General features: G+C 31.9%; 1 protein-coding gene across 1 annotated transcript; it reads left to right on the forward strand.

Moving 5' to 3' along the window:
• The first annotated feature begins 31261 nt into the window (after positions 1 to 31261).
• Positions 31262 to 34114, forward strand: LOC111375368 (salicylic acid-binding protein 2-like). The gene is made up of 3 exons (XM_022998168.1): positions 31262 to 31880; positions 32995 to 33132; positions 33433 to 34114. The coding sequence occupies exons 1-3, from the start codon at positions 31509 to 31511 to the stop codon at positions 33835 to 33837; spliced, it is 915 nt and encodes a 304-aa protein (XP_022853936.1). The 5' UTR covers positions 31262 to 31508; the 3' UTR covers positions 33838 to 34114.
• Positions 34115 to 72089: the final 37975 nt, after the last annotated feature.

Here is a 72089-nt window from a genome sequence, read left to right on the forward strand (position 1 = left end):
AGAAAACCTATCTTATATCTTTATTTTAACTCTCTATCTTTTATCCTCCTTTCTATTGATTCACTAGAAAAACCTAACAACTCACGATTTGTGGTGTTGAGAAAGAACAAAAGGTACCCTATTTCATATGGAAGATATTATTCCGTGTGGTTTATTTATAGTTGAATGATTATCCTTTTCTATCCATGAAGTTTCACTTTTCACTTCTCTCGAAGGAATTCCATTTTAGGCTTGTAAATTGTTCTTTTGGAATTTATTTTTAGTAGTTTCTAGCTTTTGCTTTAACTTATGTGGATTGTAACTAATATGCATTTTCCTTTCTAATTGTGTTTCTGGACCAAATATATTATACATAACACGACTGAACTCGTTGGTTCACAAAAAAGCTCCAGTCCACCTTAGTCCATTCCCGTATTTCCATAAACTGTATTGATTACGCCTAAAGAATAATGTAGTAGTTGTAGCACTTTGGGGTGTCGATTCCACAGGGAAATTCCCGAATTTATTGTTATACTTTTCTCAAAGCCAATAGTCTTTCCTCTACCTTTCCCCCGCACATCACCTTCCTTTTGAAATTCTGTAAAGATTCTGTGGGTTTTCTTTTGTACATCTAGCATTATTGATAACCAAAATATCTATTTTAACTATGTGATATGTTTGACATAGTTTCAATCTCCAAATAGTAATAATTTGACTTATTTCATTTCTTTTGTAACATCTAAATACTGATATTTAATATAGGAAAACAAAGTCCAAGCAACTATATTTGCTCAGAATATCAAAGATCTTGAAAACACATTGGTGCCATCAAAGACATACTTGATCTCAAAAGCATATGTCAAGCAAATAGATGAACGATTTAATTAACTTGCGGAGATACGCAGTGAACAATCAGTGGTTAAACCCGAATCGAAAAATTAAACGACAACCATGTCCCTCTTGTGGATTCATGCTTGTAGTTTACACCATTTGACGAACTTCAAAACTACATAGATATGGATGTTGAAATAGGTAATACATACTATTAAACAAGTATACTTCTTTTTTAAATTTTTGCTATGGAGTTATATTTTCAAAATAATATGTATCACAAAAATCTTACCAAACTTTATATGCAGTCTTTGTAGGCATTGCTGTTGATGTTCGTCTAAAATGAAAAATTCCAAACAAGAATGTAGATTCAATCGTCCAAGACATTGTACTTGTGACCGAAAGTTATGTATCGATAATTATAAACCTTCACACACAAAGAAATAGTTTTTCAATTATAGCAACTAATATGACTGAGATTAGTGATTGCCATATGAATTTTCATGAACCATTACCGTTGACAGAATTTAACTTAAATACATTGATGCATTGTATTTAATAAGGATGTCATTATCGACAAAAGAAAACAGTTCGATTCTCATTAGTCTAAAGTTCGAAAAACTTGCTGAAGTGAAAGAATGGTTAGTTCAATCTTCCTAATTTTTAATAAGCTATTTCAAATTGAAAAACTAAATTTCGTGACTTTATTATTTTGCATTGTTTGTCTATTTTTTAACTTCATCGTGCCTAGTATATAAAAGGGCTTAACAAGGTTTGGTTTTGAGCAATTGGTGACAAATTTTCAAACCAAACTACTTAAAGCAGTTTGGAATTTTTTTCAAGTCGAACCAAACCACTTCAATTTTAAACCAAATTAATCCAAACCATTTTTTCCAATTTGATTCGATTTAAAACCACAGTTTAGCAAAAAAAAGATGTATAATGATAAGTCAAATTAAAAATATTAGTCTAAAATTTCATGTTAAAACATAAATAATATCATTAAAAATATTACAAACCAAAGTTTTATAATTCTAATCATTATATTACAACAATATGATAGATATATTTTAATCTTGTAGTCGATATTAATTGGCACAACATCTATAATTGTAACATATAATTCATTCCTCTATAGAGATAAATATTGTACATGAATTCATTGATTATAATTAATGGTATAAAACAAACTAATTAAAGAAAATAAATAGAAAGATCAAATACAATAATACCTTCTATAATTTTTTTTTGAATCTTTCAATTGCTTCTACCTCATTCAAATATTGACGAATTACTAAAGGTTCCTTGTTACTATACAACCAATTTTTATGGTAAATCACCACTTCGACCATATTTGTAATCAACAAACTCCAAAAGAAATTAAGGATTCAATAATTTTTAATACTAGAATAGTTAACACATAATTAATATGGCAATCTTATATTTATTTGCATTGAATTTTCACCAAAATAACATGTCAAAAGGCTCATTGATCAAATCTTTAAAAGGACTATTTGAATAATCCACTAAATCGATCTTAAATCCTAAAAACTAAGTTAAAAAGTAAATAATTAAATGAGTGACCTGATTAGGAAATTGAGACGTAAATAAATGAAAAAATGTTGTTCGCTAAAAATCTAAGGGAGCTTGGCACAAATTAGAACAAAACAACACAAATATCAATAAAATATAGCAAATAATTACCAAAAAATAACAAAAAATGAATAATCTAACCTAGAAATTTAGCTGAAATTCGAGAAAATTATTAGTAGAAAGAAAAGAAATGTGTGAGTTGAAAAAAATTCTTTAATTTGGTTATGTTTAATATTGATGTATCTTTTTAACTGTGATGTGTTCAGTTTTAATTGGGCTTGATAGAATTTAAACTAATTTATTTTATTTATTATTATTATTTTTTTATATAAATGGTTAGGAGGTTTGAAATGGTTTGCAAAGATTGACCTAAACCAAACCACTTCAAAGCGGTTTGATTCAATTCAAAATCAAAATATTGACGGATTCACGTAAATCCAAGCCAACAATTTTGGAAATGTGATTTCGGTTCAGTTTTGCAAGTTGATAGTTTTGTTGTTCATCCCTCGTATATAAGGATAGTAAGAAACAATGAGATGCTGATAGAGATAATCAATCAAAACACATATGATTGTCAAATATGTCTAGTATTTCACCTTCTCCAAAGAAAAAAAAATATCAAGATCAAGAACATTTCATAACACTCATTGATAGTATAGAAACTACTAAAATTAAAAGCAAAACCATTACCTTACTTAAAATTTCTCAATTCGGTGAAATGTATTTGTGCAATTATTGCAAAAATATCCACGCAAGAGCAATTCCAAGGTAATAACTCATACATATAATAACATCTAAGCAAAATAATAAGTCTGTATACAGTTTAATTAATAGTAAATTAAAAATGTTTGTGACACTACTTATGTTCATTCTTCTGAGAGCAAGATGCAATATTTAGATGGCAGATAATAATCGTGCTATTTCTAAATCATCATTCGATGATGTGGCTCAAAAAATTCCTAAAATTTCCAGTTGAAAATTTGATGAAGGATGATATAATGGTACATTTTTCTTACGATTTATTACCTTTGCCAATATTTCCTACTTATATGTATTGATAATACCTTCATTACTTTTCATATTGCTAGAGTACGTCGTCAATGCTCATGATTTGAAAAATGCAAATGAAGACCTTTTCATTTGCATAAATTTGGAAACCTGGATCCAAAAACGAACCAACCAAGGTTCGATGTGGTATACATGATAAAAACTGTGGGCCTACAAAAGGATCTCCAGCGATGTCTCCATATCAACTGAAGAAGAAAAATGTCTCACTTCACACAGATGTACCTAATGCACGAGAAACGTGGTGTTTGAGAAAGAAGATTTTGAACAATTGAAAAAACAGAAGATGGCAGCATCCAGCAAGCCTGATGTTGGAAAAATCATTGCAAATCTCCTTGGCAGCATTGTGGATCCAACCAGAAAGTAAATGTACCAGACTTTTTCCAGTTCAAATAAAAATTAAATTGGTCGTATTTTTTTGTTAAATGCAAATGTTGAAATCATCTGTGAATTAAACTAGCAGCAGTCCTTTTGGAGAACAAAGCAATTCTTTTTTTATTACCGTTGATTCCGCCATATTTTCTTTTTTACCTCGGGAGGTAGTTTGGATGATATGAACTGGGGACCAAATAGCATTGATACGAGATGATCTTCAGGTCTACCAAATGGTATGAATTGATTGTCCATAATACCGTTCTTCGTGATTCCTTCAAACGATTGCCAAGCAAGTTAATGCAAATAATTTAACTGAAATTTCTCGAAGTTGTTAACGTCATCTCTAATTACTTCTAAATCTTTTGGGATGGTAAAAGCATGAAAATTGTGTTAATATTTTTTTCGAAATTCATTACGCAGTTTTGCAACATGATTTCTAATCAAAATTGTCAAATATTTATTTAAAGGTTTTTCGTTGAATTTCGTAAATATCTTAAGTTTATTAAAATAAGTGAAAACAAATTTTAAATACCATTTTCTTCCTCAATTTTTAATTCTAGGAAAATAAGCTATTCCTAAGTGAAGACACAAATTTACCGTCTCAATAAAATAGATTGGCGTATGTACAGTATCAAGCATCATAGCCGCAATAAAAATAGCAACGGAAATCTTTTCAGTGTATTTCTCCATTGCAAAAGCCATGTTCATGCCACCAAGACTATGTCCAACTAGAACTACCTTTTTGTCTGGTGGAAGCGCTACATTACCTCGAACAACTACAGTGTATAGTCGGAAAATGTGCGGAGTTCGTCTAGGCTTTTTGGGTTGATGCCGGAGGCTCCGATATCAATCACCGTGACACGGTGGCCCTCAGCCTCCAGCAGCATTTGTAGCCTGCACCAGCACCAAGGTCCATGATAAGCACCATGTACTAGAACAAAATGCTTTTGTTGCTTTTCACGCCAACCAATTAACTATTATATTGTCCTAAAAAGATTTTATCACGATTCACGCAAAGCAATTACTTTATGTATTGTCCTAAAAAAATTATTATTATGATTCACGAAAGTCAATTAATTATTGTATTTTCCTTTGCTAACCTATATGAAACTAAAAGAAGTAAAAACATCAGTGATGAAACTGTAGCTGGTATATGACGATTTATTTATTTTTATTTTTTTTCTTTCACATTCTAAAACGAGACGTTTTGGTTCTTTATCCAAATTTGTTTTGGGGACAAAAATGATGTTGTCTGGCATTCCTTTTTAAAACGATGCCGTTTTGGTCTTTTTGTTTGTTTCGGGGACATAAATGGCATCATCCAGTATTTCTTTTGAATCGAAGACACCATATTAATCTATATTATCAAATGAGAACTTTTTAAAATGATGCCATTTTTTGTTTTATTTTATTTTTAATGTATAAAACGACATCGTTTGGTCCATGTTTTGAATCAATGTCATTTCCATTTAGGTTGTCCAAAAGGAAAATACTTCTTGTACATAACTATTTATGTAATGCTTTACATAATGATGAAGTATCAGAATCTAAGTGGAGAAGTTGTTTAATTGATGAAATCTTGATCCAGCTAAATCTCGTCGCATTTTTTGTTCATAACTTATGTAAATTGTTATGTATATGTAGCACAACCCTGTCGAAAATGTCAAAAATGTTATCGTCGCATTTCACCTGTCATTTTTTTTTATGCTTAATTAGTATATTTCCATCTAGGTTGTCATTTTGGAATGAACTGTAGAAAGTTAAAGCGACTGCAAGAGGGAGTTCATTTATGGAAATGAAAGTGAGAGTGGGGTTTCTTCGTTCATGTTCATGAGATGTGAAATCCTAGTCTATCACATCAATATCCCATTAAAAAAGCAGTCGATAGTGACTATTTTTCGCGAACTTTAGCAACTATTTTTACACTAAAATAAAACTTGATACATAAATATAGAAGGATGAATATTAATTTATTTTAACTAATCGATTATGAGAAGTTTCAATTATTCCTTCGTACAATGACAACCAAACACAATAAATTTACGATTGATGTTTCGTTGCACCATACAAAGTGGAAGTGTATTGATTTTGAATTCCATTATGTCGAGTAATTCACTTATAAAGTTCACTAGTTTCTGATAATTTTTTTTTCTTGAACCATAGATATTTACTGTCGTAATGTAATATAGATAATTAACTTGAGTACAATTTCTTAAAGAATAAATATGTTCACACCACAATTTTTTCTTATTTTAATATTTAAGTTTTCAACTTTTTTCAAAAAAAAAAAAATTATCATCAAACCTCTATTAATTTTCACATCTTGTCTATAAAGACAATTTTCGTTCAAAATGTTTGTTTTGGGGAGAAAATGACATTTATTTCTCATATTTTTAATAACTGAAATAAATAACTAATACAAAATTATTCGTCCCTCTTTTCAATGTAAGTTAGTAGAATGTTTGGATAAAAAGCGTGATTAAAGATAAAATTTCTTAATTGATTAATTATTAATAATAACAATACGATGAGAAAAAGTAGAAGACATAAACTGATAAAAGCAAAAGTGAGCGATTAATAAAAACCTTTCTTGTAATTAAAATGTGATGCAGATATACAAATTTATTGTGTCATTATAATTGCCCTACGTTAAAAAGGAGGGGAGAAACTTTTAAATATCAATTTTACATATTTTGCTATATGAATATACCCTCATCTAGTTTCCCCAAAAAAAAATATATAAATAAAATAATAATAATAATAATAATAATAATAATAATAATAATAATAATAATAATAATAATAATAATAATAATAATAATAATAAAATTGAAAGATTGCATTAATATGTTCACCTTGGCAACAAAATATTGAATACCTTTAGTTTTTTGTAATAATTATTTAATAGTATTATTTCAATTTATTCAACATGAAATTAAAATTCTTTTCTTTTCCATTTTTCAATAATTTCCTAAATTAATCTTTTAATATTACATTAATTTTTATTAACAGAATTAATTCAATTGATATATTTAACAATATACCCAATATACACTTATTTAATTTTAATTTTTGTCAATAATTAATTAAAAACATTACAATTTATTGAACATGAAATTTAAAAACTCATTTTCTTTTCCATTTGTCAATAATTCCCAAAAGCATTAAGTGTTTTTCTAACATAATTAAGTTATTAATCTTATACCATAATAGTTAGTAGTTAGTACTTATATTATAACTCCAAAAATTAATTATAACTCAACTTTATGTAGTATCCATTAAGTATAAAAGAAAAAGTTATAAATTATATTCTTTTATTTGAAGTAATAAAACTTATGCTTTGATCAAATTAAGTTTTAATCACTTAAAAATCAAAGTTCATCTATATATAGTCATATTCTATAATTATAATAGAATAGTTAAGAATCAAAATTCCATTTGAAATTGTAGAGGATAACAATTAAAGGTGGAGTAACAGTTATGCAGAAATAGAGAGGATTGTTGTCAATCTTAAAGACTCTAATAATTAGGACTTAGTTGCCTTGACATATCTGTTACCTCAATCCACACGTCTCCCTTAAAAATTAGAAAGAAATAGGCAGTGGTCTAAATGTGAGTGCCTTGACGATGCCTAGATGCAAGGTGTGGCACTTGCTATACCTAGGACCTACGTGCTAATTTAGTGGTCAACGCTTTTGTTGACCGCTTTAAGGTGCACCTAGGCTCACATAGGCGCACATTGGTGTGCATTATTAATATTTTTTTTTCATTTTTTTTTACATAAAGTTTTCAATTTTAAGATCAATTGGACTGAAACGTCCAAAAATTATATTACTAATTATAATTTTTTCAACTTTTAGGCCAATATATTGAAAGGTCCAAAAATTGCTTGCCCATTTATTGGTCCACTAATTTATTGAGGACATATCAAAAGATTTTGTTGTAAACTTCAATGTGAGATAAGAAGCACTGGTTTGGCAGTAGTACATGGTACCTTTGATTTTGCTATAATGTATTATGCATTTGGTTTGGTTGCAGTATAATGTACCTTTGGCTTGGCACTAGTGTATTATACTATATTATAAATAATTATTTCTATTTTATTAAATTAATTAATCATTTTCCTATCTTTTACTAAGTAATAAAAATAAAAAACTCTCCACATTTCAATTAGCACTATTATAATATATCTTGTTTATTGTTCAAAAATATATTTGTTTTATTAAGCTCTTAAAATGCATTTGGTACTATAATTTGTATGTATTATTAAAATATTTTTGAATTAAATAAAAATTTAAAATAATATTAAAATAAAATGGCTTTTTTTGCCTAAGCCTCGCATAGGCGCGCATCAATCGAAACTTGCCCTTCACGCATTATCATGCATTACGTCTTTCAGAACACTAAAAATATGTAACAGTTTCAGATTTATTTATAATTTGATTTTTTTTTTCTGCATTAAAATTGAAGAGGAGAATTTTTTTGGGAAGCAGTTGATAAATAATTAATGCACTACAGTGGACTTTTATTAATTTTTGAAGGTCTTTCTTCTTTAGAGAAAAATGTGTTATTAAGATGATGAAATTTTCTATTTTCGGTCATTGAATTGGTTTGGTTACTAATATATTTCAATTTTTAAAGAAACTTTGGCAAATTATATTTTTTACGGTTTGTAATTTATTTTTTTATTTTTTTGAAAAAATTAATAACAACTTTAATTGTTAAATTGAATATTTCTTTCAAAAAAAAGTTTAATTGTTCTAATGTTAAATAAATTGAATCTTTAAACTTTCATTTAATGTTAAATAAATTGAATCATTAAACTTTCAGTTTTGATTGGGTCTTTTTCTCAATAAATTTAAGATTGGCTAATGAATTAATGAAAATATATTTTTAAATTTTTTTGTCTCCAATTTTTTTTTTTTAAATAGTAAATTAAAAAGGTGTTGAAATGATTTAAACCCATATTAATCTTACTAACCACATAATGCATTATTGAGATATACCAGTATTTTAATCTCAATTATTATTAAAAAAAACTCCAATTTTCGGATGCAAATATTTGAAATCTAAAGGCTTGTTTGGTTTGTGTTTCAATTTCAATTTTGAATTTGTGTTCATTTTAAATTTTCTTGTTTTGAAGGTTTATTTTAAGATTCTTACAAACGCATTTGAAAATTTATTTCTTTAAATAGAAAACTAGAAAAGACTTTTAGCTTGGAATTTTGAAAAAAAATGTTTTATAGCATTTTATTCAACAAAATTTTATTATTCGTTAAAATTAGAACTATTTTACGTTTATTATTATTAAGTAATACATACAGTTTAAAGTTGACGAATCTTACAATATTTTTCTCGCTACAAAAAAAATAAAAATAAATAATAAATTGAGTTCAAAATATAGGAAATAAAAATAAAAATAAAAATAAAAAAAATAATTTTCAATATGTCTATAATTTGCAATAACCATTAATAAGAATTAAGGACAAACAATGTTTATTGTTGAAAAAAATTATTCATATATATTTTTTTTTAACAATTTTCACATTATATACATAATTTCATAAAAAGATTTATTAATATATATGCTTTTTAACAATTTTAATTTGTCTTTAACAGTATAAATTATCTTAACTACCTTAAAAGATATTAACAATGCTTCAAAAATATTACGCTTATCTATCATTCATCCTATACATAATATGCGCCTGCAAGATGTGTGCCCCCGAGGTATAGCACAGTGGTGCAAAGAATAGGAGTGAAGTTATCTCACGCCTTGCTGACAGCCGCAATGTGAGGGATTTGATTCCTGAGACATAGAATTGGACTTTTTGTAAGCGCAGTGTACAGGAAGCTCTTGTTCCCTGGACTGCAGAGGCACATCCCGCGATTTACCTCCCTCACAAAACTCTAAGGACGGAGCCGTAGGGGCTCTCAAAGTTGAGGTTCAACTTTTTTTTTTTTTTTTTTTTTTAACATAAGATGTGCAGCTCACCTGCCTGCTACTAGCTGAAAAAAAAGGTTTGTCATTTGGATTATAGTGGTGGTTGGAGTATTAAGGATTCTGAGTTGTGATTGGTTGTAAAATATAATTATTATTACTATTAGCCCATATACACGTCCCGTAACTAATTTTTTTTTATGTTTTTTTATATCCAGGTATCCACCTTACAGTGACTAAATCCTGGAGTTTACACCTTGATCCCTCAAGCTGCAGACAGGTTAAATCACAGGTTGTGCCCCAAACTGATCAGTGCTCAAGAGCCCCCAACTGATCTGCCAAAGTGCCAAGCAAGTCGTTTCTCATTTTTGCACCTTGCCTTCCAGTAGAGCTCCTGCCTTCCAAGATAAATCCTACCTTCCAGGAGAATATCTGCCTTCCAAGAGTCTTTCAAAAATCGAACTCACGACCTCTGATTTGCCAACCTTGAAACGCCCTCATCTTTGCCAGTTGGGATGTGCCCTGAGGACACTAATCTTTATTCTTATTCGCACATAACCATAATTATTATCAGTTGGATTATAGTGGTGGTTGGAGTATTAAGGATTCTGAGTTATGATTGGTTGTAAAATAATAATAATTATTATTATTAACGCATATACACGTCCCGTAACTAATCTTTATTCTTAATCGCACATAACCATAATTATTATCAGTTGGATTATAGTGGTGGTTGGAGTATTAAGGTTTGTGATTAGTTTTAAAATAATATTTATTTTTTATTAAGTATTAAGGATTCTGAGTTATGATTGGTTGTAAAATAATAATAATAATAATTATTAACGCATATACACGTCCCGTAACTAATCTTTATTCTTATTCGCACATAACCATAATTATTATCAGTTGGATTATAGTGGTGGTTGGAGTATTAAGGTTTGTGATTAGTTTTAAAATAATATTTATTTTTATTAATATTATTATTATTATTATTCGCACATAACCATGTTCCATCAACTAAGACTGGTTGGGAGTTTTTATATATTCAAGATGCTGAAGTGTTGCCTTCTTCTTTGAGTACTCTCGCGAGGTTTTGTAGTTTCCTTTTTCATTTTTTCCTACAACGTGATGTTTTGATTCTTGTATCTTTATTCTCCTAAAAAATAATTATCATGCTTCTCGCTGACCAATTAACTATTATGTTTTCCTAAAAAAATAATTATCAAGATTCACGGCAGCCAATTACCTAGTGTATTGTCCTAAAGAAAATTATTAGTTCCATTTACAAAAATCAATTAACTAACGTATTTTCCTTTTCTAATCTAACCTATATAAAAAGAGTTAAAACTCAAGTCATGCCAACCGTAGCGGGCCATATCATGTGGTTTTTTAATTTTTGTTTGACTCCACATTTTAAAATGTGACGTTTTGGTTATTTAATCTTTATTTTTTTTTTAGACAAAAACTTTATCGTCTTGCATTCCTTTTTAAAATAATGCCATTTTGGTCTTTTTATTTTATGGGGATAAAAGGGCATCGTCGAATCGAATGACACTATATTAATCCAAGGAGAACTTTTTAAAATAATGTCATTTTTATTTTGTTTTATTTCTGAGAACTTTTTAAAATAATGTCATTTTTATTTTATTTTATTTCTAATGTAAAAAACGACGTCGTTTGATCCTCATTTTGAACGTCATTTTTGAAAAGAATTGTAGAAAGTTAAAAACGAATATAAAAGAGAGTTCATTTTTGGAAGAATAATGTTATTTAGCCATGTTGAGATTATAATTTTAGTCTATGTGATGATAGGTGTTAGGTTTGTGACCCAAATTAGGGTTTGTGTTTCGCATTTTGTATATTGTGCTTCAAGATGTCCAAATAGAGTCCAATTGGAAGAAAAGTAGTGTTGACGGCGCTGACGGTCACTAGCTTGTCGCTCAAGCTAGAGGAGCAAAATTGGAGCATCGAGCATGTCGCCTGCCTATCTCCGAGCTGTCGCTCAAGCGACAAGTTCTTTGCTCGACTGTTGCTTGAGCGAAGATCGAGCGACAATGCCTCCTATTTTTTCGATTTTACACTCCATATCTTGTATTATTTCTAGGGTTTGGGACGTCCCCTATAAAAATGTGGTTCCTTTACTCAGTTTAGTAGAAGTATTATTGCTGAGGTTGTATTATTTTCTCTATATTATTTTCTCTTTATTTTAAATCTTGTTTTCTGTTCTTGTGATCTTATACTTCATATTGTGCCATACATGCCTCTCCATTTTTTCCAACAAGTGGTATCAGAGCTACGGTTGACGGTTTTCTTTGAGGTTTTTCTAGTTAGAAATGGCAGCTATGAAGAATGAAATCCTGCTTTTGGATCGCAATACAAGATTTTCTTTGTGGCAAATGAAGATGAGTGATGTGATCAAAGGAAGGCAACAAACTTACAAAGGCACAACTCAACTTGGAGAAGAAACAAAGATGAGATCAAGAGTTACGAATGAAAGATCAAGAGTTATGAGGGATCAAGGGAGCCATGGAATGAATTGTCTAAGGTGCAGAGGGCAAGGGCTCGAGTATAACAAGCCAAATAACAACTTACTATGTGGTTTAAATCTTAAACTCACCTCTTGATTTGTAAAAGATTCACAAAATCATTAAATTAGTGATAAAGTAATTCGATGCATTAAACTCATTGTAAAATCAACACATATATGATAAAATAACAAGAATCTTGAATGAAAAATAAAGGGTCTCAAAAAGATTATATTGTTTGCCCTATTGAAAAGCTTAGCTACTCATGATAGATGAAGAAAAATAATCAACAATAATGAAGTACATTAACGGGTTTTGAATGGATATGTCGAAGTGAATGAATCTTGTATCAAATTCCTCTTCTTGCCTCAAATCTTGATTCCAAACCCTAGCTCTTGATTTCTTGTTTTTCTCCTTTGATTTTGCTTTCTCAATCTCAAGTTATGTTTTTGTGTATCTCAATACGTAGAATTCCCTTCATTTACTGTATTAATAACTGCCATCAAGTTTTTTTTGTTGTTGTAAGGTTTTTATGGTCTTCGAAATAGACAAAAAAATGTGCCATAGGATTTATTGGGCAGCACCACATTGGTATACATAGTGGCATCGGCGCCACACTGCTATCTTTAAGGGTTCGTGGTGCCGCGGTGCCACTCTTCTATCTACGTATGTCTGTGGCGCCAAGGCCCCTCCTCTTCATTCTTTTGATTCAAAATTTTACTCCTTTGCCCATTTCATTCCTCTTTTCTCCTCGATCCAAGCCAATAGCTTTTGTTTTCTCCTTTCTTTCCATTATTTGTACCATCTCACCACTCCCACAAAACAACACTAATAAATACATTAAAAATTTTCAATACTCATAAGATCTAACTCATAATCAAGTTAAAAATGGACTAAAACTCGTGAGTAAAACACACTCATCAAATACCCCCAAACTTTACAGTTTGCTTAGTCCTCCAGTAAACACAAAGAAAAAGGAAAATAACTAAAAGTATAGACAAAAACTTAGTCAAATAGCTCGCCTTTTGGCTGAGTATTGAGAACATTATATCACATTCATGAACGACTTTAAAATCATGACGCAAAAGCCAACTTCCACTTATCTAATGCAAAATATGTGTGTATGTGTGTGTGTGTGTGAAGAATCAAATGTCACGCCATATATTCACCAATCAGTTCAATCCCCAACCTTCATTAGTCAATTGTTTCATTTCTTCACTTGTAAGATTTACACACCCAAACTCGTTTTTCCCGTTTTCTCTCCCAAGTGTAATTCTAGAGTTAAATATAGTTCCTTACACCTCTATATAATTTCATTGAGTCTAATATGCAACATCAACAATTTATCCATGTGATGATTCTTCCAAATTATGAGTGTTTGAACAATCAAATTTATACCCAATGATTCAAATCCACTTTGAGTCCCCAACAGCCAGCTCTTACTTGCACACTATATATATAGTTTTTTTTTTTTGTTATATTTTCATTTCAGCTCAATTTTGACCTTGCATTTTTTCCTCTTCTTGATCTCTATAACGAGCTTTGAGTCGGTAACTCCCCGATTTTTGAATATTAAAGGGCACCAGGTTTCAAAACACTCCTATGGATTTACAAACTCGAGTAAAAAACATACTGGCATGAGATGTAATTAAATAAGTGCAATGCTTATTTTTTATGAAAAAAATAAAAATTATAGGGGTTAGATCCCTAGCATTTGGTCATAACCAAACTTATACTAGAAAGTTAAAATCACTCCACACAATCTTCAATCTTAATTCATTTCTTTTACTAGTTAAAACACTCCAAATTATTATGTATATGGTCAAAGGATGTTGTATATCATGAGTTAAGGGATTAAGCATCTAAGTCATCTATTCAACTTATACATATGAATTTTTATGTTCCTGTATGATGCTAGCTTAATTATCGTGCAAAAATATTGTCCCACTTCACATGGATAAGCAGAAAATTCAACTAAAGTACATGATTCAACCGCAATACATAAACTAATACATGCTCTCAAGTATATTCATCCTAACTGACAAAGCTATCTTACTCGTACAAGCATGCATAAAAACAAATATTTTTTTTACACAACTCACACGAAATCAAATCATATCACACAAGCATATATGCACAAAATACTAAACAAATGACAATAGCAATTAACACCAATATGATTGCCTAAACTTAAAGCATAGATTGTCCCCAATATGAAAGTATATATAAATGAGGGTTATGACTTCCTAAATACATTAGTTGGTGTCATTGCCATCACCCTAGTGAGGTAGGTCCTAGGTGGCTAGATGATATGGGAAAATCAACTGTTGATAAAATGTCATGTGGGGATATGCAGAGGCCAACACTGAGAAAAACTCATTTTTATATTTATACTGTATATGCATCGAGTTCTGTAACTACTAATATTGATCATTCAAGATACTTGCAATTGATCAAGTTGATGTTGGATCCCATCATATCTTTGTTTACTCCTCAATTCCAACTCGTCTTATCTCTATATGAGCTCTAATTATATAGCCTCAATCCGACCAATAATGTCCTTAGTCAGTTCACTACTAGGTGGAGGTTGACGAGAGCGGGATGGTTGTACCTCTGTGTCCGATGGCTGGGCGCTTGCGAATAGTTATTTGCTAGTGAACTACCAAATGATCTTCTTAGTTAGTGCTGGTTTAGGATAAATTACCTCTTCCACTGGGGACGTCACAATTCTTCCTTCTCTACGTAGAACATAAATCAATGAAGGATAGCTCAGATCAACAGTTGTAGACCCTCTAAGTATATACAAAAGTTGGTCTGAATGACCGTACCCACATCAACACTGAGGCCCTTTTGAATCACTTTGTTCAACAATTTTCCTTTTCTTTTTCACTTCACTAATATTGCTGCTTGGCAGAAAGTTAGCACATATGAAATAATGTCATATGTGCCAACTCTCAAATTATGTCTTTCAGGTCCACTACATTTCCTTACGAAGTCTGGAAAAGTCATCTTAATGAATATCTGGCAGTATATAGAACTTGTTGATTGAGATTTTGGCAAAACAGATTCACTTTTCCATCACATAAAAACTTTTAAATTCTTGTGTTCTTTAGCATTCACGTTAAATTCTCACACTGTTAGTATTAACCTCGACTGTGGTTGTTTGGTAAACAACTCCCCATTCAACCCTCAATCTACTCTCTCATATAAGCTCAAGGTTGCCAAAATCTCGTTTTGGAATACAACTCTTGTGAACTACCAAGTCATTATATCTTTTCTCTACTATAGTACTCACAAATTTACTGCTATTAAAAGAGTCGGAAAAAGAGACTGAAGATTTCGATTTCTTTTTAGGTGGCGTGGTACACTTCAAAAAGCAACAATGTCAATCAAATACAAACACCACAAGCTCCACAAAATATGATAAATTTCCAAATAACACAATGCCCACAGCAATCAACTTACCACTATCTACTCAACCCCATAATAATTTTATGCAAATTCTACAATAATGTCAAGGAAACCAAATTATATTAGCAAATGCACAACGACAATCATACTTATTATCCTAGAAATTTTATCAAACACCTTGAGTACACCACACTTTGAGTACACCAGAACAAGCTTCCAATGTCAGCATCCCAAAGTCTCCCAAACTTGAACATCAACCTGTAAGAAGAGAGAGGTAGTTAAAAATCAAGAAAATTTTCAGAATCTAAAATTAAATAAATTAAAAATATGGGACAAAGCTTGGGTTGCCTCCCAATAAATGTTTCTTTAAAGTTATTGGCATGACTTTGTGCCACTATCATTCTGGAACAATAAGTTCGAGACTTTCTTTAGCAGTGGGAAAGTCCTCCATGTAATCTTTGGTGCTTTTCTTATTAACCTTCAACTGTACCATAAGGAAACAATTGAAATACCATGAAAAGTCTTGACCATGATGATTTCAATTGTTTAGGTCTAAAATTGTACAAGAGCACTTGATCTCTCACTCTAAAAATTCCTTGTCTAATGTTTTTGTCATGCCACTGCTTAGTCTTTTCTTTTGTAGATGGATGCATTTTCATCGGCTTCTCTTTTGAATTCTTCCAATAGACAAAGCTGTAATATTGTTAATTCTCTGAGTCTTCTCTAAGTCCATGTTTAACTGTTTCAACGCCTAGTATACTCTGTGCTCAAACTCAATTGGTAAGTGGCACGCTTTCCTAAACACTATTCGGTATGATAACATTTCAATTGGCATCTTGTAAACATTATGATAAGCCCACGAAGCATAATCTAATTTATTTGACCAATCTTTTCAAGATGCATTCACCTTAAGCTCCAAAATTCATTTTAGTAGTCTGATAGAAGTTCCAACCTATCCGTTCGTTTGAGGGTGATAAGGTATGGAAATTTGATGTTGTCTCCCATACTTATGAAACACCGACTCGAATAATTGATTGCAGAAGTGAGTTCTTCCATCACTTATTATAGCTCTAGGTGATCTATAATGATTGAAAATATGTTTCTTTATAAAATCTACCACTAACTTTGCATCTTTGGTGGACAATGCCTTGGCTTTCACCAATTTTTGGACATACTCCACTGCCATTAAGATATATCGATTGTTATTGGATGAAAATCAATATCCATTACATCAAATATTTCCACCTCCAGAATATTGTTTAGTGGCATCTCGTGATATGCTTATATGTTACCTATTCTTTGACACTTATCCAATGATCTACAAACAATGTGATAATCCTTAAATAATGTTAGCCAAACGAAGCCGCATTGAATAACCTTCATTACTATTTTAGTGGGGCCAAAATGTCCTCCATAAACTGAAGCATAAACCTATGATAGGATGGGCTTTATCTCATCCTTTGGTATGCATCTTCTGATGATTTAATAAGCCTTTATTTTGTGTAAATTTGAATCATCCCAATAACAGAATTTAGTTTTATGGAGAAGCTTTTTCTTTTGTTAATAAGTAAAGTCTAAATCTAAATACCCACTCACTAAGTAGTTGATAATGATACAACAATACCTTTTCCACTAGCAATAACTGTTCGTCTAGAAATATTTCCTTTTTATCATAGATTTTAATATCAAACTCTTCCAATAATAGAGTCCATCCTATTAACCTGGGTTTAGCATCTTTTTTCTCGAACAAGTATTTCAAAGCTGCATGATCTGTATAAACTATCACCTTGAAACTATTCAGATAATAGCAAAATTTGTCAAAGGCAAATACCAGTGTTAGCATTTCCTTTTCCCTTTTTGCATAGTTGATACAGTCATTTGTTAAAGTGTTGCTAGCCTAGTAGATGACATGCAATATCTTTCCATTGCGTTGACCTAGCTATGCTCCCACTGCATAATCGTTGGCATCACACATGAGCTCAAAAGGTAATTCTCCGTTTGTTCCCACTATAATAGGTGTAGAGGTTAACTTTTATTTCAAAGAGTTAAAGATAGTTAAACACTCATTAGATAAATTAAATCCAGTAAGCTGCATAAAGGTTTTGTGATTTTTCAGAAGTCTGAATGAATATTCTGTAGAGCCCTCCATGTCCCAAGTTGCTTTTGATCCTCTTAATTGAATTAGTGGCTGTAATTGTTCAATAACCTATGTTGACATAAAAAATGGTGAAGACTACGTTTGAGCCAACTTTAGAAAAAAATGACCCTTTGTAATGATATTGAAAGGTTAAATTGTACAAATTTGTCTCCCACTTCCCCTTAAAGGAGGTCATTTTTCCCTATTTATAGGAGGCCATAGCTGAAATTATGTCACGTCAATCAAATCAGCTACAATGTTGAGCTCAAACGATGCATCGTCAATCTTTTCTTTGATTGGTTGATGAGGTCAGTTGCCATCATGTCAATGTTTCCTTCAGGTAATGATGACCTGCCAAGAAGAGAGGAATCGAGGTGGTTGAGTGGTGGGCTTGGGCAGTCCTGACGTTATTTATCACAAGTGTATGTGATTGATAGGATGATGTGAGAGAAAGTAATTAATCTATAATCATTATGTCTTTTGGGATTACAGCAGCAATGAGACGAGCTGAACTTCTTTAGCTGAACTGGGATGTGTATGAGGTGGGGCCTGCAAACAATAGATATGAGACCGTAGGTCGGTGATCAACAACCTAATCTTGGCTTTGTCAACTTCAATGCCCTATGAAGAGATCCTATTCCCCAGTGCTATTCCTTCATTCACCATAAAATGACATTTCTCCCAATTAAGCAATATATTCCTTTCTTCACACCTTTGTAATGCTAGAGAGAGGTGTTCCAAGCAGTCATCAAAAGAATTTCCAAACACTGAGAAGTCATCTATAAAAACTTCGATGTACTTTTTCACCATATCAGAAAATGTGGCTATCGTGTATCGCTAAAAGGTTATTAGTGCATTGCATAAACCAAAAGACATTCTTTTAAAGGCAAAAGTGTCATATTGGCATGTGAAGGTTATTTTTCTTTTGATTTTCTGGAGCACTATTTGATTGTACCCTGAATATCCATCCAGAAAACAGTAATGAGAAGCAACATCTGATCAATGAAGGAAAACGAAAAATGATCCTTTCTCATGGCATTCTTTAACTTCCTGTATTAGTACATACTCTCTACCCAGTTACAAGCCTTGTGAAAATCAGCTCATTTTTTTCATTCTTCTCCACTTTAATTCCATCTTTCTTAGGCACTACATGTATTGGACTCACCCATTTGACTCGTCCTCCATTAAGATTTTGTGCATGGGAAGAGTGGGATTGATTTTTCTAATGTCAGCTATAGTCCATCCAATTGCGATTTTGTGCTTCTTTAGCACCTCTAATAACTTTTTCTCTTTCTTCTCTGTCATTTCATTTGCAATGATCACTGAAAGTATAAGGAAATCTCATAAATATGGATAACTGATAAGTGTATTTTTATACACTAATGATATTTAGTTGCTTCTAGAATGAATTATGGTCCAAATTGTTGCATTTGGTGTTAAATAGGTAAAATTCAATGATGGTACAAGAATTAAGAGGAAATAAGTGGAAAACCCGAAAAACTAGCAAGATCCAAAGTTTAGGGACCAAAATGTAAATACTCAAAAGTTGCATCGAAGCTTATGATGAAGATTCGAGTGTTAGGATTAATCGGATGAGGAAAGAATTCGTAAAATAGAGTCGAAATATTCTCACAAATCAACTTCCAGTCTAAAAAATTATGTGCCGAATTTTTAACCTCAAATTGATACCCATTTTTCAATTAGAAAAAGTTTAAATTGGAAAAGTTCTTTTTGAGAAGAATTGTAACCCTTTGAATTATCTTTCCAACGCACTTTAAATTACTTAAATCAAATATCGGGAGAGGATGATATGACCAAAATACTAAAAGATGTCCGAAGGAAAAAAAACTATAACCATGCGATCGCATGGTTATAATGCCTTGCAGTCGCACACCACATTCCAGGGAGAAATCTGGCTTCCAAACATTGAACCATGTAGTCGCATGGTTGTAAAATCCAACTGACTTCCAGGTTTCCTATTACAACTCAAACACGATTTGGGAAGGATTTTGGTGATATTTTTTACCTTAATTCGTATCCTATAAATACCAGATGACCCAAAACATAAGAATGCTCCTTTGATGCATTGAAACAACTCAAGCACTAGGGAATTCAAGGAAATATACATCACCAGATTTATTCTACTCATTAGAAGGAAAATACATACAAATCCAGATTTGAAGGCAACATTCGAGGGATAATAACATCAAGCAATCCAAGTTTTGAAGTATCAATTGGACGAAGGAGAAGATCTTGGTGCAACATTGATTTCTTATTCTACATTCATATTCAAAACTAGGAAATGTCTTCCATTATCATATCTCCCAAAACATAACAACGCTTCTTTGATGCATTGAAACAACTCAAACACCAGGGAATTTTGAGGGAAATTGAGAGAGAATTCAAGGGAATATATATCACCAAATTTATTCTACTCATTAGAAGGAAAATACATACAAATCCATATTTGAAGGCAACATTCAAGGGATAATAACATCAAGCAATCTAAGTTTTGAAGCATCAATTGGAAGAAGGAGAAGATCTTGGTGCAACATTGATTTCTTATTCTACATCCAAGTAATGTCTTCCATTATCATATCTTGTTTTTTTCCATTAATATGAGTAGTAAAATATAGATTAGGGCAAACAATGTAACCAATTTGGAAACCCTTGTTTCTTTTCTTCGAGATTCTTGTATTTTATATTTTATGTGTTGATTTTTACTATGATTTTAATCCATTTAATTACTTGATCAATAATTAAATGATTTTGTGAATCTTTTATGAATCGAGAGGATGAGTTTAAGATTTAGACCATATAGTAAAATCTACTAAATTGATATAATGTATAGAGATACCTATATTAATTGTTGTGGTCGTATAGGAATTCTTAGAACTATTATTTCGTTTAACTAACGTTGATCATGATTTGCATAAAGGTATGAAATTGAATTAGTTAAATAGGCTCAATGAGAACTCGAGAGGGGTAAATTGAATATAATAGAAGAATTCATCGATCACTTCTTTAGATTTTATGAATCTCGACACAAGAAGAAGAGATAATCAATAGGTGAAATTGTTCCGCCCTAACAGCTATTTATTACTTGAATTCTCAATAATTCATTGTTGTATCCACACATTTTTCAGTAGTTGATTAAAAATTACAAACAATCATTGTTTCGTTTATTTTCATCAAATAGAAGTTAGAAATAATAAATTGTTTACTAAAGTATAATCCTCGTAAGAATGATAATCCGGGCTCATAGGTCCACTATATTACTTGTTACAATATGTACACTGGTGAAAATAAAATTGACAACAATAACGTATATGTGATGGCAAAGGCTTTAACTTAAGAGTTAGGGCTTCTCCATTGAAGCTACCGGTGGTGATGGATTGGTACCAAGAGACTCCTATTGCCAATGTCTCATTCCCATGGGTTCTGCAACTATATAGCACATTCTTTCCTTTCTGCATCTCTAATTCTGATTGTACAATATCTTCTTCGCATTGGATTGCTGGACGCTTTAACTCAAATGTATCATCCACAAGCTCATCAAGAGTATCTATTTGGTAAAAAGTATATGAAATTCATCGGTGTTTCATTGCCTTGAAGATACTAAATATAACCTACCCATTATCTACTCGAAGGATCATCTTCCCATCATACACATCAATAAGCACTCTTCCCGTGGCCAAGAATGGTCTTTCCAAGATAAGAGAAAATTTTGAATCTACTTCCATATCCAAGATAATGAAATCTACCGTGAAAATAAATTTATCAACATTGATTAGCACATCTTCTATGATTTCATTTGATCTTTTGATGTAACTGTAATCTAGTTACAATGATATTGTTGTTGGTTTTGCTTCTCCCAATCTAAAAAACTGTAAATAGAGAATGTCATTAAGTCAACACTTGCACCTAAATCACATAACGATTGCTTAAAATAATTAGAACCAATGATCCAAGGTATAGTAAAAGTTTCCAGGTCCTTTAGCTTAGGAGGTAGCTTCTTCAGGAGGATTGCACTACATTTTTTTCATTCAGGTAGGCTATCTCCTAATATTCCAACTTTCTTTTTTTTGGGAAGGATTTCCTTAAAAAATTTAGCATAGGTAGGTTTTTATAATAATGTGACTATAAAGGAGATGTTTATGTGCAATTTCTTCAAAACCTCCACAAACTTTGCAAAATGCTTGTCTAACTTCTTTTTCTGCAATAGTTGAGGGAATAGAATTGGTGACACATACTCCTTAATTGGACTTGGTGCTCTTACCATTTGTATCTTTTCTCACTTCCTTATTTTTGTGATTGGTGCAGATTCTTCTTTATCAGCCTCTTCAACTTCAATCTATTTATCTTTTCTGTCTGGCCTCTTCACATGTATCTCTAGCAGTTTTACTTCACTTCTAGTTGTAATAGCTTGAACCTGTTACTTTAGATTTATGATTGTATTACCTAGCAATATCCCTTGTGGTGTTTTGCAAGTTGTTGAGCTATTTGATCTATTTCTATCTCCAACTTCTAGATAAATGACTGTTGATTCTGAAAGTTTGTGTCAATTTACGAGAACAAATTATTTGTCTTTTGCATATACTAATTGAACGAGAACAAATTATTTGTCTTTTGCATATACTAATTGAACATTTTCCTAAACTTGGTTTTTTCTCTGCTGAGCATTATTTGAACCATTCTATTGCTGATTATCTGACCATCTAATCTTTGGATGTTGTCTCCATCCTGGGTTATATGTTTCTCCGTATACATTAAAAACATGGGAGCCATTCTGAACAAAGTTTGCTTGTTCCTCAAGAAAGCCCATGGACACAATTTTATATGAGATGATTAGCTCCACATTTTCACATGATGGACTAGCCATCACTGCATGTGCCCCTTATGTTTGTGATTTCACTAATAACTCTTCCTATTTTGTCAAAAGTGATATCTATGCATTAGCATATGCTGTGCTGTCTAATTCACAAATTCTAGATTTTTTTTGTGATACCACTCTTTCTAATGAGAACATTGAATGTGTATTGGCAATTACCTCAAACAAATCCATGCATTGTTGTACTGGTTTCCCTATGATCGATCTACCAACAGAGGAATCTACTAGAGATTTTGACAGCGGTGAAAGTCTGTTGTAGAAGTATTTTACTTGATTACCTGTGGTGATCTCATGATTTGGACACTTTTTCACAAGATCCTTGAATCTGTTCCAAGCCATAAGATAACTCTTCATATCTCTTTGTTGGAATATTTGAATTTCCAATCAGGTTTTTGCTATTTTCATTGATGGCAAGAATTTGTTGTAGAATTTTCTAGTCATTTGATCCTATGTAGTAATTCTTCCATGAGGTTTAGCATCTAACTACTCTAATATCACATCTTGTAATGTATATGGAAATAATCGCAGCATGATAGCGTCATCATTAACTCCTGAAGTACGAAAATTCTTGCAATTTCTAAGGAATCTAGAGATATGTGTATTCGAATTTTCATGATCTAGACCATAAAATTGGAGAGTGTTGCTGATCAAGTTGGATCCAATCTGTCATTATCTGAAAATTGTTCATCCAAAATTAGGATATACTATATTGGAGCACGAGGACACTGCTATAGGAGTCAAGAACATTGAGACTGGCAAGTCTCGTTCATTTATCTCCATATGCTTTTGTTGTTGATCCGTGGTGCAACTACTCTTACGACTATTTGTCCAATTGGTTCTATAGGAATATAAATATTTTGATCATCAGCCATTTGATGTTTCCTTTTTGTTTGTGTTATTTGCATCTTCATCTGAAGGTACATTCTATTTCTAAATCAAACAAGTCAAGATTCTCTCCCTATAACCTAAATTAATAAGACTTTGACATTCCACTCATAAAGTCCCATCAATTATTCCAAAGGAATCATACATAAATTCAGGATCTTCAAATGTAGATCATCACCTGCTGTGGTTGAGTTTCGATTTTGACTTTTGTTGAGCTTCGTCACTTCGGCAGGCATATGCCTTAAGCCTCGAATGTAGCTTTGGGGCCTCATCGTTAGCATGCTTCAACACTTCCGATCTACAGATTCCAATAATCTACGTGGCTTCATTGCAAGAGCTTGAGGGGGTCGAACGAATGGAGCCTAGCGAGGAGTAACAACAGTCCTCTAAGTCCAAGTATGGTTATTTTATATCATGCATGGACTTCAATATTAAGAAGGCTAATTTCTTTTCCTTTTTTTTTGTTTCTTTTTGTTTTTTTTTTTTTTTTTGGTTTTTTTCAAACACAATACTCCCCAAGCCCAAGTATAGGTATTTATATCATAATTGGAGTTCAAAGTGGAACCTGAATCTTGTATGTTGTGCTATCCTTATGCAATGGCTAAATTTTGAGGCTTCCTATTGTAACAAAAGTTGAAATTTATTTGAGTCAAAGTAGGAAAGTTTTGAACTGCCGAGGCTCCTTTGGGTTTGATAAAAGCTGAAATTTATTTGAGCCAAAGCAGGATGCTGAACCATCGATGTTCCTTTAGTTTTGTAGAAGCTGAAATTTATTTGAGTCAAATCAGGAAAATGCTAAACTGTCGAGGTTCCTTTAGTTTTGATAGAAGCTAAAATTTATTTAAGCCAACGTAGGAAAATGTTGAGAAGCTGAAATTTATTTGAGCCAAAATAGGGAAAATATTGAATTGTCTAGGCTCCTTTAGCTTTGATTGAATGACCTTGATAATGGTGCTAATGATTTAATATTTCTGCATGTTACCAAGAAAAGACATCTGAGGTGTTACGACTTTCAATATACGTACGATCGTTATATTTAATGTGCAATGATAGCCAGGCTATAGTATTCTAAGGTCGACGCGCTGAGCCTCCTATGTAAAGAAAACGCATCAATCAGAGGCGTTGACAAAAGAAACCATTTGAATTCAACACCTCAAATGCACCAAAAAATGGACGCTTTGGATGGATTCGATTTTTATCCAATGGCTGTGATTCTTTTATCCTTTGTATATAAGCTAAAAACCTATCATCTAATAGCATTTGCCTTTGTGAAAATCTTCATACACTCTAGCACTCCTAAACTTTTTCGGCAATCTCCATTTTTCGGCTATATCATGTCCCTAGAGCTTCCTTTAATTTAGGTAAATTTTGTGAGACTCTATTTTTCCTACCATTTCCAACTTTTCTTTCAAGTTCAATGGCTCTTGGGTCGAGTGCTAGCAGAGTAGGGTAACAATGGCCATAGCAAACGTCGAGGTGATGCCTAATGGGTCGGAATGAGGGTTATTAGGCCATGAATGAGGGCACCATTGATTATGAGATGGGGTGGGAGGTTATAAAGATCTCTTCTGCCAACACCTCCAATAAAATAGCCAAACATAGAAAGAAATTTAGGATCTCAGACTCCATAGAACTATTAGTCCTCGATGCCCATGAAGTGCCAGTTCTCGGAGGCCCTATTGTGTGACAATTAGTGAATACCTATTGAATGCAGGTATGCGTCTACCTCTACACCGATTTTTTAGGGTCGTTCTTAGGTCTTATGTGCTGGCTTAGACCCAACTTTTGCCAAATAGGTTGAGTCAGCTAGTTGGGGCTTTTTTTTTTTGGAAAGAGACCTCACTTGGTGGGGACATGCCTCTATAGGTCTTCTAAACACTCTTCCAACCTCTCATCCTTCGGAAGAAGAAGTCAAAATGGTAGTACCAAGACTCCTTGGAGAGCCTATGCCTCCCTTTGTAGTAGGTCTGCAATCTTCTATCAAGCGATGAAAAGAATCTTGGTTTCGAGCGAGGGAGAAATGGCAAATAGTGTAGAGAGCAAAGCTTCTGCTTGCACTGTACCGACCCAGTACTCCAAAGTATGTAAGTGTCTTCCTCTACTACCTATCTTTTACTTATGCTTTTATTGAGCTCTACTAAGCTAAGTTGGATGTCATCGAGGACATTTACAAACGTCATTTGAAGTTATTCCACCCCAACCACCTTATCAACTGAAGCAAATACTTCTTAGACTTCAAATTAATGTCCTTGAAAGGTGAACATCAAAGCTTTTGTGAGCATAGAGTTCATTTCTTCAAGTTTTAACATTGTCTTTACTATTTACAGATGATTTTAGGAGGAAAAAGTACCCAAACCCTGACATGGCTTCGATTTTGTAGGCCACAACCACCGTGGGGTCCAGGGCTTTAAAATCCTTTTTCTGGAGCTGCTAAGCATGTAAAGGAGAAACTTGAGCATCTCAGCAAAGATTATACTGAAAAGGTGATAAAGAGATGGCTTAGATGGTTGATAAACACAAGGAAAGGGTCGAGAAATCTAAGAGAAAGATGGAGAAGCCCCAGAAGAAACTAAATTTATCTCACAGTAGTTTTGCTTCGGGGAAGTTCAGTACTACCATTGTCCTAACCATTAAACAAGCTGCTCCACCTTATCTGAAGTTGATAAAGGCTTCAATGAAAGTGGTAAAAGTGGAAATGGTTCAGAGGGTCAATGAAAAGGCTCAAAAAGAAGAAAAATAAGGCTTGGAGGTGTAAGGAATGCAGGGTGGCTATGATCCCTAGAAAATCTGGGAGGCACTTGGTGGGCAAGATCAGGAGATTACTCCGGCAATAAAGGATATACTACCACCTAAAGTCCGAGGCAAAATTTTTTATATTCTAAACTAATAGGTGGCAGTCATATATATCTATTTGTGACGCAGTGGACCTAACAGCAACACTGGTGAACCAAAGTGCCAGAGCCTTTAGCATGGCTTTGGAATGCCAATAGGTGTTGAAGGACATCTAAGCGCGCAATAAGGAGTAAATTGATAAATTGGCATTGACAAAGAAGAAAATGAAGAAAATAAAATTGAGGCCAAAGTGCTAAGAGCCCGGTGAGTTGAAGAGACAGCTAAGTTGGTTTTTACCTTAGCGGAGATCGAGGCTCTAAATAGTGAGGTCCATGAATCCCCTTTATTGACTAAGGTTGAAAATTCAATCAATCATCAGAAATTAAGGGCCGAAACTTTTGAGAAAGCTATCTTTGAACTCAGTGGGTTCAAGGATACGAACAAGTTTTATGAGGCCTAGATAAAGCACTATGTGTAGAGGGTAGATAAGGCCAAGGCTAATGCTCAGCAGACAGGTAAAGAAGCAGTAAAGAATAATATTCCCAACTTCCACTTAACAAAAGAGTACCAGTACTTCAGCGCCTATTGGAAGATATTTGCCTACGTCGAAGTAGTAGACAGGTGCGAGAGCTTTACCTAAAATTTAATGCTACTAAATTAAGGGTTAAGTTCTTGGATGAGGTGCCTCAAACCCCAGCTGAAGACACGACTGAAGCTAATGTAGAAATGGACCAAGAAAATGCTCTAAAGGATAAAGCTTCGAGCCAAGAGGTCCAATTGTTGAAGTGTCTGCTACTAAGAAGTCAGATCCCAAGCCACCACTAGCATAGTATTAGATTTTTGTTTCTTGTAATTTTGGTTTTGGCCATCTTGTAAATATTTTGTTAAGTAATAAAATGAATGCTTCTATATTTTGATGTCTTCAGTTTTTCTATTTTAATGTCTTTAATAACTCAAGTGTTGTGGCCTAAATAAAGTAAGTACTTAAATAATTTGATTGTTTAATTCATTTCGTAATGAACCGCAGTATTTAAGACATTTTAAAAACTTGACTAATCTTGAGAACACATGGAGCTCAATACCTCTTTTAATGGTGTTTTATCCTTCTTTAATGACGTTCAGCATCGTCAAGGAAGGCCTATGATGTACAGCTTGCAGAACAAATAAGGTGATCCCTTTTGGGATTCGATATTCCTCTTTGAGACACCTACACTTCCATATATGGTAGATGGTTCATCCATGTAAAGGCTTCTCGCATGACGTTCAACTTCATTTAGGAGAGGTATGTGATGTATGCCTAGTTGAACAAATAAATTGATCCCTTTTGGGATTCGATCCTCCACTGAGAAGCTCTCACGCTTCCATACATGGTGGATAGGTCATTCATTTAAAGAATCATCTCTTAATGTTCAACTTCGTCTAGGAGAGGCATGTGACGTACTCCTAGGAAAACAAATAAGATGATCCCTTTTGGGATCCGATCTTTCTCTCTGAGGCATCCAAGCTTTCGTACACGGTAGAAGGTTTATCCATATAGAGGCTTTTCTCCCTTACGTTCAACTTCGTATATAGGAGGCATTTGATATATGCCTCGAAAAACAAATGAGATGATCTATTTTGGGATTCGATCCCTCTCTTCGATGCGCCCATGCTTTCATATATGATTGATTGTTCATCTATGAGAAAGCTCTTTCCCTAACATTCAGTTCATCTAGGGGAGGAATGTGATGTGCGTCTCGAAGAATAAATGAGGTAATCTCTTTTGGAATCCGATCCTCTTCCCCGAGACGCCTACTATTTCATATATAGTGGATGGTTCATCTATGTAAAGGCTTTTTCCCCGACGTTCAGGTTCGTGTAGGGGAGGCACATAATGCACACCTTGAAAAACAAGTGAGCTGATCTATGTCTGGGATCCAATCCCCCTCTCCAAGGTGTCTATGCTTCCATAGATGGTGGATGGCTCATTTGTATCAAGGCTTCTCCCCTGATGTTCAACTTTGTCTAAGTAGGTATGTAATGTACGCCTCGGAGAACAAATGCGTGATCACTTTTGGATCCAATCATCCTCTCTGAGGTACCCACATTTTCATATATGGTAGATGGTTCATCCCATAAAGGTTTCTCTCTTGACGTTAACCTTCGCCTAGGAAAGACAGTGATGTAGCCTCGGAAAACAAATGAGGTGATTCCTCTTGGGATTTAATATTCCTCTCCAAGGTACACACGTTTTTATAATAGAGTTTATGCTTCAGATTTACTAAACGAAATCTAATTTTATTTATTCACATTTGAGAATTTTATTGAGGTTGAGTAAGGTCTTCCAGTATAAAGTACAATCATTGATAGTATATTTTGAGATGCTAATGTTCCATGGACAAGGTTGTAACTTCCTCATTGATGCGATATGGACCTTTCGTAATTTGGTGTCAACGTACCTACTCTTGGTTCTTTGGAAGATAGAAAAACTCTCGAAGTACCAAATTCTTAACTCGAAATGACCTTTTCTTGACTCTTACATTATAGTAGCGGATCATCTTCCTTTGGTATGCAGCTAATTTTACTGGGGATTCATTCCTTTTTTATCGAGGAAATCAAGCTCATGTCTTCTTATTTCATCGTTGGATATCTCACTGAATTGCAATCAACGAGGAGAGGGTAGTCTAACCTTATCGGGCTCATCGTCTTGGAACCATAAGCCACTGAGAACGGAGTTTCTCCAGTGGGGTCCGGATGGTAGTTCGAATTGCCCGTAGCGCTTGTGGCAGTTCACTGATTCATGCTCCCTTAGACACATGGATTTTCCTTTTTAAAAATTGATTTTATTTGGTTTTATATTGTAATTGGCATGTCTATTAACAAAAAAGACTTAAAAAGACTTAATTGAACTTTTGTAAAAGTCTAGGACTTGTGTTGTAATTTGTATAGATGGTTTAGGTTAGGGTTTGAGTTTGGAACAAGGTAGAACACTCACCAAGTTTTCACGAGCTGTTCACTAAGTTGTTGCTCGAGCGTTAAAAACAAAATAATCGTCCCTCGCTTGTCACCCTTGCGTCGCTCGAGCGAAAAAGCTGTCACTCGCTTTTCATTAGAGTGTCATTCGAGCGACAATGTTACGTGGCCAACCCTAAGTCACATTTTTGGAGAGTTTTACACGGCCCATACTTCTTATTCGCCTCCAAATATAAATACCCTAGTCATGGACAATTTTTGGGAGGTTGCTTCATTGTGCTTCAATAATACAACACGTTCATAACATCTTTGAGAGATCCAAGAACACAGTTCAACTAGTGAAATCAATCATTCATTCTTTAGAATTAGCAAGGAAAAAATCAAATCCTCTGAATAAAAAACACCTGGTTTCCTTAATTTTTTGAGAAAGGGACTTTCTCATGGGCATTGAGAGAAGTGGACTTCAAGCGCTGGAAAAGCACAAGAACATGAGGTTTCTGAAATTCGACTTGGAAGAGACAATTGGTAAAAGATCAAGAAGCTGGTGAGACAGCAGATCGTGGAAGCTACAGGGAATAGATCGAGAAGCCTAGTAGAGTGGCTAGACAATATTTAACTATAGGAGATCGGAAAGCTGTGGGGCACAGCAAATCTTGGTGACAACAGCTAGTGGAATTTGTTAGGTTGGAATCATACTGTAATTTATATTGTCTATAGTGGAAGTAATTAGCTTGGTCCTAGAGTTTTTCCCATGTTGGGTTTCTCTGTCAACAAACTTGGTGTTATTTACTGCTTTCCATATTACTATTGCAGCATTTAAACATAGGGATAATTGAATTGTATGCTTAACTATCTAGAAACTAATTAAAAGTAACTTGTTACTTTAATTAGAATAATTCAAAACGTAATGTCGAACTAATTAGTAATCTAGAATGTAAACTTGGTAATCAAGAGCGTCCTGTGAAATCACAAGCGGTGTGTATCATTCTAGACCAAACTTTCAGATTTGGATTGATTAATTTTAATCATTAAAAAGTCAGGTCCAGTTGATTGCAATTTCAGCAAGCAACCTGTCAATTAACCTACTAAACCCTTTAATATGATTTTTTTGAATTTTTCTTCACTTTAAAATTCATATTTTTAAACAAAATTTTTTTGACTCCTACAAATGTTCAAACCGACTAACCAAATGGTTTGGTTCGGTTTCAACTGTTGGATTAGCTCGATTTGAGATAGAATTTACCCAAATCACCCAATTCAATTTCGTGTTGAGCTTAAAATCAACAAAATCCAAATCATGTTGAGACCTAAATATGGTGTCGTTCGGTTCAAAAGAAAGACTAGATGACACCATTTATGTCCCCGCAAAAATAAAAAGACTAAAACACATCGTTTTAAAAAGGAATACAAGAGATTTTAGTTTTGTCCCCAAGAATAAATAAATAAAGATCAAGTTTTAAAATGTGGAGGCCAAAAAAATAAATTAATTAAAAATAAAAAGTCTAAAACGTTACAGTTGGCATGGCAGATGTTTTGATTCTTTTAAATAGGTTAGGAAAGGACATTCTAATAGTTAATTGATCTTCGTGAATCATAAAAATAAGTTTTTAGGACAATACATTACGTAATTCCGTCAAATGGCTGGCGTGGATCATGATAATTATTTTATTTAGGAGAATACATTAGATAATTCCGTAAATGGCTGGCGTGAATCATGATAATTATTTTATTTAGGAGAATACATTATATAATGAAAATTTTCCCTTTCTTAATCACCCAAGATATCTATAAATGACAGAAGTAAGGTTTTCTCATACCTTGTTGGCAGCCGCAGTATGGGGATTTAATTTCAGAAACATGAAATTGGATTTCTTGTAGGCGCAGTGTACATGCAGCTCTTGTTCCCTGACTTGTGGGGGTCCTCAAGGTTGGAGGTTTTTTTTTTAATACAAATGGCATTATTGCTATGAATAAGTTATCATCTCGACTCTCCCTCTCTTTTTCTCTATCAACAAACTCTGCTCTCTCTCTCTCTCTCTCTCTCTCTCTCTCTCTCTATGTATACACACACACTAATTAAGGAAAAGAAGAATGACAGGCGGAAAGCAACAAAAACATTTTGTTCTGGTGCATGGTGCATGCCATGGAGCTTGGTGCTGGTACAGGCTACAATCGCTGCTAGAGGCGGAGGGCCACTGTGTCACGGCGATTGATCTTGCAGCCTCCGGCATCAACCCGATAAAGCTAGACGAGCTGCGCACATTTTCCGAATATACAATGCCATTGTTCGAGGTAATGGAGTCGATTCCGCCAGACGAAAAGGTGGTTCTAGTTGGACATAGTCTTGGCGGCATGAACATGGCTTTCGCAATGGAGAAATACCCTCAAAAGATTTCTGTTGCTATTTTTATTGCAGCTATTATGCCTGATACTGTACATACGCCAATCTATTTTTTTGAACAGGTAAAATTGTGCCCGCACTTAGAAATAGCGTATTATCCTAGAATTGAAAATTATTAAGGAAGAAAATGGTACTCCATACGTTTTCATATGTTTTAATAAAATTTAGATATTTACGATATTCAACGAAAATTGAAAGGGTGGCACAATGATGCAAAAACCCTTAAATGAATTAATGTGTGGACCGGTTGATTTTTTGTTAAATCTGTTACAATCTTAATGGAAGAATAAAAACGTGTTTCTGTTTGTTAAAACCGCACTTGGACCTTTCTTTGTTTAATTGGACGCCTGAGATGATGTCATGTGTTAACCCCTCAACCATAGGATGGCTGACCATTGGTGACTCTTATATAAGGCTTCTCTAGGGTTTACTGTGTGTGAATTTTTCATTCTTCCATACTCTTCTTTCTCTCTCTGGCTGCGAGATTTTTTTTCGTCTTCTCTCTGTAAAATCAAAAACCCTCGTTTGATTTTCTGTAACTCAAAAGCAGTGTTATCTTGGGTGATTTCTGCTACTAGAGGGTTGTGTTCTTGTGTGAACTTTCGGTTTAGTTGGAAGACTGTACTCTTTCCTGTGATCTTGTGTGGTTACAGTCTGAGTGCCAAAAATCCTTATTTCGAACCCCTGGTTCTGAGATCCACACTAAGCAGTGTGCTCCTGGAAACTGAAGCACTCATCATCTTTTCAAAGGCGTGAAGATCTGCTGGATCTTTGGGTGTATTTTGCCTTATGGCAGAGGGAAATAACATCCATCTTTATTTCTGTCCAACTTATTATTTTTCATTAATACATGTTTTCGTTTTAATATCTTGTTGTAATAATTGCCTTAATACTCTAGAATCTCCTCTTTACAACCTTTAAATAAATATTTGACAATTTTAATTAGAAATAAACTTTGTTACGAATTTCAACAAAAATATTCACACAGTTTTCAGGCTTTAACCGTCCTTAATGATTAACAAGTAATTAGAGATGACATTAATTAATTTTATAAAAAAATAACAAAAACAATGATGACAAAAATTATTTTGAAGCAAAATTTATTTGAGGAAACAAAGTGATTCTATTTTTGTTGATATATTTCAATTAAATTACTTACATTAACTTGCATAGCAGGTGATAGAAGGAACTACGAAAGAAGAAAGTATGGACAATCAATTCATACCAATTGGAAGACCCGGCGATCATGTCATGTCAATGCTCTTTGGCCCGCAGTACACATCATCCAAACTATACCAACTCTGCCCTTCTGAGGTGAAAAAGGAAAATACGATGAAATAAATAGTAATATAAAAAATCGATTTAAATAAAAGTTTAGGTAATCTAAAAGATATATTTTTTTTTTTTTTTTCAATCAAACATGAAGATATAAAACAGTGCACTACAAGGTTTTTCAAGTTAAATTTCCATTAACTTAGCAAAGTAAATGCCTTAAATAAAAATATAGAAATTAAAGTTTAATACGAATTTACAACAAAGGAAAAGCTGAGTAATCGAAGTGAAATACTTCTTTACATTGAGTGACCAACAAGTGATTTCAATCCATTATGGTAGGATGTGGCGTTAGCAAAAGCGTTGATGAGGCCAATCTCTAATTTTTGGGATGATTTGTCAAAGAAGAGTGCATTTTCCAATGAAACGTATGGATCTGTAAAGCGTGCTTACATCATGCCCAATGAAGATAAAGCCTTAAAAGTAGAGTACCAACGCTGGCAAATTAAAAACTCTGGAGCAGCAATAGTGAAAGAAATAAAAGATGCTGACCACATGGCAATGATTTCCAAGCCCCACGAACTTTGCCAACTTTTATTGGATATAGCTTGGGAAGGCAAAGGCCCTCGTCCCTTGCTTAAGGAAGGGTCGAGCGAGGCAGGACGAAATGAGGCAATCTTCCGTCCTATTTACTATCTCAATTTTATACTATTTTTATTTTTACTTTTACTTTTATTTAAATTTTAGGGTGATTTGAGAATTGGGATTGAGTAATCGGTTATGTTGTGCTAAAGGTTATTCTAAACTAACGTGAATCAGTCCCATTTCCATTTTTGCTCTCAAATTGGCATTCCTTAGATACAAGAAGCAATTTAAGTTTTGAGTTGTAATAAGTGTTTAGGCCTGGAAAGCCTCCAATTGTAAGTTTGTTTGTCGTGGGCTACTACAGTCCAATTGTAACTTGTCCATTTTATGTTATTTTGCTTTGGGGGAAATGTTCTATTATGAATAACACTTTTGGAAATACTGTGCTTTTTTAAAATATCAAAAAGTACTATGTATTATAATATGAATTATAGAACCTAAAGAGATAATTTGGGTGACGCTAGATTATAACTTCGAAATGAATGCAACATGAGATACTATACAATGTTATGTTGTCAAATTAATGACTACAATCAAAACAAAGAAAAAAAGAATGGAGATGAAATGAAGCAAGGTATGCAAATGTAAATATCTTTAAAACAATTTTTGCCCCCAACACTGGTGCTAATAGGATAAAATGTATGTCGTCTCCAAAGATAAAATTCTTATTCTAAAGTAGGAATTGCATTGTACCAACCTTGTCGATCGAACCAAAGTAGTGACAATATTATTCTTGAATGTAATAAACACGAATTAAAATACTCGGACGAAATTTTATTTTTGAAAAATAATTTGAACATTTAATTTCAATAAAATATAAAGAACATAACATTTGAAGAGAGGAGAGAATTAAAAATCAATTATAACTTGAAGAGATTTAATGTGAAAAAAATTGAAATCTGGAGGGTTCTATTTATAAATTTTCATGTGTCTATTTTAATAATCATATCTTTTGGCACAAATTATTTCAACCATTAGATCTTATGATTGATGGTCTAAATTAACCATATCAGAGGTCGTGACTCTTTATTATGCAACTTTTTTGCACTTGAAGAATCGTATTTAATTGAAGCATTTAGTGGAGACTTTTTCAATCACACATTTATTTAAACACATTAATAAATACGCCATGATAATGGTCTAATTAGTAGAAGAAGAAAAATAACATTAAGCGTTTGTTTGGCACAACTTATCTAAAATTATTTTTCCTCAAACTTTCTTTTAACTACACATTCTCCTAATAAAATTATTTTCACGTCAATCCATAATATTTTCTTACATTTTAAGCACATTCTTAAAAGATAAATAAATAAACTTTTACATTTTTTGCTTTAGGTTTTTAAGTTACTATGCGGTTTTTGAAATCATACAATTAATAGGAATTTGCATGAATCAATTAGAAGAAAATTTCGAAATAGTTTCCGTAGATGATTTTAGATTTCAATTTTATTTTTTTTAAATGCAAAGTGTAAAACAACAATGAAATGAGATATAGGCATTGAATTGAAATTGGCATAATTTCTAACAAGGAAAAAATTGGCGGGCCTCCAAATTTAGGGGTTGTTTCTCCAATCTTTTGATAGAAATTGATCAAATATATTCTTGAAAAGTCGATAAAATAGTTGACTTGTGAATCACATAAAATGTTTGATTAAAATTGAAGTTTGACCAGCTAAATAGTTGATAAAATTTTAATAAAATTTTATCAAACAAGCTCTTCAAGAAAAGTTAAAAGAAAGCTTCATCCAAAAACTACAATTCCCAATCCAAATTGCAATTACTAAATAACTACCCAATTTAAAACGTGATCTTTATTATTATTATTATTATTATTATTATTATTATTATTATTATTATTATTATTATTATTATTTTGGGGACAAAACTGACATCGTCTTGTATTCTTTTTTTAAAACGATGTGTTTTGGTCTTTTTATTTTTGCGGGGACATAAATGGTGTCCTCTAGTCTTTCCTTTTAAAGGAACGATGCCATATTTAAGTCTAAACATGATTTGGATTTGATTGATTTTTGAGCTTAACACAAAATTGAAATCCAAACAAATCGAACAAAACCATTTGGTTATGTTGATGAAAATATATTTAGAATTAAAATCATTGCAAGTGTACAATTCATTAATAAGTAATAATGCAGATTTTGAGTCCAAGTATCGTCCCACAGAGATTGTACTAGTTTAAATTTAAATTATTTTCACCTTAACCGAAACAATAGAAGTTGGTGATTTTTCTCTAACTAAATTTAATAAGCTACTTATAAACGCAAAACCTAAATTAAATACAATTTTAGGATATATATATATATAGGAATAGTGTCCTATCAGGTGGAGCTTCCTCCGAGACTCAAGATACATCCAACATGCTTGTATGTTTAAGCCTTCAAAAAGCATACTAGGATCCTGAATCCTCTTTAACCCGAATTTTATAAATTAGACAGCACGGTTTAATTATGAAAATCAATATTCCTAATATGTTTAACAATCTCTCGAGTAGATATTTTTACATGTGACCTGACTATATTTCTACGATGGATGCAAACATATAAAAATGCATTAATATATTTGAGAATACTTAAAGGTCACGAAAAGCATAGCGGTATATTTTTATCCCCTATCGAATTCTATGACAATTGACACAATGTCTAACTTATTTTCCATCTCTCGAGGATATAACAAGCCACAAAACTTATACAACTATTGTGCATATAATTGTAGAAAAAATAAAATCTATGTCAATCATTCAATAATTGAAAACACGTTTTAACGTCAAAATAAATAAATTCGAAAGTTAAAAATTCATAATACAAGGTTCATCACAAATCATAGCACAAAATAATTTAGCCTAAGCTAATGTGAAAATGAACCGGAGAAAAGATAAAAGACATCACAAAAAATCGACGTGAATTTATTTTCCTATCCGTGTATGCCTTCCGTCCGCTTTGGCTTCTGCGTGTTATTTATATGTATTCCTTGGCTGCCTTATTTCTTCCAATTCTCCCCTGTGCGTCTCTATTTCTGTGTACATATAATTACGACAGCTATGTTTCTACTTCCCACAGCCGCCGTTTGCATGCATACATCTCAACAGCCACCGCCCTTTTCTGTTTGCTGTATAATCTACATATATTCAAGTAAGAAACCCTTTTATACCCTCTCTTCTTGCCGTCAGTTGCCCAATACTTTTCCAATTAAAAGTCCAATTCCCACATCCAATAACAGCCCAATTCGGCTACCTCCAATGTGTATCTCAAACAAGTCATATGTCAAGCGTATTGTTTACACTCATTCACAAATCAAGTACAATGTTTAAAAATTTAAAATTCAGATTTCTGTATAATTAATTGAAAATATCTATTAATTAAATATAATAAAGTCACAATTAAACGATTAATGATCACAGATTCATAATTATTGGTCACGGATTTACTTATTGATCACATATCATCGAAGTAATTGGTTACAGATTATTTGGATGTCACAAATCAAAAAATTTGTAGGTCACAAATAAAAAATTTAAAGGTCACAAATTATTTTATTGGTCACAGATTTTAAAAAATTACAAGTCACAGGGTCATATTTATTCAAATATTTATGGTTGCATATTCTAAATAGTTGGTCACATTCACCAAATACCCCCACTACCGATCCCAATCCAGCACCAATTTTGGTCACAAATAACCACTGCGCAATTGCAGCTTCCAAATTACATCTTTAACTAAAGAAAAATATTTTTGAAAATTTTATACAGCAAAAAATTGATTATAGAAAATTCTGTCTTTGTAAGTACACAAAAAATTTGGAAATTATACTCAATATTCTATTTGAAACTCCCCTAAATCGAAATTCAAAGAAAATGAAAGATTGCACTTTCCAACAAACAATTAAGTTTCAAGACAGATCTAATTTTTAACCTTTTAAAACAAATCAAATAAAATACAAAGAATAACACTAAATCCTTTACATTTCTCCCTCATCCGTCACACTATTCAAAAACAACAGACCATACACACATTCACTTTCTGCATCATTTCACGCACACACAATAGACAGACACTGAGTGTGAGACAACCATGGCTTTGTTGTTTAACAATCTGGTGACTTATCTATAAGATTAGATGTCTGATGCTGGAATCGTTCCAATAAATGGTGGCGTACTTCAAGGATGAAAATAATTTCTTATCTTTAATCCTATAATAATACAATTACCTTCGGCACTTCTCCGTCACTGTAGCAAATATGCTATTGCTCGACTCTCACATCTTCGACGACGGCGGCGTTCCTCAACATTGACGGTTATCGATGGAGGGTAGAAAGAGAGGAGAAGTCGGCGTGGGAAGAGAGAGGGAAGAGAGACGGGATTGAAAATTGAAATGGAAGAAATAATTAGGGTTTTTAATTGAATTGGGGATTAATTATATACAGTACTTGAGTTTTGCATAAGTAAACTTCATCCTTGAATTTTGAATTTGAAAATTTAAGTACTTGATTTTATGTAATTTTCCCTTAAACAAATTCAGCCACTTACTCCCATTAATAGGCCCAATTAAACTTGTATAACTTTTCTAATTGGTTTGGAGCCCAATTAAATATCTCTCATCAAGGCATCATTTTTTTCAATTAATGAATTTTAGTCCTGTAGCCCCTTAAATTGTACAGCCCACCTCTTCTTCAAATCAATTTAAGCTCTCCAAATTTCAAAGGGTTGAATTTGATCTCCAAACTTGCCCATTTCATTCATTTTCATCATTCTTTCTTTTCCAAGTGCTTCGAATGAGTCCCTAACTAAAAACAAAAAAAAAATTAACCTAAGTTAGGTAAAATTTAATAACTTGACGTCATAAAAGTTTACTAATATTACATAATTAAGTACACAAATTGCACCTATCAGGTTAGTCATTTTGAAGATTTGTCGGACTAAAAAAAAAAAATTTGCCTACACACACAACACACAAAAGTATAATTCTTCTCCTTGCATTTGTTTTCTTTTGGAATTTCCATTTGTAAGCAACGAATTCCAAGAAAAGCATCACATTCAAAGAATTCGTTTTCTACTTTGATTGTGATTACAAAGGTGGAAAAGGCAAACCAATTCCATGTAAGTTGGAAAGAAAAAACCACCAAAACCATAGGAATTTGATTTCCATGGAATTGCCAAAAACATGCTTTTGGTGTTTGTACCTTGGAATTCGAACTCCATTTTCATTTTCGTATCAAACGGCCAAAAGTAGAAAACGAATTCATCAAATGTAACATTTTTCCTAGAATTCATTGCGATCAAATGGATCCTTGGAGTTTTGGTAGGGGAAAAAACGTAGATGGTAAATAAATTATTCAAGAAAGAATTATATTTATGTTTTTATTATTTTATTTTTTAAGTTTAAAAATATGAATTTTAAAATGAAAAAATAAAAAAATAAAATCATATTAAAGGGTTTAATAGGTTAATTGATGGGTTGGTTGCTTAAATCGCAATCAACTCGACCCGACTTTTTAATGATTAAAATTAATCAAACCAAATCGATTTTGTGTTCCAAACCGACCCGACTCGATTTGATCTGGTCAATTTGATCAACTTTCTTTCCATCCCATCCCAAATCATATTAATTTATATTATAAAAAGGAGGACTTTTTAAAATGATGCATTTTTTGTTTTATTTTATTTTTAGTGGGGAAAAAGAAAGAGAGACGTCGTTTGGTCCGTGTTTTGAACCAAACAACGTGATTTCCATCTAGGAAATGTCAGAAATTTTCTTGTTGATTTGCACCTGTCATTTTTTTTTTTTTAATACTTCATTAGTATATATCTCGAAGGAATTGTAAAAAGTTAGAGCAAATGTAAAAGAGAGTTCATTTTGAAAATTGAAGTGAGAGTGCGCGGTTCATCGTTCATGTTAATGCAATGTGACATTCTAGTCTATCACATCAATATCCCATTAAAAAAGCAGACGATAGTTACTATTTTTAGCAAACTTTAGCAACTCCTTTTACACTAAAATAAAACCTGATACCTAAATGTAGAAGGATGACCAATAATTTATTTTAACTAACTGATTATGAGAAGTTTCGATTATTCCTTCATACAATAATATACAATTAATAACAAAACACAATAAATTTATGATTAATTACATCAATTGTTAACTATACATATCTAATAAAATTTGACTTATTCTAAAATAAGTAATGAAGGTAAATATACAATAAATAAATCTCAATTATTTAAAGTACTTTTTTTGGTCGACTCATCATACAAAGTGAAAAGTGTATTGATTTTGGATTCCATCATGTCGATTAAATCACTTATTAGGGTGATTAATGTGAACAATAGATATTTTAGGGTAGTAATGTAATATAGATAATTAATTTATTGGGAAAAAAAGGTTTGGTAGTAGGATTATGGTGGTGGTTGGAGCATAAAGGGTTGTGAATTGTGATCGGCTGTAAAAAAAAAAATTATTATAATTGTTCACGCATATCTCTGTCTTATCAACTAAGATTGGTTGTGATATTTGATATATTCAAGATGCTCAAGCGTTGCTAGTGGTGGTAATGGATCGAGCCAAGTTAGCTCGGCCCATCTACCCACGAGATCGACTTGTCAAAGTGACTAGTCGAGCTCAAGCTCATTTATGCACGAGCTCAAGATTTTTTAAATATTTTTGACTTTTCTATTTACATTTTTTATGCGTGAACTTTAGGCTTGTGGGTGTTCACAAGCTCCCAGTCAAACGAGCCTCCATGTTGGCTCGGGTTCGGGCTTGTCTTGAAACGAGCTTGAGTCGTCCATGGGCGAAGCTGATGAGCCAACAAACTATTCGGCCCTTTTGCCACCGCTGAGTGTTGCCTTCTTCTTTGAGTATGGTCACGTGGTTTCGTATTTCATGTTTTTTTCCCTCTACATTTTAAGACATGACGTTATGGTTCTTTTATCTATATTTATTTATTTATTTTGTGGGGGACAAAAACGATGCCGCTAGCATTCCTTTTTAAAACAATGCCATTTTGGTGTTTTTTTTAATTTTTAATTTTTTTTGGCAGAAACATCATTGTTTAGTCTTTCTTTTGAATTGAATATTACTATATTAAATCTGGATCATCAAAAGGGGAGCTTTTTAGATTACGCCGTTGTTTATTTTATTTTATGTTTAATATAAAAAATGACGTCGTTTGACCCTTGTTTTGAACCAAACAATGTAAATGTAGTGAAAGAAATTCGATGGCCGGTTCGCCACTTACTCTACTAGAGCCGCTGCCTAATGGTTTATCCTTTCATTAGGCGACGGTATCGCTCCAAAATTGAACTCTGTATATTTTAAGAAAAGGAATAGCATGGCACGATTAGGTAGCATGTTAGGTATTTTGAGTATTTATGAAATGGTATTAATAATTTTCATAATTAAATATCTCAGACTATCAAATTATATAAAATGTATTGCGCCAATAACAAAATAAGAGCAAAAAATAAGCGTAGGACAAGAAAATTTTTGAATGAAAAATTAATAGACACCCATGGTCTCGAACCAGCCACAATCGCCTGATTAGAAGTCATACGTGAAAGCTCAAGAATAGCTAACCAAGAGGGGGTGAATTGGTTATCAAAACTTTTCGAAAATTAATTCAAGTCTTAAATCAATGTATTAGCAAATGAAATAATTAAACCCACAATCACCTTATTAGAACAAGTAATGAGCACAATATAAATGCTGTAAATAAAAGGAGAAAGATTGCAAACGATATAATTGTGGAGTTTTTATCCAAAGCAATTATCTACATCAGTCGTTACCAAACTCTCCAACATCAGCAAGGCTTTTTCACTATATTTATTGATTTATGGTGCAATCCAACCATTTTACAATGCTTCCGATGACTTACAGTCAAGGAGCACTGATCTTTATACAATGTTAAGTTTCATGGGACCTCAACATAACCACAATTAAAAAAGGGAATAAATTTTGCAAATGAAGTCTTCTCTTTTAATGAATGATATATTAAAATAAAGTGCCATGAGAGAAGTAGGCTAACACTTTTATAGATAGCAATGAATATAGTTCAAGTGTTAAGAGTAGAAAAACTTTTGTGAGAAAAGTGATTTTAAATAATTCGATTCACTTAAAAGAAATTTTCAAGAAATAAATGATTTGATCTTTTAAAAAGTGAAAAATAAAGTAGTTGTGATCAATGATGTCTCACTTCAATGCTTTCAAAAAGTTGTAGGTGAAAGAAAAATGAAGTGGTATTTATAGCGGTGAAATCGCCAGAACTTCTATTTCCTAGACGAATAATCCGGGCGTTGAGCCGAATTGTGTAGAAGTAGTCGTCATGCGTAAGATTTAGAACGAGCAAATTTTTTACCACTGGGGCATTTGGACGTACATTTGGCAATACGGACATCTGGATGGACAAAATGTCCCCGGATGCTTTTCTTCGTGATAATTTTGGTCAGTGTGGGGTTTTGAAAGACTTTTTCATTTAATTTTGCAAGAGATTTTGTGAAAATTTGATCGCCAAGTTGAAATTCTTACCTTTCGAAAATAACTGTTATATAATCACTTTTGTAACATAAATTGTTCGCGTGCATGAAAATTCTTTTTAAGTTATCGTCAATTCAATACTAAGAATTAAAGTGTGTTACCTTTACATACAAATTCAGAGCATCTACATCTAATGTATCCATATTCCATGTTTGACTTTTTCTTCAAAGCAATTTGACGTGAGTGCTCCGTTATTGTCTTTTTGTCCACCAATTGCCAATTTTGTTTCCAAGTTGATCGTCAATTGCAGGTCTCTTGATCTCGATATTTGTGTCTTCATCTATATCAATTTTGTAACAATCGCTATAAACACTCGAATTGAATTTGTTAGAAATAAATACAATTTGTTTGTGATAATCAAAACGAGAAATCGACCATAGGTCAACAATATTCTCCTTTTTTATTATGATAAACAAGATGATTTGCAATGTAAGGAGTTGATGAGGAACAAAACAACTTGACGAGGAATATAAAATCTAAAATTTTTAAATTATCATTGTATACATATATTCTCCCTATTGTTTTCACTTATATTCCCCTATCAACATGCATGTAACAATTTATATGTTCATGTTTCCAACGTTCCACTATCGTGTATAATCATCTATCTATCTTTCACTTTTTGTCGTAAGCAAAAATAAATGTGGGAATAGAGATTTAAGGAAGTCAATCATAGCAATGAAATGAAGACGTTGATCATTAAACAATAGCATAATATTATTGAAATTAGAACATTTAAAATATGACATAATCGAAAAAAAGAAATTGTTCACAGCATAAGAAAACTAAGGTGCCGGAGGTAATGGTGGCAAGAAGCGAGCGTAGAAATTGGTAAATAAAGCATTCTACTGTGCCTGCATCTCTACCTACTAGACTAGATTTCGTTACGCTGGGTGAGAATCTGATGAAGTAGACTGTTGTGACTATCAACCGAAGAGGTGAGAGAATCAATACGCCCAATGAAGATATTATATTGATCCTCAATAAACGTGAAGCTACTACCCAAGGGATGAGGAGCATTGGAGCTTGGTATGTCGTGAGAAGGACTCGAAACAGGTGGTATATCATCTCCTTCCTCTTCTTCATCATCCTCAAAGGTAAAGTCAAGGGACTCGAGGTGGGGTCCAACCCTTTAGTGTGTGCTACCCATTGCCCATGTTCCTTAATAATCTTCATCTGTTGAAGAGTTTGGATATTGATAGTATCTGTAGGGCGAAGTTTAATACAATTTTAGTTAGAAAGTGGGACGTCGAAATATCTCAAAATTTTGGTGAGAATCATCTCGTATGGCAAGATTTTAATGTGACGTGATGAATGAACAAGTTTCATAAGTCCTAAGGCAACAGTTGGAAAATCAAGATTTTGCCTGATGAGAAAGGAATCAAGAATGAAGAGATCAAAGTTACTCACTTTGTCTCAGTGACCTTTCCGAGGAAAAATAACGTGTGTGATAATATTTTGTAAAATTTTACATGGAAAGCTCAATTGATTAGCATTTAATTTTGTGATATTTTCAATGCTCTTCTCAGTCACTCAACGACATGCCTCGAAAGGATCATAGCCGTCTAAAGTAGGATGAGCTTTATGAAGAAAAATTTGTAAGTCACATTGTTCGAGCTCGAGAATATCACGAATTAGTGCGTTCATGATTGTGATACGTAAATTTTTTACTAAACATGTAATCTCATTGGATTGAGGTGCAACGTATATTTTTTGGTAAACTTTTTTCATTAGGCGTGGGTATGTGGGTTCTTCCATACTGGCAATCAATATCTACCCTATATTTTCAAAATACTCTTCCAAGTGAAAAGCAAGTGCTGCAATTGAAAAATTGACAAAATCAACATTTTTACCTATCAAAATGGGCGACTTCTCAAACATTTTCACCGGCACCTATGGTTTCAAATCCATTTCTTCGTCAGAGGAAAAGACCTCTTTACAGTTTGCTTCATCCTCTTTCCCGATCTTTTGGTGTCCGTCATTGTTGAAAATTGAAGGAATTGTGAACGGAAAAACTGGGGCATGAATTTGTGAAACAACGAGGAATTTCAAACTAAACCACTGAAATTTTAAGATTTTGGAAGGTTTAATCTTGTGGGTTTTTGATTTTGATGAAGAATTGATGTTTTTAAAACAATTTATGAGTGATTTTCAGAAGAGTTAGTGAGAGAAATGCGTGAAAAGATGGAAGAGAATGGGGAAGAAGAAAGTATGTTTCTTGAATTTAAAAAACGTATTTTGCAATCATCCTTACATTCGCATTGATAGACCTAAAAAATGGTTCAAACTTTCTACCAAACTGGACAAGGTTGTCCGGACATCCGGACTTGTCTTGACTCGTTCGGATGCCTTTTTTCTTTTTAAATTGTGCAAAGAAAGTTATATTTTAATTATGCACATCAAATTCATCAATAATGCCTAAATCTCTTCTAATGTGTGAGAGTCAATCAAGGGCTAGAGGTTTAGTGAAGATATCTGCCAATTAGTTTTTCGTGTCAATAAATTCTAACGTGATTTCTCCCTTTTTTGTGTGGTATCTCAAAAAACTATGTCTAATTTCAACATGCTTGGTTCGAGATGCAAGATGAAATTTTTGGATAAGTTAATGGCACTACTAGTATCGTACATAATTAGAATATGATCGTAAGATAAGTGATAATCATTAAGGGTTTGCTTCATCAATACCACTTGAACACAACAACTTGCTGCCGAGATATATTCGGTTTCAGCGGTAGATAATGCCACGGAATTTTGTTTCTTACTAAACCATGATACTAATGTAAAACCTAGAAAATGACAATCACGGCTAGTGCTTTTTCGATCAATTTGGCAACCCACCTAATCGACATCCAAATAGCTAAGTAGGTCAATGTGAGTTCCTTTAGATACCAAAAAGTCCTAAGGCTTGAGTTCCACTAAGGTATCTAAAGATTCTTTTTACGGATTTAAGATGAGATTCCTTAGGGTTTTATAAAAATCTAGCACACAAGCATACACTAAAAATAAATTTTAGGTCTACTTGTAGTTAAATAAAGAGGGATCCAATCATACCTCAATATTTAGTTACGTCAACGGGAGTACCTTGATCATCTTTGTGAAGCTTTATGGATGTACTCATTTTGAAGTGTTCATTGGCTTTAGGTCATCCATTTCGAACCTCTTGAGCATGTCTAATATGTACTTATTTTGATTTATGAATATTACATCACTTGTCTGTTTAATTTGAAGGCCGAGAAAGAATTTAAGCTTTCCCATCATACTCATTTCAAATTCGATGTTCATGCATTTTGAAAATTCTTCACAAAGATGAATATTATTTGCACAAAAAATAATGTCATCAACATAAATTTGAACTATAAACATGTCCTCCTTATGAATCTTAACAAAAAGTATAGTATCCGTTTTTCCAATCGAGAAACTATTTGACAGTAAAAATTTTCTCAAACATTTATACTAAGCTCTAGGAGCTTGTCTTAAGCCTTAAAGAGCTTTTCTAAGTTTAAAAAGATGATTCGATACTCGTGCTCTTTAAAATTGGGGGCCACTTAACAAAAACTTCTTCTTGAATAAATCCCTTTAGAAAAGAGCTTTTAATGTCCATTTGATAAAGAGTAAATCCTTTGTAACAAAGAAAAGCAAGGATCATACGAACATATTCTAATCTAGCTACCGATGAAAAAGTTTATTCGAAATCTATACATTCTTCTTGATCGTAACCTTAGGCCACTAATCTAACCTTATTACGCACTATGATTCCACTTTCATCTCATTTGTTTCTAAAGACCCATTTTGTACTAATTACGTTTTGATCGTTTGGTCTAGCGATTAAATTCCAAACATGGTTTCTTTTGAATTGATTTAGTTCTTGCATTGCTAGAATCCAAAACTCATCAAACTCGACCTCTTTGAAATTTTTAGGTTAAATTTACGAAATGAATGCACAACTGTCAAGATGATTTTAAAAAAAGGTTCTAGTGGTGATACCTTTGGAAGGATCACCTATTATTAGTTCCTTTGGATGAGATGGAACAAACTTCCATTCTTTTGATAGTGAGGGATCACTTGAACTTCAATTGATTTTTCTTCACTTCGTTGAACATTGGGCTCTTCCGTTTGTCCTTCGTTAGAAGTTTCCTTTTTTTGTTCTTGAATATCCATTTGTTTAAATGGAACTTCCAAATCTACATTATCATCAATACCTTTCTCACGATCAAGAGAGTTAGTCTCATTAAATGTGGCATGCATGGATTCTTCAACGACTAGAATTATTTTATTAAATACTCTATAAGCTTTGCTATTCGAATAATATCCTAGAAAAATTCCAACATCGGATTTTGAATCGAACTTTCCCAAATTTATCTTTTGTGATCAAAATAAAACACATGCAACTAAAACCTTAGAGTAACTAATATTGGGAATTCTTTTTTTTCAAACCTCATAAGGAGTTTTAGTTTTCTTTCAACTGACCAAAACTCTATTGACAATATAGCAAGCAGTGTTAATGGCTTCAGCTTAAAAATATTTTGGCAGGTTATTTCATTAAGCATGATTCTAGCCATTTCTTGCAATGTATTATTCTTCCTTTCTACTACACCATTTTGTTGAAGAGTTCAAAGAGCTGAGAAATTATGTTCATATCCATTTTCGTTACAAAAATTATCAAAAGAAAAATTACCAAATTCTTCACCGTAGTCACTTCTAATAGAAATAATAGTATAACCTTTTCGTTTTGGACTTTCTTACAAAAAAAAACTTTTAAGGCTTCATCTTTCAGGCTTGAAAATATGACCCAATTAAATCTTGTAAAATCGTCAACAATGGCGAAGGCATAATGTTTACTGCCTAAACTAGTGGTTCTTGATGGTCCAAAAAGATCCACATGGAGAAAATGTAATGATTTTGTAGTTGAAGACTATAGTTTAGGTTTGAAAGAAATTTTTACTTGTCTTCCAAATTAACAAGCATCACAAATCCTATCTTTCTCAAATTTTAAATTTGCCAATCTTTTGACAAAGCAATTCTTGGAAATTTTTTAGTAAAAATCCATGTTAACATGATCTAATCTCCTATGCCACAACCAAGTATCCTCTTTCAAACTTAATGAACATTTTGCATTGTTTTCAAATTTAATATTTATGATATAGATATCTTTACTTTAACTTCATATAAATATCACTTCTTTTGATGTAACATTTTTAATAAAGCACTTGGAAGAATCAAATTTAATGCGGTAACCTTTATCACATAATTGACTAATGCTTAGTAAATTATGTTTGAGGTTATTGATTAGTAAAACATTTTCAATAGAAGGAGACGAATGGTTATCAATGTTTCCAATGTCAATAAATTTTTCTTGACCTCTATCATTCTTCTTGAAATTCGACAATAGAAATTGATCTCGAGTCGTGTTTCAAGCATCCTCTATCCAATAACCATTTGTTTTTTTTTTCTTTGATACTTATAAGAACAATTTAATTTCTGATTTTTGGTACTGATATAAATTTGGGTCCTTGGTAGTTCGTTTTTGTGGATTCTCGAATCCACTTATGTTTGCTTTTAAAATGTATCCTTTTTTTATTTAAACAATTGAACGCAACATGTCCACCCTTGTTACAAAAGCTACATGTAATGTTAGAAGTGATTAATTTGAAGCTTCAACAAATATGTTTTTAAGATATTTTTGTTTCAAAAAAAGTTTGTATCCAATCTCTCCTTGGTCAAAGACACATTTTTTTTTTATCACCAAGCATTAATTCAAAATTCTTCTTCCCTTGAGTAAATTTACAAATAATTTTTGTCAAGTCCTCAATTTTTTTCTTTTAGGAAAGAGTTTTCTTTAATCAATAAATCATAATTAACATTTTATTTTTGATTTTCAAAAAAAAAAAATTATTTCATTTTTTAACCAACAATTTTTCTTTTTAAGAATAGAATGACTTAAGGCATGCTTTTCAAATTCTTCAAGCATTTCATCATAGGAAGTAGATAATTCATCATATGAACATTTTTCGATAGAATTTATCTCTTCTTCGATTGCCATGAAGTACATGTTGGTGATTTCATCTTGGCTATCGTTTTCATTTTGGTCATCATCATCACTTTCGTCCCATATAGTTTGTAGTGCCATTTTCTTGATGTTCTTCTATTTGTTCGGGTATTTGGTTCTTTTGTGCTGGGTATGTCACAATCGTAGCAAATAATTTTCTTGCTCCTTTCTTCACCTATTTCTTTCTTCTTTTGAAATTTTTGATTGTTTCAGAAACCTCCCCATTTTTGACAAGAAGGATCAAATTATCGAGCTCTTCATCACTCATGTTGTCACTTGTTGTTCCTTCTTCAATTGTCGATTTTAAAGCAATTCGGTGCTTAGGTGGCTCATTTAATTATTCTTTGCTTTTTCTTGTCTTCTCCTTGACTTCGGCATTGTTGAGCTCATAAGTCATTAATGTTCCATAGAGTTCTTCCAAAGGATATTTATTAATATCTCTGGTATGATATGTAATAATATCTTTGATATTCTCTATCAACATTCTCAATGAGCTCCAATCTTCTGATAATGACCTCAAAATTTTACTTACAAGCTCACTGTTAGTAAATTTATGATCAAAGCTTTTGAGGTCATTAACAATATCGGTAAAGCGAGTAATTATATCAAGAATATGTTCATCTTTTTTCATGAAGAAGTTTTCAAATTCATTAACTAAGAGATTGATTTTTGTTTCCTTAATCTTACTAGTGCCGAAATTAGTAACTTCTAATGCGATATGTTATACAAATAGATAGCTATTAAATTAGCAAATGAAAAGATATGCAATGCACATACATGCAAACATGTTATTGCAAAAATAAGTCTTACCTGAAAACAACAATCACAAATAATTTGCGCCAATACAGGTGTCGAGATGATAGTTGTAAATACATTTGTACCGAGAAATTTAAACAGCATTAAAATTAAAAATGTTCACTGAAAAGGATAGTAAAAAAAGTGTGATATCTTAAGAAGGTGAAAATTGGAATTTTTGAAATGAAATCACAAAGGAATAAGTGCAATTAGAAGTTCGAATGCGTGAAGGTGGAGAGTGACATTTGAAGTGAAGTTAACATTAAATAGTGTTGAATTCAGGAAAACAGTTGTATCCAGATTGTTGTTTGTTAATACTTTCATGATAATTACTGAAAATTTGATAAGTGGACTTGAATTAAACTAACAAAATTTTGTGAAAAATATTTTATGGACATAAATATTTAGTGTAGCTGATTTTGTGAGAGAACAAAAGCATACGTCATACGTGTGAGTTTATGGACTCTTTGAGAAGCATAAGCCTACCTATACTTGCTTAAGAGTGGATCATCCATCATTTCTAACAGTAACACGTAACACTCCATTAGACAGAAATTTTACCTTTGTCAAGTCGTGTTCTGCCAAAAATTGGAAGTCTCTCCATTATTGCAAGTCAATAAAAACATACAGAAATAACTTCATGGCTAGAAAATAATCAATGAAAATGAAATGTGAAGCCTTCCGAGTAAAGTTTTAAAATACCATTATTTATTACGATGGCCTAACGAAGATATATTGGACAGAAACATAAGTGACACTCACATTATTGGTGACATCTTCAAATTGAATTGTATAACCATCTTCGTCGCCAAGCTCGAAACTCATCTCTTCAGTAACTCTTGAAGCAACTGCCTATATACAAAACAACCCGAGCTTATGACGTCACGTCTAAGATTTGTTCAACGACCTAGGTACGTACATTCTAATACTTAAACTAATGTAGAGTCGCCAGTCTATTCCAATCCATTGTCCACTTTAGTTATGAATGAAACTTCGTAGAAATTATTGTCATTGACTCATTAATTCCCAAGTCATCACTGTCTTGTTACCTCATGATTACCTGTCATGGAAATTAATTTGCCTTGTCATGAACATTCGCCCTGTGGCTACCTGGACGATGAATTGGAGCTCATCTGTGAACAAATAGAGAAGTCAAGTGTTACGACCCAAATTTTTTAATCAAAAATAAAATGTTGAATTGTCAAAGTCAAAGTCAAAATCAAAGTCAAAATGGACTAAAATGAAATAATTTATTTTAGTTGGGCTCAATTTATTATGAAAAATATTTTGAAGGTTTAAGTTGGACAAAATAAAATTTTAGATATCTTCTTATATATTGCTGGAAGTTTAGAATTTAATGTTTTATTATAGAAATGTTGGAGGACCTCCTTTACAATTTTGGGTTAGTGGTTACTTAGGATGTGTTTGAGCCCCGTTATTTGGCATTATAATGAGATGAATAATATTTTTTTTAAATGAGTGGTTGAAATTTTTTTGATTTACGTGTAATATTATTTTATTGAAGATTGTGTGGTTAAAAGTAGGAGAGAGAAAAATTTAATTTAATATAATGAGAAATAATGAATCTCAAACGGGGGCTTGTTTTATTACAATAAACCCATTTCAATTATAATTCAACACACGCACAGTAGGCAAAAACGGAGAGGGGAGAGAGAGAAACCGAGAAGAACGAGGAAGAAAAAGAGAAAGAAAAGGAGAAAAAGAAGAAGAAAAGAAAGAAAGGAAGGAGGAAAGAAAGGAGAAGAAGAAGGGAAAGAGGTAGTTCAATGTTTATCTTCATTTTTCCTTCCCTTTATTTTCTTCAAGATGTAGATAAATTTTATGTTAAGTTGCTAGGGTTTAATTTGTGGCTAAAATTTCATATTTATGCAAGATGAGTACAAATTGGAGTTCAAGTTTGTTGATTATTTAATTTCCAATTTCATTAAGGTAAGAATACTAATTTTTGGCAAACCCTAGATTTTTATCTGGGATTCTTAATTATGAAATGTTAGTGGGAATGATTATATTGATGGAAAACTCTCACGAAACCATGAATTTGAGAAACAAGATGAAAAATTAAAATAGGTGGAATTATGGTTACTAGTTTTCATTAGTTGGAAGGTACAATTATTTTTATGAATGAGATGAAGGTAAATTTGTATGTAGTGTATATTTTGAAGGTATTAGAAAGCAGAATTAGCTCTTATTGATTAAAGGAAAATTTGGGAAAATTATTCAAAGTATCGAGAATTCAAGTTTTAGTATTCGACTATTAATATTAAGAAATACTTAGCCAGAGATTTGTTAAATTAGCTATCTTACATCGTATTTCAGGTGATGAAATGAAAGCTGGGCAAGACTGGTAAATTTAACCAGATTGCAGTCCATAGATCTATGATTGGAGAACCTACTTTTCAAAAAAAAAAAAAAAAAAAAAAAAAGCTCTTTTTATTTTATTTTATAGAAGTATATTAATTACGTGAAATGTCTTATTTTCGAGAAATTAGTAAATGGGCATGATTATTTTGAAATCATCAGAAAATAAATGATGTAATTTACTGAATCGTATACACTTAGGGGCTACAGTCGTGTGCTAAAGTCATGTATTTTAACTCCTATTCACTGAGGGGCTAAAGCAGTGTATAAGGATGATTATGTTGTTTCCATCTTGTACACTGAGGGGCTACAGCCGTGTGTAAGGGTAACTCTTATCCACTGAGGGGCTACAACTGTGTGTAAGGGTACCTATTATATACTGAGGGGCTACAGCCGTGTACAAGGATGAATATGTTGTTTTAATCGTGTATACTGAGGGGCTACGGCTGTGTACAAAGTGTTGATCAGACAGTTTATATGCATATGACTTTATAGCTTTTAGATCATTAGTAGATGTTTACGTGGGTTATGTTTTGATATGAATTTTATGTATATAGTGGATTATTAGCCTTCAACTTACATTTTTCCAATTACAGTTCAGCTTATGGAATTCATATTATAGAATTCAATTTGTTCAGTTTTCAGAGTAAAGCTTTTAGTTTATAGTTTTGAGCAACAATAATATTTCACAGATTTTCATAGATGTCAGATTATTTATATTCATTATATTTTATATTTATTGAACTAGAATGAAGAAGAATGAATTTTTTGATCAAATTATGTCAGTTTTAAAAGTATTACTAAATTTCTAAATTTCTCAAAGGTTTAATAGAGCAAGAATTATGCATATATGAAAAAGTATACTTATTTTCAATTTATTCACTCACTGAGTTATAAACTCATATTTTGTTACCTTTTTTTTAGCAAATAGTAGCTATGTTTAGCAGCCTTGGAGCTTGTTGATCCACCGAAAGTGTCACACACACACATTGTCATTAGATGTATGACTCATTTCGCCAATTTATATAATTCAAATGTTTTTTAGGATACATGTATGTTTTGACGGAAACGTTAATTGGTATTTCATAGATCCATATCATGGGCTCACTGCATATTTAGTATTCTCATTGCTTTTGGGGTCTTTTATTTATTAAGTATGGTAAATGTCTTGAATAGTTTGTATTTTGAAGGACTAGCATGTTACATTTTAAATTATACGTACAGTTTTGATAAAGTTGATGTTTGTTTAGGTGATTTAATCCATATTTTTAAGGAAATTATTTTTAAGGAAATTCCATCAAAATTTTTATACAAATATGCCATAGTCAAAGTAGGTCAAATTTGTCTTAGTGGTAGGTTCAGCACTTAGTTGATATCTACCATCGGCACATGACACATGTTGGGTCTATTAGGCTGATTCGAGACGACTCGTGTCATGAAGGCTCAAGAGTTCATAAAATACAATAGAAATTAAACCCTAAACAAGGGCTCATAAATATCAGAAATACTTTATGTTTTGAGTACACTATTAAAGAATAAGGCAGTATTCTTAATGATAGTCCCCCCCATGTAGCACCAAGAGTATTTAATTATTCCAAAACTAAAGCCACTATAGTGAACATATTCTTACCTAGACATGAACTGCAAGTTAACAACTTGCAAGCATAACAAAAAAATTCACTTCTAAACATAAAAATCGCTTTCGTAAAAACTAAGGCCCTGTTCTCTTTACCGTTTTCGGGCCGTTTTCTGTTTTCGATTTTTCAAAACGGTGAAAACGTGTTCTCTTTCCCGTTTTCGAAAACGAATTTTCGAAAACGAAAAAAAAATTGTGAAGAAAACACAAAACGTCTTTTTTGTCGTTTTGGGCGTTTTCGGTGTAAAACTTGAAAAAACGGAAAACGCGGGAAACAACTTTTTTTTTTTTTTTTTTTTTTTGGGGGGGGGGGTTTTTTTTTTCAAAATTTTAAAAAAAAAAAAAAATAATTTTTTTTTTTTTTTTTAGGAGGTGTTGTGGTGATTCTCAAAATTTTAAAAAAAAAAATCATTTTTTTTGTTTTGAGAAACTAACAAAAAGAACGCATTTTCAATAATTTCAAAACAAACACTCAAAACACAAAACTCAAAATGAATTCAAAACTCAAAACACAAAACTGAAATACAAAGAGAACACCCCCTAAAGCTTCTGGCATTTCTCTTAATCAATTAAACAATTATACATGTTCTAAGTTGGCCAAATTCTCCAACAAGCAATAACTTTTTAACTGCTATGCAGACAACCTTGGATTTCCTTAACAAAAGCTTCATCAATCTGAAACAAAATATAAATGCAAATAAGTATGATCACATTCTCTGGAAATAATACCTGAACAGCAAATCTTCTTGGTTGTGTGCACGCTGTCAAGCACCAACCTTCGGTCCATCCAGCTTCTTCAGTTCTTTGAGATACTGAACACCTAATTTCAACAAATACAACCACAATTTTAACTTAAGTAATTCACTTCCGATACTAAACTCAAAATTGCATTTATACCCCGCACAACTTGAACGATAGATAAATTGCAGATATGCATATGTAGATAAAATCAGAAGTTTCGTAAGGGAAGAATCTGTGTGGTCTTACCACTGCTCATTTCGCCTACTACGATGGTAGTGGCGTGAGCCTTGAGTAAATATAGAATGGCGGTTCCGTACTTATAGACGTTTTTTTTTTTTTTGCCTCCATATTTTAAAATGAGACTATTTGGTATTTTTATCTTTATTATTTTTCTTAGACAAAAATGACGTCGTCTACCATTCCTTTTTTTTAAAACTTTGTGAATTATTATTGGTAGGGTTGGACATGGCTTCATATGGTTTTGATTCCAAGAGAACCGAACAAACAATGAACCAATGGTTTTTTTGATAATGGAACCAAATAGTTTTTTTTTTTTTTTTTAAGATATGAAACCAAAATGAACCGAACCGTTTGATTTTGGTTTGATTTGGTGCTAATTTTATTTCTTAAATTTTTAGATTTGCATCATATAAATTAGTAATGTATAACTAAATAAGAAAATAAACATCAAACATTTAGGAAGTTCAAATTTCAATCACCAAGATCAAAAAATTCATAACTAACAAACAAAATATATTCATAATTTGAATACACAAATCGATTTTCGTTTTCATACAAAAAATTGTTTAATAAGTAATAGTAATGATTCACTAAATTAATTGCAGTAGTTTTGAAAGCACACCACTACAATAAAACATGAATTATCAAATTTTTTACAGTCCCCTTCTACAGGCAATATTAATCGTTTAATATTTCTTGAATGTTTATTGGGTTTTCTTCTATTTGTGAAGAACCCAAATAACTCATCAAACAATCAAGATAAAAAAAGATTTTAGAACTTCTTAAGTAATTGACCAATTTCATTTTCCAATCTTAAATGATATTTCACTGACTTGATGAAATGCGATATTAGTATGTGCGTCGTTGTGTAAATTGAAAAAGAGTGAAGGAAAAATAATTCAACTGGATACAAAATTAGGGTATAGACAACTAATGAGTTGTTTATCTCTAATGACCCAAAATTGATTAACAAGCTGTAGTCAATTAATGAGCTATCTCCAATGAATATAAAATTAGAGTCTCCACTAATTATTATATATAAAATTAAATATTAAGTTTGATTCTAATTCTAGTTCTGGTTTTTGAGCTAGAATTGAACCAGAACCAAAACCAAAAGGTTCTCGGTTCAAATAACCAAAACCGCTCATTTTTTTGATAGAATCGAATCGAACCGCTTTGTTTGGTTTGGTCTGGTCTGGACATTTTGTCCATCCCTATTTATTTGTTGTAAAAAAAGGAATAATTATTATTCATGCATATCCTTTTTTTAAAACATTGTGAATTGTGATAGGTTGTGAATTCTCAAAATTCCCAAAGTGTCGCCACCGTCTTTGAGAACAGTCACATGGTTTTGTAATTCAACTTTTAAGTTTTTGCCATCTACATTTTAAACGTGATATTTTTGTTCTTTTATCTTTATTTTTTTTGGACAAAAACGATGTCTGCTAGCATTCCTTTTTAAAAGGATGCCATTTTGATCTTCCCTTTTTTTTTTTTTTTTTTTTTTTTTTTTTTTTTTTTTGGGGTTTAAACTTTTTAAAAAAAAATATTTGTTTGACCTGCCGATGTGGGTAGTTTTGAATCGAACAACACCATATTATTCTGGAATCTAGATTATCAGAGGAGAACATTTTAAAATGACGCCCTTTTATTATTTTATAGTATTGTTAACGTAAAAAATGTCATCATTTGATCCTTGTTTTGAATCAAACAATGTGAATATAGTGTAAGGAATTTGATGGCCATTTCTCCCCGTTACTCTACTAGAGTTTCAATCCTAAAGTTTATCCGTTCTTTACGGCGATGGTATCACTCCAAAATTGAACTCTATATATTGTAAGAAATAGAAAAACATGGCATGGTTAACTAGCATGCCAAGCATTTTGAATATGTTGGAAATATGAAATGTTATTAATAATTTTCATAATTAAATGTCTCGGACTCTCACGGTATATAAAATGTATTACGCCAATAACAACATTAAAAAAAAAAAAAAAAAAAAAGCGAAAGAAAAGAAAATTTTTGAACGAAAATTAAAAACATATGGGGCTCTCAAAACTACAATTGCCTGATTAGAAGTTAGACACCTTATACATTAGCCATGGGCATCGAATAAATTATATTTTATACAATTAAAGGCTAATCCCTTTGTTTCAAGTTCATCTGTAAAGAGAATTGTTCGAACAAAGTGTTAGTATAAGTATCTACGGAGCTTGCTATGGCTGTTGACAAAGGCGTTTTTTCTTTAAAAAAAAAAAAAAAAAAGGAGGGACTGAACCGTATCTCAAAATGATGTGTCAGTGCTTTAGAGCATTAGTTGTTTACATCTATACCAGCCTTCTAAGCAATTTTTCAACATCTAAATTCAGTCACAGCATTTGGCGGATTATTAACAGGTGTAAATATTACACTTATCTTAGTCATCGAGCATAGCGTTTGATAGTGATTATTATGAGTTTGATACATAGCCATTCTTTGATATCCTTTAATTTACCAAAACTGTTTTCGGCAACAGTATAATGGGGCTTGCATCTGCAGTATAATGTATTCATGTTAGCAAAAAAGAATTGTTTATTAATTTCATATTATTTTTATTTCCAATTTTGCCCTTAAATAAATGTCTAGTTACCATCGAAATTGGGAGACCGATGAAGGCCAAATAAGTAAATTTCCATGACAAACTGAGGGCAAACGCGATATTCATTGTTTTAAACATGTGGATCTTTTAACATTGCGTTTAGGCCAGTCAATTGCTGTTTCTTTTGTCCATTAATGCTTCTACTGTGTAGAAAATTAAAATATCTTTAAAATCGTTCTTTTAAGGATGTCAAACAGAGGTTTAATTATACTTGTTTATTGATTTTTTAGGAGAAAACTCGATATGGGCGAGAATGAACGAAAATGAGCAATAATTGATCAGAATGATTAAAGTTGGAAATATTCTTGAAGTTGAGGACTAAATAGTCACGTTTGGAAGTTGAAGGACCTCAAATTATAATATCTAAGTACTCAATCTGAACAAGAAGAATCAGGGACCATATTGCACATGGAAAGATTAATTTCTAGAAATTTAGGAAATCCTGATTTGATCACAATCGTGATTCCCTATCCTCTTAAAACTCTATTTATACCTAAATTAAGGTCTATAAATATAGATCTTGGTTTTAAATAAAAGGGGGGAGAGACTAGATTTGCAATATTGATGCGAAATTACACATCAAAACACATAAGTTCCTTAGGATTTGTATCTAAATTTGGGGATTTGAAGATTGAAGAGTACAGTTGGCCGGCAAATATACAACAAATCAAGAAACATGTACCCCATAATTCCATTACAATTTATAAACATGCACAAAAACAAACTTACAAAAACAAAAAATAAGGTCAGACAGGGAATTTAATATAAATAATTAACTTATTGTGTAAAAAAAAATGGAAAAGTTTGGTGGCTTGAGTGTTAATAGTGATGGTTGGAATTGTAAATTATATGACCGACTTCATTGATCATCTGACCCTATTATAAGACCTCTACAAGATATACCGAAGAAATTTTTTATCGTTATTCACCCAATAATTGGCATAATTTGAAGATTTTATTGTCTTTTCTAACTCATAAGACTCACGTGACATGGTGTAGTTGAGTACGTAACAGCATATGTATAAAAAATATTATGTGTCAAGCATTAATTACATCAAATTTAAGCATATGTCGCTAACTATTTCGAGGCATCATTGCAAAAAGGGTATATTGTCAAATGAAGAAAGATTATGAGGAACAAATCAATAAAATACATTTTACCCTTAAAAAGGGAATCAAATTTCAAGAATTGAGAAATGCAAAACGAAACAGTATAACCTTCCGAAAGCAAGCTTCAGCAGGAAGTATCAATATTAACTTCCCTTGAATGTGCATATAGTTCTCCAGACCGTAACGTTAACCGTCCTTCCTAAAAAATTGAAAATATACTAAAAAAAAACAAAAATATCTCAGTCCCTTTTTAAGGATGATTGTATCTTCAATTGACTCCAAACTTAAATGACTCTGTCCAATTGAAATGAGAGCAATCACTTGCATATGTTTGCAGAGGCAAAACAAGCTACCATCGAGACGAAAGACACCATTTAGACAAGAAGTAAATAGAAAAAAATACATTCACATATAAAGCGGAAGGGTTGAAGTAATTAATTAGGATCCAGAGATTTTCTAGCTTCGACGGCTTCTCTTTGATTCATCTTCACTTCATTAACATGCTAATTGAGCCAAATAAAAATTTAAACATCCGACTCTAAATGTCGCCATTCCTACAAAAACTCATGCAATAAACTCAAAACCCTAATTTATTTAGCTTGAAAAAACACAATCCTTGAAAACCAAATTTGAGTTAGCCAACAAAAGTAGCTCCTTTCCCAAACCAAAACAAAAACGAAAATAAAAACAAGGATAAACAGTTTCCAATTACTTTCACAACTTTACACGATGAAAGGTTACAGTTTTTGTCCTTGGATGCCATTAACTCATGTACCTGATAACTTGATAATTCTTCTTACCATGCACAATACTCTTGGGAACTGGCCTCTTCCTTCCACCATGCCTCAACACGTACATAGTAGACCACGAAACCCCCTTGAGGGTAGCATTCAATAGCTAAACATGAAACCAAAAAAAGAAGAAGAAGAAATGATGTCCTTATGGTCAAGAACTTTGATTAGGAGGAATCATGGGCTCAGTTTCAACACCAAAATCAAACATCAATTGGCCCCAGCCCAAAACCAAATCTCACTAGGGTTGCCTCTTGTATTAACCCACATAGGATTAAGGATAATGGTGAATGCAATATCACAAAGAATGATGAAGCAGATAACAATTTATCACAAGGCTTCAACTCTTGAATCACACGGTTTATTCCACAAACAAGCGGCTGAATATATAGATTTTGGTCAAGGTAAAAGATGGGCTAAAACTCTAATTAGGGCTAAACACAAATTGGGCCAAGGCAAAACACACAATAGTGGGCTAATCAATTAAAGTGCTGTCCAACTAATGAATGGACCACAAGCAACACAAATTAATGGTTGATTCCAGTGGCCCCAATCTGTTTTCAAGTTGAGTCAATCAATTGTGGTGTTGATATAATTAATCCAATAACATTTTAACATCATCACCCAAATGTATTGGGTATCAAAACCCAACACCTAGGCCTACCTTGACTTTGCCCCTTAGGTAAAAATTCAGGGTTGAGACATAAATTGAGATATGGATATGGAAAAAGGGCATACTAGGAATAGCAGTGACCAAACTCCAAATAAGCAAGATAAGGTAAAAAGTAAATTAAAATTGGACAAGTAAGAATTGTTGAGTTGGGGCGTCTAAGAATGCGATTTTCTTCATTTTGTTTTTTATTTCTTTCTTTTAATGTTTATTGAATTACATATATTTGCTCATTTTCATTTTTAAAATCAATCTATTACTATCGTTATCCTATAAAAGTGAAAGTTAAAAAATTTTAACCGGAAATCTTCTTACTCATACGTAAAAGTTGGTGACCTTTGCTGCAATTTTTTCAATACTTCTCATTTTCTAAAGCTTATGTTGGTAGCACATCATTTTATTTGCACATATCATAAGATCCATAGATTTTTTACTCACGGTCCATAAAACCCACTCATTATAAAACCTTTAACAAACATATATTATTTGTTTTGGGTTCCTTACAAGTATATAATGCACTTTCAGTGGCACAAAAGTTTTTCTTAATTTATTATTTCTTAATCTAATTGCAAATTTTAAATAAGGAAAATGCTTTACTTATCAAGTGAGACACTCTAAAAAATGTCAAAAAATTTCTTTCATTTGTAACATTATATATTGTAATATTTTAATTAGGTTATTTATTTTTTTAAATTTATTTTTTTTGGCATAGTAATTGTATTGAACTGTTGTAAAAGGAAAAATTATTAGGATTTAAAGGTGAATGACAATTACACCCCTGCAGCCCTAGAAATAATTATTATTATATTCCTAATTCTGCCCTATAAATACAGGGCTTTGATTCTTAATAAAACACACAAGTCTATTGACTTTTCTCTATTTTCTTCACTTTTATAACACGTTATCAGCACAATAGCTTAATTTTTCATAGTTTAGTGAAGGCAATAATATTTTTATAAGTATAATCATATGTCACGTGTACCAAAATTAATTTGATAACACGTAAATTTTCTTATCTACATATATATTATAATATTTCGTGAAAATCAATTGACGCCTTTTTTTTAATTTGATTCATCCAATAAATTCTTTGTCTACTATTTTTTTTCCTTTTCGATAGTCGGTAGAAGACATTCTTTTTCCTTCTCTCAACAGCAATTTTATTCTGTCAGCAAACTAGATAGAAAAGCCATGTTTTTTTGTGCCGCAATTAATGTTGCCTCAATCATTCTGCCGAATTGCACAATTCAAACTTAATTGTTTGACATATGCATCATATATCTATAATTATTTATTACTTTTACACACCTTGCAATGTTTAATTATTTTATTGCTTGTACATGCATTCTGCTTGTATGTTTTTATGTCTCTAATTATGCAATTGAAATATGTTTGCATGAATTATTATTTACTAATGAATGTTTATGAATGGTTTCATTATTTAATGAATGGTTTCTGTGCTCAATTATTTAATGAATATTTAGTAATTATTCTTAATTGTTCTTGCTCCCAAAGAAGCGCAACTCTATAATCAATGCATAGCTCCTGAAGAGCTAATATTCCTAAGTGATAATTTGTTGTTGCTTCTGAAGTAGCAGAACATTATAATTAATATTTCAAATGAATATTACTTGCTCCTAAAGAGTATAAATTATATTTTTCGATATTTCAGAAGAATATTGACGTATTAATCTTAAAGAAATAATAATAAAATATACCGTGCTCCTGAAGTAGCATATGTTTCGAAGAATATATTATTTTAGTGTTTATCCCTGAAGGAAAACACATAACTTATGTCATGTTAATATTGACTACTTGATTAATTATTATATGAAGTTTAATCATATTCTTTGAAACTAATTATATTTTCTTTTACTTTATTGTGTAGTTAATCAAATGGTAAACATTAAAAAATTTGAGTTTGCTGCACTTGACATCTCTGGCAAAAATTATTTATCATGGGTACTTGATGCTGATATCCATCTTGTCTCAAAAGGTTTTGGAAAGACGATAAAAGAAGGAAATAAAGAATCCCTACAGGATCGTGCAAAAGCACTCATCTTCCTTCATCATCATCTTCACAATTGACTAAAAATTAAATGTCTTACTGAGAAAGATCCACAGGTTCTTTGAAAAAAAATTAACTGAAAGATTTGATCATCAAAGGACTATAGTCCTCCGTAACGCCCGTTATGAGTGGATGCACCTTCGTTTGCAAGATTTCAAAACTGTTAGCGAGTACAATTTTGAATTATTCAGAATATGTTCAAAATTAACATTGTGTGGAGAAAAAATCATTGATGAAGATATTTTGGAGAAAACTTTCTCCACCTTTCACGCCTCGAATGTGCTCCTGTAGTAGTAATATCGCGAGCATGGTTTCAAGAAGTATTTAGAACTTATATCTTGCTGCTTGTTGCTTGTTGCTGAACAGAATAATGAACTGTTGATGAAAAATCATGGGTTACGTCCAATTGTTCTGTACCATTGCCTGAAGCAAATGCAATATCAAGACAAGGATATAGACGTGGACATGGACATGAATTTGGACGTGGACGCAGACGTGCACGCGGAGTAAATCATGGATGAAATAATCTACAAAGTTATTAACAATAAGGCAACAATTTCAAAAGGCACAAAGTAAAGGAAAGTATCACACCTAAAAAGGTACATGAAGAAGTTGTTTTAGATGTGGAATGAAAGGGCATTGGACACGTACCTATAATACGGCAAAACACCTTGTGGATTTCTACCAAAAATCAATTAAAGAAAAGGGAAAAGTGGAGACAAATTTTGCTGACTATGATGGTCCAATTGATATGAATCATTTGGATATCTCCGATTTCTTTGCTGATTCAAATGGAAATATTTATCATTTGATTGGGGGTGATGTGATGGAAGATATAGATTAGTTTTTTTTTTTTTTTTTTTATGTTTCTAGTATTTCCCTTTATTTTAGAAATTTAGTTTGAAATATGTTTTTACTTTTCGCAAAATTTTGAACTTTATTATCTATCTTTAATTTCACAATATTAATTATGCTTATCATTTTGAATTTAAATTCAAGTTTTTTAAAATATATCTATTTTGTTATATTGATAGATTCATGATGGATTGTCAAGACACCTGCTTGATTGATAGTGCAACTACACATATTATTTTTCAAAACAAAATATATTTTTTGGACTTAACATTAAAAGAGAATAATGTCAATACAACATCAAGGGCGTCGAATATCGTTAAAGGCTCTGAAAGAGCGTGTACTTTTTTACCAAATAATACAAAATTATATATTAATGATGCACTTTATTCTAGCAAATTCAGAAGAAACTTGCTTAGTTTTAAAGATATCCGTTACAATGGATATCATATTGCGACGACACAAGAAAATAATATCGAATATCTTTGTATAATTTCTTTTGTATTTGGTCAGAAGCAGATAAAAGAAAATTTTCATGCACTCCCATCTAACATGTATTACACATTTACAAAAATGGTTGAATCAAATAATATCACGAACTAGAAGTTCGTTGACCGAAAAAGTTTTATACTTTGGTATAATCGACTTGGACATCCAAGAGCTACAATGATGCTTCGAATAATAAAAAACTCACTTGGACATCCTTTAAAGAATCAGAAGATTCTTTTACGTAATAATTGTCCATGTATAGCTTGTTCGCAAGACAAGTTAGTCATTAGACCTTCAACTACAAAGGTCAATATTAAATCTTCAACTTTCTTAGAAAAAATTCATAGAGATAGGAATGTAGTATTTGCTAGACTACGTGCTCAAATTATAAAATTACGAGCACAATTTTTCGATTACTCAATTAAAACTATTCGCCTTGACAATACTGGTGAATTTAGATCACAAGCAATCGATGACTATTGTATATCAATCGGGATTGTAATTGAACATTTAGTTGCGCATGTCTATACACAAAATGGTTTGGCAGAGTCGTTTATTAAGCGTCTACAACTTATTGCTAGACTATTACTTATGAAAACAAAACTCTCAACTTCTGTTTGGGGTCGTGCCATACTACATGGTGCATCATTATTTCATATTAGACCAATTGCCTATTATCAATTTTCACATTTGCAACTGGCATTTGATTATGAATCTCATATTTCTCACTTACGGGTCTTTGGTTATGCTGTCCAAGTTCCTATTTCACCCCCACAACGTATTAAAATCGGTCCCCTACAAAGACTTGAAATATGTGGGTTTTGCGTCAATTATTAGGTATCTTGAACCTTTAATGAGTGATTTATTTACTGCACGTTTTGCAGATTGTCATTTTAATGAAATGACTTTCCCAATTTTGGAAGGGGAAAAACTATATTCTGAAAAACAAGGTAAAATTTTTTGGAATAAAGCAACTCTATTTCATTTTGATCCCCGTAGCAATTAATGTGAGCAAGAGGTTGAAAAAATCATTCATTTGCAAAGAGTTATAAATCAATTACCTAATGTATTTGTTGACATAAGAAAAGTGACAAAATCATATGTTTCAACAGAAAATATTCCAACAAAAATTGATGTCTCTGTAAGACAATCTGCTGTAGCAAATAAATCTCAAATACGCCAGAAACGTGGTCGACCAGTTGGTTCAAAAAATTTTGTACCACAAAAAAGAAAAGTAAATGAGAAAAACCAACCAAAAATTTCAGAAGAAATTACATTAGAAAAGATTAATCAATCAGATATTGAAAATGCGGTTCCTGAAGAACCACAAGTGTTCGAAAATAATGCGATTTCAATAAATTATATGTTATCTCATAAATTATGGGAACGAAATAATGTTGTTACAGACAATATTTTCGCATTTAATATGGCTCTTGATATTATACAAAATGAGGATCCTGAACCACAGTCGGTTAAAGACTATCAAAATAGAAATGATTGGCAAAAATGAAAAGAAGCCATATAGGCGGAATTGAATTCTTTGGAGAAACGAAAAGTGTTTGGACCTGTAGTTCGAACACCTGAAAATGTAATCCCTGTTGGATACAGATGGGTCTTTGTACGAAAGAGAAATGAAAATAATGAAATCATAAGGTATAAAGCCCAACTAGTAAAGACCAGGAATTGATTATGGGAAAACATATTCTCCAATGAACACCATCACTTTTAAATTCTTAATTAGTTTGACCGTATCACAAAAGTTTGATAAGTACCTTATGGATGTAGTAACTGCATATTTCTATGGATCACTTGATAGTGACATATATATGAAAGTCCTCGAAGGACTTAAGATACCAGGAACAAACAATACATGCTCGAGAATTATGTTCTCAATTAAATTGCAAAGATCATTATATGGATTAAAAAAATCCGAACGCATGTGGTATAATTGCCTTAACGAATATTTGTTGAATGAGGGTTATAAAAATGACGATGTCTACCAATGTGTTTTCATAAGAAAAAAAAAACAAATAGTGGATTTGCAATTGTGACATTTTATGTTGATAATTTAAATTTAATAGGAACTCCTGAAAAACTCAACAAAACAGCTGATTATTTGAAAAAATGAATTTGAGACGAAAGATTTGAGAAAAACCAAATTTTCTCTTGTATTGCAGATTGAACATTTCATAGATAGATTATTTGTTCACCAATCTATGTATACAGAAAAAGTTTTAAAACAGTTTTACATGGATAATGCACATCCATTAGTATCACCTATGGTTGTTCGATCACTTGATGTGAAAAAATATCCATTTGGTCCACTTGAAAATGGAGAAAAAGTTATTGGTCCTGAAGTACCATATCTTAGTGCAATTGGAGCATTAACTTATTTTGCAAATTGCACTCGACCCGACATAGCTTTTTCTGTAAATCTCCTTACAAGATATACCTCTACACCAACTTAAAGGCATTGGAATGATGTTAAACATATTTTTCGTTACCTAAAGAATACTATTGATTTGGAATTATTTTATTCTCAAAAGTCGGGATCTGCTTTAGTGGGATATGCAGATGCAGGTTATCTATATGACCCACATAAAACTAAATCACAAACAGGTTATATGTTTACACGTGGATGAACGACTATATCATGAAGATCTGTGAAGCAATCCTTGACAGCTACATCTTCAAATCATTTTGAAATTATTACAATCCATGAAATAGGCCGAGAATGTGTATGGTTGAGAAATATGACCCATCATATTCAAACATCATGCAGATTAATTTCAACAAAGGATAGTCCAACAATTTTGTATAAAGACAATGCAACTTGTATTGCACAACTCAGAGGAGTCTATATCAAAGATGATAGGACGAAGCATATTTCTCAAAAATTCTTTCATACATATGAGTTTCAAAAGAATGACGATATCGACATCCAACAAATTCGCTCAAGTAACAATGTGACCAATTTATTCACAAAAGCACTGCGAACATCTACATTCCAGAAATTAGTTCATGAAATTGGAATGCGTCGATTCAAAGATTTTCAGTTATCAACATCAGGGGGAGTAGATGTAATCTTTTTCCTTAACTTTGGTTTTGTCCAACTGGGTTTTCTTAGCAAGATTTTAATGAGGCAACATTTATTTTTAGTACTCCAAAGTAACTGAACTCTTTTTCCTTCGTTTGATTTTTTTCCCATTGAATTTTTATCAAACAAGCTTTTAACGAGGCAGATATTTTGTAATGTGTTATTCAAGGGAGAGAATTATAAAATGAAAGATTATTAGGGTTTAGAGGTGAATGAGAATTACACCCCTACAACCCTAGAAATAATTACTATTGTATCCCTAATTCTACCATATAAATACAGAACTTTGATTCTTAATAAAACACACAAGTCTATTGACTTTTCTCTATTTTCTTCTCTCTTCTTCACTTTTATAACATGAACATCATTCTTAAATTCTTTTATCATCATGTTTATGTACACACAATTAGGGATGTGAATCCAAGTGTAGGTGAACTATTGATAGGTGTTGTAAGATGGAGTGATTCAAGTCAATGCTATCGTAAATAAAATATACTTTCCATATTATTTTGATTATTTATATATTGATTTTTAGTTTCTATATATAGAGTATTTATGCAAATTTTCGTGTCATCTAAACAGAATAAATTTCTTAATAGTATTGCGTAAAATAATCTAGATAAACTATCTCCAAAACAAAAAAGGACTAAAAGATCTAAATGAATATGATCTTATGCAATTTTGTCAAACTAAACAAGACCATTCAATATGATCGAAATAATTGAACTAATTTTGAAATTTGGTTAAGTTGTAGAGTAAAAATTGAATGTTCAAAATCGTTAACATAACCACTGAAAGTTGAAGGTTCAACCACCTAAAACAACTAGTTCACACGCCAATTTTATTTCTATTTATTTATTTATTTATTATAATTTCTAGATTCGAACCCTATACAATTCTTTACCTTTTTCCCTTTTGCATCTTTTGGATTAATGTCCAGGTAGATTTTTAGCTTTCCAATGGATTTTTCATTCTTTTCATTAAGTCAAACTTTAATTTTAACCACATATTTTATGTGATACACAACTTTTTATTGAATTTTTAGCAATACATTTTATCAATTTTTATCACAATTTTACTAAAACATTTTCATAAGCTTTGTGAAACAACTAGGGGCGGACGCAAGGGGGTCCCCTAGGGTCACTTGACCCTCTAGTTTTTTCAAGAATTTTTTTTTTTTTTGGCGTGTCTTAGTTTTCGAGCTCACTATGAACTATCAAACAAAATTGGAATATTATATTCTTAATACCATTTTGAAGTACTCACAACCTAGTATTTTCGCGTCGTTAATGTTGTGCGAAATAGACAATCGCAGCAAATGTTATGACGCATCAAAATAGGCAGTTCCAAACTAATATTTCGAGAATTTCGAAAATAAGTTAACTTTAAAAAAATTTCGACGATTATACACTAGCTATATTCATAAATTTCCTATATCCTCTCGAAACTCATTTCGAAAACTACATCATAAACATATCGAATGATCTAAATGAATATAGAAAATAGTTAAACATATGTCAAACATCTATACTAAAAAGAGACGTATAACTCTTCTTTTTTGAAAAAAAAAATTAATAATTTTATTAATGTTAATTATTTTTGCATGAAAAATTTCTCAATATATTTCACATCATTTTATTATGAAATTTTATATGTGATATGACGTCAAATTATTTTTTTTTTTGGACATAAAAATTGTTAATAAAATTTTTATTACTTCATAGGGGTTATAAATTGTTATACTACTTTTTTTAACTTGATTATTTTTATATCTGAAAAAAATTTATATATAAAAAAATTCAATCATTTTTAGGATTTTTTTTTATTATTGTTATCTTTTCCTCTCGATCAATTAAATTTTTTTCAAATGACGTCAAGAAATTTATTATAAAATTTATTAGATTATTTTTTTTAAAAAAAATTAATTGATTGAGAGGAAAAAGTAACAATAATTAAAAAAAAATCCTAAAAATGATCAATTTTTTTTATATATATAAAAAAATTTTAGATGTAAAAATAATTCAGATGAAAAAGTAGTATAACAGTTTATAACCTATATAAAGTAATAAAAAATTTTCGTTTTTTTTTTAATTTGATTGTAACCCCCTAATGTAAAATGTTTGCATTAAATTTGGATACCCACAAATTTTTCCCTTGTTAGAGATTGCCACTCTAGATTCTGTGCCATTATCTTATTTCACCATTGTTTACACTTTGCACGTGAAATTTTTTTGAAGTTTACTTCTAATTGATTCATGCGCATTTTTATTAATTATATGATTTACCATTCATATATCATAAACCACATAGTAACTTAAAGCATGGATCGATTCAAAAGAAAATTGCTGTGAAGGAATGGTAAAGTTCTTTGCTGGTGCTGATTTGCTGCTAAGCATAATGGACAACCTGTTTTCACAAAGTTCATGCAAAAATATCTTCAACCAAAGTATGTTGGGATAAGTAAAAACTCTATTTGTTCCAATTGCATAGAATATTTCATTAGTCACAGGGAACAAATGATACATGATTTACAAAAATATGATGGTGGATCATTTATATTGGATAAATGGGAAGGCAATAATAAAAGGGTCTATACTGTAATTATTCACTATATAGACCCACTTTGAATAATGCATAATATAATAATTATTTTCAAAATAATTGAGTTCCCTCACAATGTTAATAACATATTTAATGCTATTATGCAAATTATAAAAAAAAATATCGTTACGAATTTAAATTTCATAGTTTTATGTTTGATAATGCAAGTGTTAATAAATCTGTTATTAATAAATTGTGTAGAGTTCATAATCCAGATTTTGGTGGTTTCTTATTTCATGTTTGTTGTGTATGTCACATTTTAATTTAATTGTAAAAGATGGTATGAAATATAGTAGCGAACAAATGGGTAGAATTAGAAATGCATTAGTATATATTACTATATCACCAAGTAAAAAAAATAAAATAAAAATAAAAAACAAGATTCAAAAACATTGTGCTCAATTTGGTATGGAATCCAAAAAACTTTTAACCTACGTAGGACATAGTTGGAACTCGATTTACTTATTACTCAAATCTTGTGAAGGCTATGAAGTTCTTATAATTCTAGACATATAAGAAATGAGTCAGATTCTATTTTGACAGATTGACTTTTGAAGTTAAAAGGTTTTTGATAAGTTTCTATGATTCTACAAATATATTATCTGTACACCACTAGTTCTAGCATTCTTGATCAACTTTTTGTTATTGCAAGAACTTTCAATACATATAGAAATGATCATCATTTTACTGAAATATTATTTTCTATGGAACAAAAATTTTAAAAATTATTGAGACGACCTACATATTTTATTTCTTTTAGTGTGTGCAAGGATCCTAGGTATAATTTGAAAGGTACAAAACATGTTATAAGAAAAATCACAAATGCTTTAAATTTTGATACTCTTATCACATATTCCACTTTAGAGAACACTTTAATTTCAATTTACGAATTCTAAGCACAATGATTAGGTGTAAATATTAGTCGAGCACCCTTTGCACCCCCTAATGCTAGTATTGAAGAAGATAATGAGGAAATACTGAATTTATTTATAGAATTTAGAGATGAAAGATTTGATGCAGGTTTTTCTATTATGTATCCTGCATATAATCAAAGTATATCAAACGCGGGTCAAACTGGAATACCTACTGAATTAAATAGATAATTTAATCATCAATTGTTTAGGATCGTAGATCCAGCTGATGCAATGACTTTGGATTTACTTATTTTTGAAGACGTCATAAATGAAGATATCCCATTGTTTCTATGATTGCACACGATCTACTAACACCTTCTATTACTATTGTAGCATCGAAGTCTGCTTTCACTGTAAGAGTTTATTTTAAGTCTATGCTATTGTAAATAAAAATAAACTCTTCAATTATTTTGCTTATCTATAGTGTCATCTAAACAGAATAAATCTCTTAATAATATTGCGTAAAAAATAATTGTTGACCTCGTTTTCGGTTAGGGTCACGTGGACAATAGATGCCGGACCCACTCGCATACACGTGAGTTAGTTCCAACACGAAAAGACAAATCAACAGTCAAGAACACTCCAAAATGGGGGGTGGGAGTAGCTTTCAAACACGAGACAATGATATTTAGATTCTAGCAATGTATGTTGCAAAAGATCGCGTAATAATTAACGATCACAAACGACTATATAAAAAAGAGAGAAGGGAAATGATAGCTGAGTGTTGCGTTAAAAGTTGTATTTTTTGTTCAAAGTTGCATTAACCTTCAAGGGTTACATGGAAGAGCATTTATAGTGGTACAAGTGAAATGGTGGCCCTTAGATGGGGACACACGTTGCCTCAGTTCCTTAGTGTAAACATCTAATCCTCGCAATCACTTTGACTTTACCATTTAATGTTTTTATACTTTGTAGACACACTATTGACAAGACAAAGCATTTACACTTACTACAAAAGTTACATCAATCATTCCAAAAAGATCTCAATGCATAAATTTAAAATCTCGTTGCATCACGAAGCCTCGGATTCAACATTGTGAAGCTCCTCAGATTTCGATTTGTAAGGCCTCTTCACTTTGGCAAATCTACTTCGGTGGAAGAACACATAGCCAGGCCTCGGCATTGGCATCGGAGCCTCACCCTTAATTCAAGGTGCTTCAGTGGCAGTGGGTCCACAATTAAAGTGCATCGGCCACATGGAGCCACATGTGGTGAGGCCTAAAAATAATCTAAATAAACTATTTGTTCAACTACTAAAAACAGCTAGCTCACCTGCTAATTTTATTTCTATTTATTTATTTATTATAATTTCTCGGTTCGGGTAAACAATTCTTTAGCTTTTCCTCTTTTAGATTAATGTCTTGGTCAATTTTCAAAATACTAATTTCGTATAGGGGAAAAAATGTGAAATTGACTTTATGTCTTAGTTATTCCAAAAATATTACTTTTTGCGTGTATGCGAGTGCTTAAATTAAAATTTAAGAAAGTTGTCCTTATTCATAATCATTGAAGTTTTCTTTTTGATTGAAGAGTTCAATTCAAATTAGAATTTAAAATCAGTGAAGTTTTGTTTTTAATTTAAGCGGTTTATCATTAGCTCATGACCAGGTATTTGATTGCGGTCCAAGAGTGGAATGAAGGTTAAGATTGGGAAGCCACTTCATTCCAAAGGCAATTAGGGAGGAATTAAGTTTCTAAGTCTATTTTAATTGTTGGTTCGAATTTTAACAGGTGGGTAGTTATTTTGTAATTGCAATTTGGATTGGGAATTGTCGTTTTTCGATGAATTTTTCTTTTTTTGCTTTTCTTTAAGTGCTTGTTAGATCAAACAATGTTAAACTTTTATCAACTTTTTAATTGATCAAGTTTCAATTTTAACCACAGATTAATCGCAAGACCCAATTGTGTCCAATAAAAAAATGCGCAAACCCTCCCCTTGTGAGGGGAGTGTATGCAAATAATACGGCCCATAATGAATATCAAACTAGGGTTAAAACTATTATCAAAAACTTTGTGAAACAACCCTCAATTCGGATGCCAGTCTGAAATCGAAGCCCATATCTTATTTCATTGTTGTTTTACACTGCGCATTTAAAAAATTTTGCAATCTAGATTATCTACACAAACTAATTTGAATTTTACTTCTAATTGATTTATGCACATTCATATTAATTGTAAGATTTACCTGTCATATATCATAAACCACATAGAAACTTGAAAACCTAAAGCAAAAATATAAAAATAAAATAAATTTTTTTTTTTTCTGAAGATGTGCTTCAAAAGTAAGAAACTACTGTGGATTGATGTGAAAATTTTGTTTATTAGGAGAACTAAACGGTTTTGAGGAAAAATAACTTTTAGATAAGCTGTGCCAAACAAATGCCTTTAAATAATAATAATAATTAGACCACCATCATGTCGTATTTATTAATGTTTTAAAGTATCTTGTAATCAAACATGATACTGCAAATTGGTTCACATAGCAAGCATACATCACAAAATCAACATTACATTGCTTTATATGTAGCATTCATATACGATTTAAATGTGTGATTGAAAATGTTTTCGATAAATACGCCAACTCGGTACAATTCTTCAAGTGCAAAAGTTGCATCATAAAAATCAAAAGTTTTGATAGGGTGCGGTCTAGATCATCAATCATGAAACTGTGCAATCTAATGGCTGAAACAATTTGTGCCAGAAGATGATACCATTCAAAGAGACATATGAAAATCTACAAA

The sequence above is a fragment of the Olea europaea genome, unplaced genomic scaffold (genome assembly GCF_002742605.1).
Source record: "Olea europaea var. sylvestris unplaced genomic scaffold, O_europaea_v1 scaffold1369, whole genome shotgun sequence".
NCBI lineage: Eukaryota > Viridiplantae > Streptophyta > Magnoliopsida > Lamiales > Oleaceae > Olea > Olea europaea.

Bases quoted from the DNA above. Each gene is read 5' to 3' on its own strand.
- LOC111375368 (XM_022998168.1), top strand. From the start codon at position 31,509: ATGACAGGCGGAAAGCAACAAAAACATTTTGTTCTGGTGCATGGTGCA. The intron at 31,881-32,994 runs GTAAAATTGTGC...CTTGCATAGCAG, and splicing joins CAATCTATTTTTTTGAACAG to GTGATAGAAGGAACTACGAA. The intron at 33,133-33,432 runs GTGAAAAAGGAA...CCATTATGGTAG, and splicing joins ACCAACTCTGCCCTTCTGAG to GATGTGGCGTTAGCAAAAGC.